This window comes from Saccostrea cucullata, unplaced genomic scaffold (genome assembly GCF_032062105.1).
Source record: "Saccostrea cucullata isolate Sc308-1 unplaced genomic scaffold, CSIRO_AGI_Scuc_v1 ctg96, whole genome shotgun sequence".
In the NCBI taxonomy this organism is placed as follows: domain Eukaryota; kingdom Metazoa; phylum Mollusca; class Bivalvia; order Ostreida; family Ostreidae; genus Saccostrea; species Saccostrea cuccullata.
Genome location: NW_026928943.1, coordinates 124,252 through 185,199, shown reverse-complemented (window position 1 = coordinate 185,199; position 60,948 = coordinate 124,252). Strand labels below are relative to the sequence as shown.

Sequence of the window (60,948 nt, the reverse complement as noted above, 5' to 3'; positions counted from 1 at the left end):
CATTCAGTTACTATAATAAATGTTCAAGTTATCTCCCCCTAACCTTCTACTCAATGATTTTATGCAAATTTTCAGTCATCGTCACTTAGGCACAGCTTTAATACTATTTAAGTCTTCATGCAATCGATTACAAATCAGATAGCCTCGAGAGCTACTCGTCAATAACATTGAGTGATACCGGTATATGCTGAGTTTCCCTCACTACTCAAAGTGATTCACATTCAAACGGTACCTTTTTTTAAGGGCCACTCAAACTTTGAAAGAGAATATATGCGATGGAGCTATTGTACCTAAAATATGTCATTTTTCTATATCAATACCATGCATAAAACATATTTGCAAATCTCAAAATCAGTTGTGTGATAGAATGTTTATGCCTCTGTCAGAAAGTGATGTTTATGCCTCTGTCAGAAAGTGGCCTGTACACAATGTGAACTTTTCCGGACGTCTCTACCATGTTGATAGATAAATGAGATGACTTTGGACTTGTCTGTTTATATTGATAACGGTGAAAAAAAAGTTATGTCCGTATAGATTCATGTTGTAATGATTTGCATTTTTCTCTTTGAAGTACAAATACATTTTCTAAATCTTAAAAAAAATGTTCATAATTAATTTAAAATTGTGTTATTTTGATCTATTTGTTGTGATATTGTGCAAGTTTCATGCATTTCGCTTCTGCAAGGACATCAAAAATTAAGTCATTAAGTGTCTAAATATATCATATTAATAGATTTCAATTGAAGCATTGCTAATGAAATTGAAACGAACAAATAAACAGAAAGGGGGTGGGGGGTTAGATGTTCATTTTTCAATTACAGGTCAACATACATGTCAAAGGGTCACGGTCTTGTTCGAAGGATTTAGAACAAAACTGGTTCGGTCGTTTATCAATTTATTAATGGATATAAAGAAAAACCTAGAAAATAGAAAAACATCACAACACTCATACAAAACAATATACATAGACAAATACGAAACAAAAATATTTCAACATTTACGAAAAGTAATAATTAATAGATATTTAAACGACTGCCAGTAGATAGTTACATAAATTAAACAAGTAAATGAATTACAAGATTAATGAACATCTTATTATCGTTTTACTAACAGCGTGACAGTTTACTTGATAGGGCATGCTAAAATTTTGTATGCTGATTATCATTTTACTCCTCGATTGGATGTTTGATTTCAATGGAATCAATAATACTTTGCATATGAAACACAGAATACAGCAATACCACTGACAACAATAACATGTGAACAAACACAGCAAGTTTTACTTCCTATAATGATGATATTGATAGAGAAACGCACATATATAGTACAACAGAAGCAGAGTAGCCTTACTACTAGTAATTTCATTCTTTAAATTTTCTTATACGTATTAAAAAACCCATCCGGTCAAATCACAATAAATGTAAACAGAAAACGGGCTTTGACTGAACACGTGTTAATGCTGACTACAAATGCTGTACTGGTAAACAATCATTCAATGTGATTGGTCAGTATTATCAGGCTATTGTTGTATTCCGAGTTTCATATGCAAATTAGTATTGATTTCATTGATCCAATCGATGAGTAAAATGATAACCAGTACACAAAATTTTAGCACGCCCCATCAAGCAAACTGTCACGCTGTTTGTAAAATGATAATACCAGGCATCCAGTATTAAATCAGAAATATATTATGCTATACATCGATTGAATCGATCTGTGATGATATACATATAAGCAGTCTGCTACCGTAAAGGCTGAAGAGCTTGGGGTGGGGATTTCGGCGGGTTTCTTATTTATATAGTGCACGGGTTAGTAAAACATGCATATAAATTAGTATAACGAAATCCATTGGTCCATGGTAGGTCACTGGTCAGTCACACGTAAAGGAAATGCTAAAAATAGAAATTCACCTGTACAAAAACAAAACACTCGCACATGGCTCTCACATACCTGCAAAACCGGTTGTATTCGATTGGCTGTGCGCGCCAGTCGGAATATGTACTAAATATTGCGCAAAGCATTAAAGCAAATATTTAATAATAATCATAATTTAATTATAACTGTGACATACATGTACCAATATCTGTGGCATCACAGTTCATAAAATCATGGACTGTAAAGTTTTTTGCTTTTATCAGTGATAGTGCGGACACCAAATATTGAAATCGTCTTCAGTTTCCTTGTGCACATACACTTGTAATATTTACAACCGCAAAATTAGTTCTCTGGTAAGGATTTTTTTTCACAAATGATACTGTGCAACTTAATTAAGGTAAATTTTACAATATTCTCGAGATAATCATTCAATTACTATAATAAATGTTCAAGTTATCTCCCCCTAACCTTCTACTCAATGGTTTTATGCAAATTTTCAGTCATCGTCACTTAGGCACAGCTTTAATACTATTTAAGTCTTCATGCAATCGATTGCAGTTCAGACAGTCTCGAGAGCTACTCGTCAATGATTTTGTGTTTCTGAGTTCCACTCCTTAAAGAGTGATTCACATTCCAACGGTACCCTTTTTGTTAAAGCCACTCAAACCTCGAAAGAGAATACAGTTGATGGAGATATTGTATCTCAAAAATGTCATTTTTTATATCGATATAAAATAGCATCCATAAAACGTACGTAAAGTCAACTTATGTGGAGATTCAGATTTAAGATCATTTGCATTGTCATGTTTGCATTTTGCTCTTTTTGATATTTCTATTTCATTTGTTTTTAATCTTAAAATCATTTATTCATAAATAAATTCAGAGAGTGTTATTTGTACATGTATGTATTTGTTATGGTTTCTGCAGGTTTCAGGCATTTCGATCGGTCCAGTAACACAGTATTAGATCAGTTCGTGTCTAAATACATGTAAATTGCATCAAAGGAATATTTATACATTGCCAATGATATTCAAAAAACAGAAGTACAGAAAAAGTAGAAATTTATTATTTTCAGTGCGTATATTATGTATATGTTTGCAAAAAAGTGGGGGAGGGGGATAAGCCCTAGTTTATACCATATTGATGATAATATATGAATTAAATATGCCTTTAGTATTTGAAAGTATGATAATATAATATGCATTTTGAAAAAAATTAATCCTTCGCACATAATTTTTTTTCAAATGAAATTTCGATATTAATTTTAATATGCTAAATGGTAAACCTAAAGTGGAGATGTTATTGGCAAAGTTCAGAGCAGCACTGTGTGAAGTAACTGAATTTAAAAATAATGTTTCCAATCATGGGTCTAAGAATTTACAAGCAATCTTTTTTAGCATGTTTCATGGTGACGAAATCTTATTGAGGTTAGGATAAACCTAGATATTTTTTCTTCGTGAAATGTAGTTAACTCAACTCTCTTTTCATTTTATTAATAGATGGGATCCTGGGGAGGAATGAATTTTAAAATTCTAATCTGGTTGTTACAGGAGTTTTTTTTTAAATCAACACATACACTAACATCTAAAGCAATCTTTATTCTATAGTATGATAAAATAATAATTTTTTTAAATGGGTAGGGGTGTTTTCAAAGAGTAAAAAATAAATCAAAATAAAATTGAAAAAACTTTTTACTACTAATTTTAAAATTGTCTCAAAATCCCCAACACTATGGGACGCCGTTTTAATATTTTTAAGGTATTTTCTGATATCAAAAAATCATTTTGTGATATCAGAAATTAAATTTTTTTATATCAAAAAAATTATTTTCTGATATCATAAATAAACAAGATTTTTTTATATCAAAAATTCGATTTTCTGATATCAAAAATTCTAATTTCTGATATCGGAAAATCATTTTTTGATATAAAAAAATCTTCGGATTTTATGATATCAAAACATGTAATTTCTGATATCAAAAATTCGAATTCTAATATAAGTCATTTTCTGATATAAAAAAAATCGAATTTCTGATATCAAGAAATTATTTTCTGATATCAAAAAATCGATTTTCTGATATCAGAAAAGGATTTTTTGATATCAGAAATTCAATTTGATTTCTTGATATCACAAAATATATTTTTTGATATCAGAAAATAAAATAAAATTGCAAAGAATCTTTACATAGATAATGAATACCCCCTTTAACTGTAGAAAATCTCAAACTTCAGTGCCAGATTTGCTTTCCACTAAAGTTTGTTGCTTTCAGATTTTAAGAATATTTTTTAAATAAAAGAATTTAATAAGTGTTCTCGATATTTTTTGGTCATATTTATTTGCATGGAATTCAAATACTAGTATATTACTATTGTACTTTTTAATTTTGGATAAATCTGAGTAAATAATGTAGGTGTGCTAAAGGTCGGGCTTAGACTGAGAATTTCTCTGTAACCCCTATCAACAGCAGCCATTAGCTTCCCCAGTTGATTTTGTGCAAAGTGATGTTACATCACAGCTGACCAGCAGGTACTCGTGTGGTCGCAGTAGTTCATTCTTCAAGGTGAAATCTAAGCTATCCATAAAGTTTGTGAATTGATTAAAAATATAGTCAATCCTGAAAAAAACCAAACAAACACCCCCCTCCTCCCCCCCCCCCCCCAAAAAAAACGTACGGCATCCTAACATCCAGACATGTCTTAAACTTATAAGATTTAAACAAAGTTTGCAGCTAATTTGTGTGGCGGGAAGCTAAATGTTCATCACGGGGAGCATTCATTAAGTCGATCTGATTTCACTTTGTTCTTATTTTCTGATATCAAAAAATGATTTTCTGATATCAGAAATTCAATTTTCTGATATCAAAAAATCTATTTTTGATATCAGAAAATGTATTTCTTGATATGAAAAATTCTTCAGTCTTTTTTGATATCAGAAAATGATTTTTTAATATCAAGAATTCGATATCAGAAAATCATTTTCTGACAAAAAATCTATTTTTTGATATCAAGAATTATTTTTTGATATCAAAAAATATTTTTTATATCGAATTATTGATATCAAGAATTCCAATTATTGATATCAATAATTTCTTTTTTGATATCAGACAATTCCTCAAAAATATTAAAACGGCGCCTCATACAACACAGGTAAAGTTTGACATCTGCGGATTTTATTATGTTTGATCGAGAAAGTTCTCTGGACCACGCAATGCGGATTTTATTGTGTTCGATCGAGAAAGTTCTTTCATTTTGTATGCCATTAAAAATATCCGGTTGTTTTCTGCAACGATTACGTGTGTGTCACTGTGTGCGAGGGGGAAACTCAGGAAGATTAGCGGTATATTCTGTCCTCTAATCCTTTGACAGTGTGATTATGTCAAAAATTCGAGGACATTCTTTGTCTATTTTAGTGTCTATTCTGGTGACACTGTTTACCCTAGTACTTTCGGAGTTAAAATTGAACACTATTTCTAAGAGAAGTGCTCCTGAATACAAGTCATGGTGGGCCAAGGAAATAACGCCCGATATATATGTGGCAGGGCGACTCTCAGAAAGGGAAATCAAGTACGCCGCAGAGGCTGGATTTAAAAGTATCCTCTCATTGTTTCCATATGCTGATGACGAGGGGTATAATTTCGGAGGAGAATATTTGCCCACTACCAAAGAAGCTAAACAGATTGCTGAACTCGCTGGTCTTAAGTATACCACTGCATTAGGTCCATATGATGACTGGGCACAGTTTGAATCAGTCCAAAAAGTGGGCAGCATCTTGTCAAATTTACCTCGGCCAGTATTGGCGCATTGTGATCGGGGATACACAATATCTTTTGATGTTATTATGTACCTGGTCAACCGAACAATACAGGATTCCAAATTTACACCAAAAGTTGATGCCAAGAAATTTTTTGACATGACAAAAGTTTTAGGCATGGATTTCAACATGGACTGCGTCAAAGACACTTTGGCAACCATTACAGGAGAAAAAGTTAAAAATGAATACGTCCCGGAGATTGAGAATGAACCAGAGGAGTGGTATGACTATTGGCATGCTGCCCCTGTCTACAAGAACTGGTACACGGCAGGACAGATACTGACCAGTCATCTGAGCATGATCAAACAGACCGGCTTTAAATCTGTCGTCAATCTCCGTACATCCATAGAGACGGTCACCCTTCTCAATGTTAAAGACATTCCATGTAAACCAGTAAAAAACTCTGATCTAGAATTGCGACAGACTATCAATTCACTGAAAGAAAATGTCTTAGACAAGAACAAACCCAACACCTACATCTCCCCTGAATCTCCTTACAACTTTGCCACCAGAAACCCAGCCGAATTCGGAGACGATACAGGATACAATGAGAACCTAGAGAAAGAGGCATTCCAAAAACTGAACTTTCCTTACTATCACATGCCATTAGGTAACCATAACTCAATGTTAATCATTTTTGTGAATGTCATAACAGTATATAGTACAATTCTCTTTCATCCTTGGACTTTCAGTAAGGCGTGTTATTCTTGGAGGTATATAATTTGCGTATGAAATTTACTCAGCTTTCATTCACTGTTGAAATACATGGGATAGAAATTCGGCGAATGTCAACAAGTGTAGTAAATATCCAATATTCGCATCTTGTATGGCAAAGGGGTCATCTCCACATTGTCGAAAACAATTTAAGTTCCTAATGTTGTTAATTTCTTAACCAATGAGAATCTATTCGCCATTTGGGAGACATTAATTATGTAGTGCTGAGAATGCCACACCTTACTTGAAAGTCCAAGGATGACAGAGAATTGTACTATTATCCCAGGGCATGTATTACATAAATACTTTGAAAATGATATCACAAAGACTACAAGTATGTGTTTTGGAATATTAAATCGGCATTTCACTAACAAATCAGGGCATTGCTTGCCTTATTTGTGAAATGCTAGTGATTATATATACATGTATGTTAAAATTGATCTTAGTTTTTAGAAAGTTCTCTTATCTCAATGTGCTAAATATAGCTCTAATAGAAAAATTAACAAGACTGGAAGTGGGGAGAAGGAAAAAGAGAGATAGAAGGACCCTTTTCTACATCAGCAATAGAAAACTTGATAAAACAAATGAAAACAGTTGAACAAAACTAGGTTAAATGTTTTAACTAAATTGATTTTAAAAAAAAATCTTTTTACAGATACTAACATTCCATTTACGGTTGAATGGTTTGAGATGTACAAAGACCAACTGTTAGAGGCAGGGAAGAAAGGACCTGTTCTGGTACACTGCTGTAAGGCCCTTAGAGCAGGTATAACATCTTGAGTTTAATAACCCCCGTTATCCCCCCTTATTTAGTTTCCTGTGATGTATGTATAAATTTTATTTGTCCAAAGACTAGAAGTGAAGAAGATTGTTCAATTAAAATGCTGTGTGATCTGTGCTCACATTCTACCGCTTTACTAGATTCATCCCTTCATTCCATTGAAATCTTGGAGTGGAAAGTAGGATTATGTGTTTTAAAATATACAAGTCATTGAATATATATCTGTAAAATGAAACTTCCCAAAGGCGGATCCAGGGCCGGCACGCCGGGCGTGTGCCCTCCTGTTTGAATTTCTCTTTTGAAATTTTGTTTGTACTATCCTAAAATCGAAGGAAAAAACACCTATTGTTTGTTAGAATTTCCTCATTTTTCCAAGGGCTTTGCCCCTGGACTCACCCCAGCACCTTGCTCTAGGCCCACTAAGGACTTCCATGTAGCCCACAGAGCCCCAACCTTCCTCCCGTTATGAAATTTCTGGATCTGCCGCTGGTTCCTGTATGGCAGATTTATGAGGAAGAGTTTATATGGTCTTGTTGTATTGACAGGTTACGTGGCCGTTTTGGCAGCAGCTTTACAACACAACAAAGATCTGAACTGGGCGCTACAAAGAGTCGCAGAGCTTGGTCTGGAGGTGGGACCTAATAACAGGAAAGATGTCTATTATACCTACAAGGCGGTCTTAGACCCAGAGAATATCAACGTGACAGGCAGAGAGGATCTGTAGACACAAATACGTATGAACCACTGCGTTAGGATAATCTAAAATATCGATTAAACACATAATACATGTGCCATATTTTTTACCATAATGGTAATGATTATCTATTGAAAATATTGTTCATGTTGTACCATGATTGATCATTACCTGGGATCTTTTAAAAAGATTGCTCTTTTTTATTTTTGATATTGATTTTTAAATTATCATGATTGTTGTAGTAAAGGAAAAAGTTTTCAAAAAAATAAAAAAGGGAAAAAAAAGCATGACATTGTATGTGTTAATCTCACCTAAGCCAAAAGCTTCAGAGGGATATTCCAATCACATTTCAATCTGGTGTCTATCTGTACATCTAGGTGTCTGTCTGTCCATCCGTCTGTCTTATCTATTTCAAATTTCATATTCTTCTCATATACCACTGAGCCAATTTCAACCACTTTTGCGTCAGAGTATCCTTCGCATGGGGGGGGGGGGGATTCAAGTTTGTTTAAATGAAGAGCCACACCCTCTTAAAACTGTACATACAGTTATCACCTGTGCATAGAGTTTATGTCTCCCAGTTGATTTGGTATGCAAAAGCACCCTCTTCATATAGATAGCTTCTAAAAGAAACAAGCAATTGACAAATAATTTGATAAACAAAGACAGTCTCAGTTTAAGTCAAAATTTTGCCCGTTTTATGGTCAATACAGTGACCATGCAAATGTTGACTGCCATTTATTGACATAGTTAGGCCATTATTTTCAATCTGAATTGTCCAAAGAACAGTGAGTGTGACTGGTGGAGAGGAAATGCTAACTCCTACATGGCATCTGATCCTATCTCGGATTTTTTTTGGGTCTATATTTTCCCTGCTCTAAAAGTATTGTTTGTATGGACTTATGAAATAGATTACTGTTCAGTACCGTATAGCATCTGTCAAAAATGTCTTGAACAGTGCAACAGAAAAGTTGAAACTTAAAAGAAAGCTTTATTTCACAGTCTAGATTCAAGTTTGTTGAAATCATGATACCCGCCTCCCTTAAGGGAAATGAGGAACTTTGACATAGAAAAACAAGAGGTCTGTGGGCCATAACGTTCATCAGAAAAACCATGGCGGAGCTCTCCATCAGCTACTTTTTTCCTTACCTTTTCTGTAGTCTACACTACCTGAGGATGCTTTTATATCAATATGACTAAAAATGCATCTGCTGTTCAGGAGAAGATTATCTCCTGAGTATTGCCTCTTGTTTTTCTATGTCAGACTTCCTTATTTCGTTCTTTCGAAAGTCTACTAGAACCAATCAATGAAAAAAAAAGCATTATAACGCCTTTTCTCTGAAAAGACGTAATAACACGAAAAACGTAATAACGTGAAAAAATAAACGTTATTACCGAATATTTACATTTGCAAATGTTTTCCTTTATATAACACTACTGAAGGCAAGCGTTTTTATAACTGTGTAAATACAGGTATGGGGTCAAGAGGTCATAGATGTGCGTTTGGATAAACGTTCGACGTAATTTCTCTGTGACGTCATAAAGGGTCGATTACATACATGCCGTTGGGTTTGAAAAATTAACGCATTTCACACGTTAAAAGTAACAATCAGGCAAATATAAAGTATGAATAAGTCACAAATGTAAATATAAGTAATAAGGTATCATTTTTTGAGTTTTATTGAGATGTAAAACGGGTTGCCACGTGATCAAATCTTCCATAAAGCCCTTCGGGCTTTATGGGATTTGATCACGTGACCAACCCGTTTTACATCTCAATAAAACTCAAAAAATGATACCTTATTTCTTAAATACACCTTTCCCTTCCAAAAGGCGTCATTCCGCATTGCCCTTTCCAAAATGCGTTACTCTGACTTAATTTTTAATTTGCCATAATATTGCCTTTGATAGGCCTATGCTTTTGAAAGGGGGTGCCTCCCAATTATTGATAAGAAATCAAAAAAAAAAAAAACAAGAAACAGCCCCTCCCGAAGCAGAATAAACTGCCTAAACTCGAGGGATGTTTTTTTTCCATTAATTTGGTTCTAAGCTTGGTCCTTGAACATTTTGCTGCAGTATGGTCAAACTCTGGTACTTAAAACTGCATTTTTGAAAAATTAGAAAAACTACGAAAGCCAAATGAGCTCATTTTCGTAGGTAAAAAAAATTTATATTTTTCGCGTTATAACGCGAAACTTTCGCGAATAAACGCGTAACTTTGGCGATATAACGGGAAACTTTCGCGAATAAACGCGTAACTTTCGCGTTATAACGCGAAACTTTTGCTGTCTGTTTAACCAGACATTTGCTTTAGTCTCAACTTTCTTTTGATTTTGACATCAAGTTTATTCATTACAATGATAAGCAAAAGGCTATTTTGATCTTGGACTATCACAAGATAAATTTTAAGCTGTCTTGCTATTGAATCCATCTTTACCGTCACAATTCGTCTTTCTCAACGCTGTTCAAACAATTCAAAGTTTTTGCAAGTTTTCCAAAAGTTAAACTTCAAGATTATTTATTTTGGGGAAAATCATCCCTTTCCGGTGTCATTTTTATGCACTCTCTAGAGAATTTGAAATAATTTTATTTCATAGAGATCAAGATCAAGTTCTCAAAATGTGGTACACTGTAGATTTGTCAATTGTGTCCCACCGCATTTGTGAAAATTGGATAGCAGATTTTCATTTGTCTCCGCTGGATTCACTGTGGAAATACGATATCCTATTTTGAGGTTCACCACGTTGTCATTCCATTGCTTACGAAAACATTGACGATTCAAAGTGTACAAACTCTGCTGTATACCTTCATAGTGTTTATTTATGGCTAGTCCACGAACTTCTCTATAACCGAATATATAAATATTGGAGAAAATTTAGAGACCCCTCCTCCTCCTCAATAAATTTGTAATTAACAATATCCAATTATAATTGTTATTTAAACAGCATCATATGACCCGTTAAGCTCATGAAATTATACATTGTTCATTCACTTTTACGTTATGTTTCTACAGTGTATAATTTTTTGTCCAAAATGATTGATTGCTTCATTTACTTGTGGTGTAGTTGTAGTAAATGTTACCGATTAAAAAAGCTTGAAAAAAGTGTCAGGTGGAGATTTTCCTTATAAAATAATCAGTCTAAAGAATTAAATTAAATTTTAACAATTGAAAAACATGTACAAGAAAGTAAAACTCATTTTATTAATTCAATGGTAAGGTTTAAGAAAAAATCTTTTGATGACTAATCTATCCTATTCTCGCATCATTTCTCCAGTACATCTTCTGAGGAAATGATATTTTTATAAATAAGTTCCTGAGAGTTCCCGTCTGTGTTCATGTTCTAATCTGTCAGTCAAGATCAATGTTCCTGAGTAACATTACCATATGCATATTATTTCGCGTTATAACGCGAAAGTTACGCGTTATATCGCGAAAGTTTCACGTTATAACGCGAAAGTTATACGTTAATTCGCGAAAGTTTCGCGTTAAATCGCGAAAGTAACGCGTTAATTCGCGAAAGTTTCGTGCTATAACTCGAAAAATTTATTTTTTTTTACTTACGAAAATGAGTTCATTGGGCTTTCGTAAAAAACAACTATTCTTCGAGTTAGGACAGTTTATTTTTCTTATGTGGGGGTGGGTGGGGATGTGTTTTTATTGTTTGATTGCTTATCATTTTTTGGGACCTCCCTCATTTTCAAAAGCACGGGCCTGTCAAAGGAAATATAATGGTTATTCAAAAGACGTAACGAGAGAGAGAGAGAGAGAGAGTACGTACATATATAGTTTACTTTTGAATCAGATGGGGAAAATATTCTTCAGCTGCTGCCAGGGGTCAAAGTATGTAGGTCCAAATTTCTTTCAGTTAATAGTAATTGTATAGGTCGTTGAAGGTAATTTCAGGGGGGGGCGCAACCAATTTGAAACCCTTTCGAGGGGGGGGGGTTACAAAAAATCCATGACTTGGCACCCCTCCAAAAAAAAAAAAGGTCATTAGACGTAATCAGGGGGTACATAGATCTTAGAAGTATCTTAGATTTCTACAGTAATACTAAAAATGTATATAGGCAAAATTAATGCCCCCGGGGAGGGGGGCATTTTAATATGGTCTCGTGTGAACTTTTAAAATGAACTGAAAATCAAAAAAATAGCATAGCTTATATGAACATTAATTAACTGTCCTTCTTAACAATTAACAATCTCTCTGAATCAGAACATGATTTGAGGTCTAGTAGCATTGAGTTAAACTTAGTGAGAAAAGATAAGATCCGCCTAACGAAAGCTACCTGTGGCTTCCGGCTTGATGAAAATGAAAGTACACGATACCTCAGCAGGTAAACTATGTAGGTATGTCATACTTACTATGCAGGTGAGTTTGTCATTTGTGAAAAGTACGTAATAAGGAACACAGAAATTAAAAACAGAGAAGTACTGGGCAGTTGCAGATATAGTCGAAGCAAACTAATTAATCTACGAAATAGATTATTCTATCGAAAGCATAGTTAGCCTTGATTTCCGGTATTTTTTGAGCTTCATTACTCATACCACCTGTTTTTCCTTTATGTATACATTTCTTCTATTTGTATATATTATTAGCTATTACAAACAAAATTGCTATTTCTAAGATAATAGAGTTTTTATACACATGTAAAGAATGAAAAGCTATAAACATACACCTTGACACACATTTCATGGGCGGGGTCATACATGTAAAGAAAAAAGGAAACATATGCAACTCGAATTTTCTCTATTTGTGTCTAAGTAAAGGTACATTATGCAGAAATTAAGATTAATTTGTATTAAAATATTTTCTCAATAAACTTAAAAGAAGTTATGTACATGATTTTCTCAGACATCTGCTATTAGTGTTTAATTATTATAAGCATGTTTAATTGTAATCTTTAATTGTATCTGTTGATTTATCTGTTAAACATATGATATATGGCATTCTTTCTTGTTGTGATGAGTTATATATCAACTTATATACATGTACATGCATTAATCATGTTAATTTTGGCATATTTATTTTGCCATATTTGGTTTAATACTTTATATTACTACACAGAAAAAATAGCATGCAATAAATCAATATTAATGAAGCAATTTCAGTAAATCAGTGTTTGACATTTTAGAATTGTTGGTACGGAGTGTAATTATCCCTTACCATTTTTTTTATCATGCAGTTACCATCAAATGTTACAATACCAATTTGCAAATCAAATGCTGGCAGCCTGTTATAGTATGTAGAGAGTACATTTCCATCCCGATTTTCCAGTAAGTAATATAGAAGGCTTACATTTTACTGCATGATATTGGGTTTCATATTTGAAATATTTTGAGAATTTAATTTGTTTTGAAAAAAAAATGAATTAAGATCTAGAGATTTAGAACTCTTTTTTTCCATTTAAAATTATGCAGTGAAAAAAAGGAGTGACAATTTACAATATGTACTTAATTACTAATTTTAATTTCAAATTGATGTGTGCATCTTAATTTAATTAAAAGAGAATATAAATAGTTGTATCAAATTGTTCATATAAATTTGCAAGTATATAATTTTGAAATGCTGTGCTGAAAATTGCTAGAGAACAGTCTTGACTGTCAATGAGTTTTTTAATGATTTCATTGTTAAGGAATTTAACAATAGTGCATTATATACATTGAAGTTCTAAAAGTGGAATGTAATTATAGACAACAAATACAGTGACGTTACGCCGTATAAAGTCGCTAAAACTCTTACATTTCGTTAACTTTTGAATGCACTGTTTCCTGGGATGAGTGGCTCATACTTGAAACCAGAAATAAATACTGACTACTGGGTTGTATCTGAAGGATGCAAGTCTATAACCAAATGTAAGGCACAAGCTGAGATACATTTAGTTGAAGAAGTTATCTAAAAAGCGAAACCACTCGGACTTGGTTCTTGTGGCAATATGGATATTGATTAAACATTGCCTTCAGGTTATAGGTGACACAATATGACATAATAATTGTATTTCTTAATAATTTCATTTATATCTGTCAATTTATATATACATTTAAACATGTAGGTATCAATTATATTTTTTATTGCAGTGTGATCAGCTAAAGTTTAACAATGATTAGCAGCAAATGTAATCAGTTGGAAATGGAAGTATATGACAAGTGAATGTTTAATGTTGATGTCAAATGGAAGTTTAAGTTTTGGAAGCCTGGTGATCAAAAGAACAAATGGTTAAAAAAGTAGAAGCATTATAATGGAGAGGAAGATAGCAGTATTGTGTTGTGGGATATTGCTACTTCTGGGGATGATCAGGACACAGCCTGAGGCAGCTATCACCTCACACCACGTGGATCAGGGGGCTATATATGAAATACTGGTCCACCCTGACTCAGGGGACATTTTTCTTGGTGCTAAGAACGTGTTAATTCATATTCGTGATTCTGATTTGCGTGTCCTAAAACAAGAGGTTATGGGCCCTTGGAATGACAACCCCCAGTGTTCTCCGGACCCTACGGGGGCATGTAGTGAGGGAAGAACCCCCACAAATAATCAGGTCAATATCTTGGCCTACGATAAAGGGACGGGGTATATGCTGGTGTGTGGCTCCCTCTGGCAGGGCAGGTGTGAGCTTAGAAACACCAGGAACATTAGTCATGTTCTCAGATTGACAAACAGTGTAACCAACTTTGTAGGCAGCATCAACAAGAGGCATGTGTTTGCTTTTTTTGGCAATAAACCTATGGGAGGTGGTGGTGATCTGTTATATGTTGCCATGGGGAGGGATGGCAGACCCAAACAATTCCAACCAGCAGCCATTTCTACCCGAGATTACCATGCTAAAGACAAGGAATTCAAATATTATATCAACGGGTCTATGTATCACACATATGTTGATGTTCATTCATCTCTTATAAACAAGTTCAGAGCATACTACATTTATGGTTTTGAGTACGAGAACCATACTTATTTTATATCAGTTCAAATGGAGGATGCCCTAGCACGTACACCAAGGTTTCTAACAAAAATCATTCGGATTTGCCAAAAGGACCAAACGTATGCCTCGTACACTGAGCTTCCCCTACAGTGTGTGTCTAAATCTGTCGTTTACGATATCGCCATTGATGCCTATTATAATGGATCCCCTGCCAGGGATTTTTCCATGGGATTAGCGGTGACGCTAGGGAGGACGAGCGGTGATTCTGAGGCTGATCCTTCCCTGGGGTCCGTTCTGTGTTTCTATGATATTCTGGATATTGTTCAGAAATTTGAGGAGTTACAGGATCAGTGCTTTACTGAAGGCATAGGAAGTCAAGTAACCTGGCTAGTGGGAAAAAGCTTATCAGAAGTTAGGAACTGTGAACGAGATGTAAGTAACTTGCACAGCTGCTTGGGGATAGGACAACCCCTCTCCCTTGTGTTCTGTACCCCAAGGGTTCTTTAACTTTTAACCCCCTCTTTATCATAAGAATATCTAGGCCAAGTTTTGTTTTGGTTACAATCAGACCATTTTTGACAGAGTTATGCCCCCCTGGACTTAAAAAAAAATCAAATTATGTGCAGTTTCCGTTCATTTTCTTTGCAGAAATTGTGCATATTGAAATGAAATTTGGTATACAGTGTAATCAGAGTAATATCTAGGCCAAGTTCTGTTTTAAGTAAGATCGGACCATTTTTGACAGAGTTTTGTGGCTTATGCCCCCCCTCCAACTTAGAAAAATTCCAATTAATTGCAGTTTCTTTTCATTTTCTTTGCAGAGATTGAACATATTGAAATGAAATTTGGTATACAGATTTATCATAAAAGTTTCAAGTTTTTATTTAAGACATAGACCAACTGGAGTACATGTATACAAATCATACAAGATATAAAACAAGAATGCATGAAGGAATGAGTGGCACTAATGTTATTTACAATTCACATGTATAGTTCAAACAATGAAGTATGGAAGGCCTCTGCTTATACAAAATAAATTGTTACATGGTAGTTTTCAAAGGCTCAAGTGAGCTTTCCCGATCACCTTTTGTCCGTCGTCCGTCCGTCTAGCTGTCTAGCTGTCTGTCCGTCTGTAAACTTTTCACATTTTTGACTTCTTCTCAAGAACCACTAGGCCAATTTTGACCAAACTTGGTACAAACATCCTTGGGTGAAGGGTGAAGGGGAATTTAAATTGTTAAAATGAAGGGCAAAGTCCCCTCACAGGGGGAGATAATCAAGAAAAGACAAAAATAGGGTGGGGTCATTAAAAAATCTTCTTCTCAAGAACCACTGGGCCAGAAAAGCTGAAACTTATGTGGAAGCATCCTGGGGTAGTGTAAATTCTAAATTGTTCTAATCATGACCCCCGGGGTTAGGGCGGGGCCACAATGGGGAATCAAAGTTTTACATAGAAATATGCAGGAAAAATCTTTGAAAATCTTCTACTCAAGAACTGCTGGGCCATAAAAGCTGAAACTTACGTGGAAACATCCTGGGGTAGTGTTGATTCTATATTGTTCAAATCATGACCCATGGGGGTAGGGTGGAGCCACAATGGGGAATCAAAGTTTTACATAGAAATATATGGGAAATATCTTTGAAAATCTTCTTCTCAAGAACCACTGGGCAAGAAAAAGCTGAAACTTATGTGGAAGCATCCTGGGGTAGCGAGATTCTAAATTGTTCTAATCATGACCCCTGGGGGTAGGGCAGGGCCACAATGGGGAATCAAAGTTTTACAATGGGGAATCGAAGCATCCTAGTGTAGTGTAGATTTCAAATTGTCTAAATTATGATCAGTGGGGCAGGGTGGGGTCACAATATGTATTACATGGGGGAAATCTGGTAAAGAACGGAATGGTGAAAGCTTCTCAGGTGAGCGACGTGGTCCATGGGCCTCTTGTTTTCGTTCACTCTTGAAAAGAGAACATTTTAAAAGATAGTGGAATTCATCTCCTAAATTGTTAGAGGAACAAAGATCACAAATACGATCATCTCTGTCAACTCCCCAAATCGACTTTTTTCAATAGGAATTTATCTGTGATTCATACATCTAAATTTATGTAAAGCTTTTCTCAAATCCTTTGGTAGATATATCAAATAATTTTCAAAATAATGTTCTAATTTAGATATCCTATAATTAAGGGTTTTTGGCATCCCAAAAATACAGGCATACCAATTCTGCTTAAATTGATCAATTAATCTAGTTTTTACCAATTTTGACACCAATACCATAAGAATTTCTATGTCAAACTCTGTTCTGGGTACAATTTTCTAGGACTTAGAAAAACTCCAAGTATTTGGGGGATACAGGCATAATTATTTTACAAACGTTTCTTGTTTAAATAAAATATATTTCTCTGACATATTCACAGAGTTACAAATGAAAAAGTCCAAAATTTTTGCTAAACTAACTATAGCTTCTCTATAAAAATTCATACTCTCTGATACTAAGTATCATTAAAATAAGTCCAAGAAACTTTAAGTCGAGGAGGGAGGGGGCCAAGGTCACATCCCTAACCACCCGTGAGTAATAAGAACAAAAACATAATATAAAAAAACCTTCATTTTTGATATCACAGAAAGTGCCTGTTATATTTGAACAGTTTTCATTTAGTATAGGATTTTTGTTTGTTTGTATATTTGTGTTATATTAAATGTCTCAATCTTCCTAGTTATTCCCCCTGAACTCAGTAGCATCTCTACTTTACTATACAGATGACATATGACCAGAAAAGTTTCTGTGGATTGTTGACTAATATTGGAATCCAGGAGAGTGCTACCAGTCCAAACAGTGACCACTTTAAACTGAGCCATAATTCTCTGTACCATGTGCCTGACAAACTGCTGACATCTGTTGTCACAGTGTTACAAAGCAGAGAAAGAATAGCAGTTCTAGGCACCAACACTGGGCAAGTTACCAAGGTAATTACTGTTTTCTGTCATTATTTCTATAAATTAGGCCAATCCAAATGTTTTCTATGTTTAGGGTCCACAGACAAATTGGCTTTAAGGTTATGAAAATAACTCTTGGTTTGTTCTTCACAGATAGGAAGGCAGTTGTTTGATTTAAGCAGGGACACTATACTTACAATAAACTTTGAATGGCTTTATGAGTAATATTAGTTACTTTTTTCCAAATTATTGAAGTCACCTGTGTGGCACAGTGTCAAAAGCGTCTGCGCTATGATCCTAGAATCAGGAGTTTTTCCTTACGTCGCGGGTTCAAATGCCACTATGGGACATGGAGACTGGTCCTTTTAAATGAGACCATGTAAACCTAGATCCCTTGTCGCAGTAGTTGCTAGCACAAAAAGACCCCTCCTTGCTCAATGGCTCTGAGTGCCAAGTATAAGATGAAATTTGCAGTGGTTTCTCCACCAGCAAGTGGTCAATATCGGATGAAAAATTCTTGATAGGGATGTTAAGCAACAAACAAACAAATTATTAAAAAGGTAACATTAAAACTGTATTGTACATGTTTTATAGGTGTTAATGACTGGCCAGGGTCATTATCTGACAAGTTGGAATATAACAGACACGGCAATAACTGGTCAGTCAGAGGTGGACAGGAGTCAGACACACGTCTTTCTTATTGCCGATCAAATGGTAAGTTTATAATTACCGGCATTTATCTGTGACGAATTTTTGAATTTTGTTATCCCCTGTCTATAAGCATTCTAACAATTTCTTAAATACGTATGTTATTTATTTTCATCAGGTGATATCAATCCAAATCACTTGTAATATGTGCTGATTTTTTAAAGACCATCTGATGGTTTTGTGATTGTTTAATAAGATAATCTAGGAAAATTATTAATGACCCTATATAGCACATTGCATATAACCTTATTGTATGATAATTTCTTCATGTTTTTAAAATTTATATTATCAGCATACAGGATTTCATTTTACTGGAATTTCCTGATGCATTCTTGGCATTTCAACAATGTAAATGATGTTCTTAAAAATTATAACAGTTACTTTATTGTATTCAAAGCAGATTAACTTGGTTATTGCATTGATAACAGACTTAAATGAAAACTTTGCCTCAGATAATCATTTTGATTTTTTGACCAGCATATAACCAGGTAAAATATAATTTTTAAAAATGAACATTAATTTATCATATGATAAAATGACAAAGGACATTTTTTGTTTGATAACAGTTGTACAAGTTTCCTCTCTACACGTGTGATGGATACACAACATGTGAGGCATGTGTAGGGAGTAAGGACCCGACGGGGTGTGGCTGGTGTGTCAATCACTGCTCCACCAGAACCAAGTGTATCAACCCCCCACCGACCAGCTCAGGACAGCCAGGACAGTGGCTGAACAATACGTGTCCCCCAGTAATATCACAGGTATCAATGTCACATGTCCACTACAGGTTTCAATGTCTACCAGTTATATCACAGGTATCAATGTCACATGTCTAATAGTTATATCACAGGTATCAATGTCACATGTCTATCAGTTATATCACAGGTATCAATGTCACATGTCCCGCAGTTATATCACAAGTATCAGTGTCACATGTCTAATAGTTATATTACAGGTATCAATGTCACATGTCTAATAGTTATATCACAGGTATCAATGTCACAAGTCTATCAGTTATATCACAGGTATCAATGTCACATGTCCCCCAGTTATATCACAAGTATCAGTGTCACATGTCTAATAGTTATATTACAGGTATCAATGTCACATGTCTAATAGTTATATCACAGGTATCAATGTCACATGTCTAATAGTTATATCACAGGTATCAAAGTCACATGTCTATCAGTTATATCACAGATATCAATGTCACCTCTCTATCAGTTATATCACATATATCAATGTCACATGTCTATCAGTTATATCACAGGTATCAATGTCACGTGTCCACCATTAATGTCACAGGTATCAATGTCATGTCCCCAAGTTATGTCACAGGTATCAATGTCACATGTCTATCAGTTATATCACAGATATCAATGTCACATGTCCATTAGTTATATCTCCGGTATCAAGGTCACATGTGTATCAATTATCACAGGTATCAATGTCACATGTCTATCAGTTATATCACAGATATCAATGTCACATGTCTAATCAGTTATATCACAGGTATCAATGTCACCTGTCTATCAGTTATATCACAGGTATCAATTTCACATGTCCACCATTAATGTCACAGGTATCAATGTCATGTCCCCAAGTTATGTCACAGGTATCAATGTCAGTTATATATCAATGTCACATGTCTATCAGTTATATATCACAGGTATCAATGTCTATCAGATATATCACAGGTATCAATGTCACCTGTCTATCAGTTATATCTTCGGTATCAATGTCACATGTCTATCAGTTATCTCACAGATATCAATGTCACATGTCTATCAGTTATATCACAGGTATCAATGTCACGTGTCTATCAGTTATTTCACAGGTATCAATTTCACATGTCCACCATTTATGTCACAGGTATCAAAGTCATGTCCCCAAGTTATGTCACAGGTATCAATGTCACATGTCTATCAGTTATATCACAGATATCAATGTCACATGTCTATCAGTTATATCACAGGTATCAATTTCACATGTCCACCATTTATGTCACAGGTATTAAAGTCATGTCCCCAAGTTATGTCACAGGTATCAATGTCACATGTCTATCAGTTATATCACAGATATCAATGTCACATGTCTATCAGTTATATCACAGGTATCAATGTCGCATGTCCACCATTTATGTCACAGGTATCAATGTCATGTCCCCAAGTTATATCACAGGTATCAATGTCGCATGTCTATCAGTTATATCACAGGTATCAATGTCACATGTCCACCAGTTATGTCACAGGTATCATTGTCATCTCCCCAAATTATATCACATGTATCAATGTCACATGTCTATCAGTTATATCACAGGTATCAATGTCACCTGTCTATCAATTATATCACAGGTATCAATGTCACATGTCTATCAGTTATATCACAGGTATCAATGTCACATGTCTATCAGTTATATCACAGGTATCAATGTCACGTGTCTATCAGTTATTTCACAGGTATCAATTTCACATGTCCACCATTTATGTCACAGGTATCAAAGTCATGTCCCCAAGTTATGTCACAGGTATCAATGTCACATGTCTATCAGTTATATCACAGATATCAATGTCACATGTCTATCAGTTATATCACAGGTATCAATTTCACATGTCCACCATTTATGTCACAGGTATTAAAGTCATGTCCCCAAGTTATGTCACAGGTATCAATGTCACATGTCTATCAGTTATATCACAGATATCAATGTCACATGTCTATCAGTTATATCACAGGTATCAATGTCGCATGTCCACCATTTATGTCACAGGTATCAATGTCATGTCCCCAAGTTATATCACAGGTATCAATGTCGCATGTCTATCAGTTATATCACAGGTATCAATGTCACATGTCCACCAGTTATGTCACAGGTATCATTGTCATCTCCCCAAATTATATCACATGTATCAATGTCACATGTCTATCAGTTATATCACAGGTATCAATGTCACCTGTCTATCAATTATATCACAGGTATCAATGTCACATGTCTATCAGTTATATCACAGGTATCAATGTCACATGTCTATCAGTTATATCACAGGTATCAATGTCACGTGTCTATCAGTTATTTCACAGGTATCAATTTCACATGTCCACCATTTATGTCACAGGTATCAAAGTCATGTCCCCAAGTTATGTCACAGGTATCAATGTCACATGTCTATCAGTTATATCACAGATATCAATGTCACATGTCTATCAGTTATATCACAGGTATCAATTTCACATGTCCACCATTTATGTCACAGGTATTAAAGTCATGTCCCCAAGTTATGTCACAGGTATCAATGTCACATGTCTATCAGTTATATCACAGATATCAATGTCACATGTCTATCAGTTATATCACAGGTATCAATGTCGCATGTCCACCATTTATGTCACAGGTATCAATGTCATGTCCCCAAGTTATATCACAGGTATCAATGTCGCATGTCTATCAGTTATATCACAGGTATCAATGTCACATGTCCACCAGTTATGTCACAGGTATCATTGTCATCTCCCCAAATTATATCACATGTATCAATGTCACATGTCTATCAGTTATATCACAGGTATCAATGTCACCTGTCTATCAATTATATCACAGGTATCAATGTCACATGTCTATCAGTTATATCACAGGTATCAAGGTCACATGTCTCCCAGTTATATCACAAGTATAATTGTCACATGTCTATCAGTTATATCACATATGTATAATATCATAGGTATCATTGTCACATGTCTAATAGTCCTGTAGTTTATCACAGGTATCAAAGATACATTCTCACAAGTTATATCTGACAATTTTTTTTGAAATACTTTAAAAAACTAACACTTTATTGTTCATCAGCCAGGTCTATTTTGTAATACATGTACTTTATTTACCTTTATAGGTTACCCCCTCAGCTGGCCCCACCCAGGGACAAACCCTGTTAACTCTGCAAGGGAGAAATTTTGGAACAGCCAGGGCCACAGAGGTGAAGGTCTCCCTTAATGGAAGTGATTGTTCTATACAAAGCCAGAGGAAGAATGAGACTATGTAAGTTAAGATTTCCATTTATATACTGTATAAGTGGAAATTTAGCTAGACTCAAATATAGCGATTTGTCCTAAAATATGGTGTTTTATTTTTAGCGAGAAGTAATTTTAGCGATTTTAAAATCCTTTCTAAAGAAGCTATTACAATTTAGATAAAGGTTATTTTTTGCGATATTTAATTATAGCGATCTCAGAACCCTCGCTAATAATGCCAATATTAAATCCTCGCTAAAAATTCTACTTGTACGGTATACAGTCTAGCCTTGTTCATTTGCATGCCAATAATTGGGATGTCACCTTCCAGACAATATTTAAGGGGGAAAGAATGATTTTTTTAAGAACTTTTTTGCCCTCAGTAAAGTATAAGGTACATGTATACTAGAGAGGCCATCCCATGCCTTTAGTGAAGTTGGGATATAATGATTACCGAAGATTACGCGTAGGCATTCATAAAAATTAGGATTTTGCTAGAGTGGACCTCTAGGCTTTTAGCAAAGAATTTCTATTAAAGAAAATTACCATTCTGTTTATCCTTTGGTATGTTGAATCCAGATTTTGTTCATATGAACTCAATTTAAGTCTTTTTCAGTAAATTCAGTTTTTAAAAATTGTCTGATATAGTTAAATTCTGTGTATCCAGTAGTGGCCAGATTAGACTAGTTTTACAATACTTTGTGTGTTACACCAGGCTTGGTTTGACTTTATATGTATGACCTTCGGATTTACCCAGGTTACAGTGTAGGACCCCTCCATCACCGAGTCATGGAGCAGCAGAAATCTTACTGACAGTAAAAGACACCACACACCTAGGATATAAAATAAGTGGCACCTCAGCCCCTGTAGACTTCCATTATCAGGTGAGAATTAGTTCCTCAGTTATATTGTGTTATTTTTATTATACATATAATTTAATGTCCATTTTAAAAATAGTAAGCATTGACCAGCCATATCTTGATCAATAGGTACCAGTTATTACGGGGATTTCCCCGACTCTGGGTCCAGTCTCAGGTGGTACGTCACTGACAATAAGTGGAGATAACCTGGACATTGGTTCAGACCTCCGTGTATCTATAGGAGAGGCAGAGTGCAGGGTTCAGAGGTACATATACAGATTAGTTTAAAATGAAAAACTTGTCTGATATTTTTAAGATACACTACATGCTTTATAAAAAATCTTGAAGCTTCCTATGAATTATTGTTACAGCAAAACTCAGTTATAACCAAGTTGCTGGGACCTATGAAATTACTTCGCTATATCCCTAATTTGATATATCCGTGTAAGAAATTCATGAAATTTACAAAGCTGGGGATCCAAGATGACTTCATTATACATGTAGCCGTGAATTCGCAATATCCATATTCATACTAAATGAGTTTTACTGTAGTAGTAGTACATATTTATGTACATTTATTTAATTACATTTTATCTGGCATAACCTTGCTAGCTGTTTATATAGCAGACCTGTTGTTTTTACAGTAAACACCGTTCCTCTATTGTCTGTCTGACTGGGCGTGGAGTGGTGTCCTCGACAGTGACCTACAAAACCTCAGCCCTGGAGTCCCTGTATCCCTCCCTGATTACCGCCGCTCACGTCTCAGTCCAAATAGATGGCAGCCATACTAACAGTTCACAGATGTTTGCCTATGTCAATGATTCCACAATATCCAGCATACAACCTAAAACCTCCATTGTGGAGTAAGTAGCTTGTTACCTTGTAAGGAAAATATTGGTTCTGTGGCTCAGTGCTTGTTTAATTTTACACTGCTTGTAGTGGTGGACTGAAAATTGTTGTGACAGGGATATTTTAATTTTGATTCTGATTTGTAGTGGTGGACTGGAAATTGTTGTGACAGGGATGAACCTGAATGTGGTACGGCAGCCTCAGATTGGTGCCACTGTAGATGGGAAAGATACAGATCTCAGGGTAAGCCAGATTTGAGGCGTTTTTTAACAAAACAAAGAAAAACTAGAGACTAATACCCTAAGGTTGAAAATTAGGAAGATTCCCATTTTCTCATTATATTTCAGAACTGTAAAGCAACAGCAAATGGAACCAGAATGATTTGTCCTTCACCGAGCATCCAGGAGCTTCTGTCAGAGCCAGTGGACCCCGAAATTCCTAAAATAGTATCCATCTGGTTCAAGATGGATGGAATAAAGGAGCTGAGAGAGTTAGATAAACATTCCCTGGCCCTGAGTCGCTTTACTTACTACCCCAGTCCTATGTTTGATCGCTTCAAGTCTGTGAGGCTGTTTGATCTATCAGAGGATTTACTGACTATAAAAGTGAGTTCATTTCATCATTATGAACCATTCTATGCTCTAAATCAAAATTATTTTGAACATTGAGGAAATTATATAATGTAAAGCCATATCTATTTCAAAGACATTGAAGAACTGATAAAAAGAAGTCACTTTGTAAACTTCATAAGTGGGTTAAACACACACACAAATTGTTTATTTTATTAATCTTGGACTACTTGATTACTACAAATTGAGTAAAAACATCTCACATTTATGGCATGTTCACTGGAGCTATTGTGTAGAGTAAGAGGCAGGGAATAAAGAAAGCTATGTAGCCCTTGAACCTATTGCTTTGTCTGTTTACAGGGTGAGCACATTGATAAAGGGATAACACCACGAGATGTGACTGTAACCATTGGCAACAGCATGTGCGTGGTTAAATTGCTTCAGAGCAACTTACTGTACTGTAAACCACAAAACAAACCTTCAAAGACAGAAGACAGTGGGCCATATCATCGTGTAAAGGTATGTTTGAGGAAGAGTGGAAATTAGTAGATACCTGAAAAAACAGAATTATGTTGAAGATGTAAAGATGTTTTTAATAATGAGCTTGATCCTTGACCTTGACAAAAGTTCATGAAAAAGAAATCTGAAAATTACAGAACAATAATTATCTAACAATACAATAAAAAATATATGTAAGATAATATTATAAGGCATTTTGACCTTTTGTTCTTTTTACAGGTGAAGGTTGGAGTTAATTTGACCTTTGACATCGGAAATCTAAAATATGTTGGGGGTCCCTCCTCTGAGTCACCAACTCTGATCATCGTCATCGCCATTGTGCTTGCTATTATCATCATCGCTATCATTGTACTCATCATCGTTTACAAGAAACGATGTGGTCCATTCACAAAGAAAGGCTACACTGCAGGATATGCCAATGGTCAGGGGCAGGTCCAGTTCACTGGCCTGAGTAACCCTGATGGGACAACATTTGACTTTGAAAGAGACAACAGGGCTAACGGTGAGTGGAGTCACTATTTACAAACTTCTGTGTATTAAGGCAGGGGAGCTAAGGCCAGGTATGCCTACTCCAGGGAAATTGATTAAAAAAAAATAAATCAGCATATTCCAGGCAACTTATGTAAAATCCTGTGATGATTTAGCAATACATCTTTAACACAGTCTAAAATAGATTTATATGCAGTGTTTGGAAATCATTGGCACATTACATCTGTGCCATTTTATGGAACAGAGAATGCTTTCCAAGAAATTATGACCCCATCCAAAAAGTATCTAGTACCTAGAAATGCCCTGTAAATATGTTGGTTATGTCTCCATCACTGACTGAGATAGAATTGCACATTTCAGATTATCAGGAGCGCCACCTATCAGAGAGTCGGGATGATGCCGCTGACTTGTCGAGAGGAGATTCGGCGGCCGTGGTATTGGACGAGTCAACAGTCCTTGTGTTACGAGACAAAAATCTTCTGATAGAACATGATTGGCTGTCAATGGGGGAAATACTGGGCAGAGGTCAGATCATAAGGCTTAATCAGCCTCTTCTTCTCCCCCCCCCCCTTTTTTTTTTAGTGAAGATTTATTCAGTCTTTAATCAATTTAATTTTTTGGGAAGCCTGAATTGAACCTTATTATAAGTGTTTCTGATGTCATAATTTACAAACCTTTTATTGCAGGTCATTTTGGATGTGTATACAAAGGATATATTACCTATCCAGGATCTAAAACTGAAACAATGGTAGCTGTGAAAACCCTACACCGTAAGTTGTAATACACTCAACATAGATTGTGACAGATTTGATGATACAAGTCAGTCGGTGTGCGTCATTTAATTCTGCTTTACAGTAAAACTTGTTTAGTACGAACATGGATATTGCAAATTTACAGATATAGGGAAGTTAACTTGGACCCGTAGCTATGTAAATTTAATGAATTCCTTATACTGATATAATGAATTACGGATATAGTGAAGTAATTTCGTAGGTCCCAGTGACTTTGTTATAACTGAGTTTTACTGTATTTTCATACAGAAAACAGTCCTAGAGAAATTGACATCAGCCAGTTCATTGATGAGGCGCTTCGTATGAAGGATTTCCACCACCCTAATGTGTTGACCCTGATTGGGATCTGCTTTAACTATGACGCCATGCCCCTTGTCATACTGCCTTATATGGAGCATGGAGATTTACTGACTTATATTAGGAATGAACACAATGTGAGTATATCTGTCTTGTTCAATATTTAGAAACTTTTACTCAGTAAATTATATAAAACTGTACTTGAATTGGTCTTGTATAAATCAAATCATAGTTTAACCTTGCAAAGTGTCATGGGTTACATGGTGACTTAAGTCAAACATTGCTGTTTATGATTACAGAACCCCACTATAAAGGATCTCATTCTGTTTGCTGTTGATATTGCCAAAGGAATGGAGTACTTATCTCTTCTTAAAGTTGTACATAGAGACTTGGCATGTCGGAATTGCATGTAAGCTTTCCTCAACTGGTCAGAATCATGAGATATCAATAACATTGTATATTCGCTGTGTATATAAATCTATGAAGTAAACTGTACTGATTTGATAACTGTTGGCTGACTTTTCTATCATTCCAGGCTTAATGAGGAGTACAGAGCCATTGTTGCAGACTTTGGTTTGTCACGAGATATATACGAGAGAGACTATTACAGTAGTGACAACAAAAAGAGTAAACTTCCAGTCAAATGGATGGCACCCGAAAGCTTAGAGAAGGGCACCTACAGCTCTAAGTCTGATGTGGTAAGTCAGCAAATAATAGAGAGAAGGGCACCTACAGCTCCAAATCTGATGTTATAAGTTAGTTATATAACTTAGAGAGAAGGGCACCTACAACTGCAAGTCTGAAGTGGTAAGTCAGTTATAAATATAAATTAGAGAGAAGGGCACCAAAAGCTCCAAGTCTGAAGTGGTAAGTCAGTTATATAACTTAGAGAGAAGGGCACCTACAGCTCCAAGTCTGATGTGGTAAGTGAGCTAACAACAGAGAGAAGGGTACCTACAGTTCGAAGTCTGATGTGTTAAGTCAGTTATGAATATAACTTAGAGAGACAGGCACCTAAAGCTCCAAGTCTGATGTGGTAAGTCAGCAAATAATAGAGAGGGGCACCTACAGCTCCAAGTCTGATGTGATAAGTCAGTGATAAAACTTAGAGAGAAGGGCACCTACAGCTCCAAGTCTGATGTGGTAAGTCAGTTATATAACTTAGAAAGAAGGGTAACTACAGCTCCAAATCTGATGGATAAGTCAGTTATAAATATAACTTAGAGAGAAGGACACCTACAGCTTAAAATCTGATGTGGTAAGTCAATTATATAACTTAGAGAGAAGGGCACCTTCAGCTCTAAATCTGACATGGTAAGTCAGTCATAAAACTTAGAGAGAAGGGCACCTAAAGCTCTAAATCTGAAGTGGTAAGTCAGTTATATAACTTATAGAGAAGGGCACCTACAGCTCCAAGTCTGATGTGGTAAGTCAGTTATATAACTTAGAAAGAAGGGCACCTAGTCTGATGTGATAAGTCAGTTATAAATATAACTCAGAGAAAAGGGCACCTACAGCTCTACATCTGATGTGGAAAGTCAGTTATATAACTTAGAGAGAAGGGCACCTACAGCTCTAAATCTGAGGTGGTAAGTCAGTTATATAACTTAGAGAGAAGGGCACCTACAGCTCCAAGTCTGACGTGCAAGTCAGTTATATAACTTAGAGAGAAGGGCACCTACAGCTCCAAGTCTGATGTGGTAAGTCAGTTATATAACTTAGAGAGACAGGCACCTACAGCTCCAAGTCTGATGTATTAAGTCAGTTATAAATATAACTTAGAGAGAAGGGCACCTAGAGCTCTAAATCTGACGTGGTAAGTCAGTTATATAACTTAGAGAGAAGGGCACCTACAGCTCCAAGTCTGATGTGGTAAGTTAGTTATATAACTTAGAGAGAGGGGCACCTACAGCTCCAAGTCTGATGTGGCAAGTCAGTTATATAACTTAGAGAGAAGGGCACCTAAAACTGCAAGTCTGATGTGGTAAGTCAGCTGCTTAACGATAGAGAATAGGGCAGCTATAGCTTCAAGTCTGATGTGGTAATTAAGTTTTATAACAGGTAAATGGATAGCTGGCCATTCAGACATTGCATGTTATTGGTAGACTTTTTTCAGATTTATTTGGTTGACCATGTCATGGTCATTTACCAAAGTAAAATAGCATTGCCAGTGTGGTACGAGTCTCTCGGTTCTCCCATAGGGAATTCGTTAGGTATTTTTTGTAAGTTGGACTTTTCTTCATTTAAAATTTAATTCAAGCAGTGAAATTGAAAATGAATATATTTAAATCCTCATATCACTTTTATATATGCTCTTCAACACAGAATACTGTGTGATTTCAGTACTAATATGAATGTATCATTTTCACAAGGTTTCATTCCATTGAATTTTAAATATTTCCATTTCTAATTTTTTTCTCCATAATAACCCTTTGAAAGTAAGCGGAGTTGATTTCCTGATAATTCTGCCAGAATGTAAATTAGGCAGGTCGATAGGTCAGCAGCTAAGGAGGCCTAATACGCATGCAAATCTCATGCGGATCTGTCTGTGTCTGACGCTAAGGAGGCCAAATATGCATGTAAATCTCGTGCGGCTGCCTTTGTGTTTGACGTCAGTGTGCGAGGACTATTGAAACTGGCATGGAAGTCCTCGTGTAATTTAAATCGATTAGTCTACATTCTTAATGTCTAAGTCTGCAATTTTATTTCACAATGAAATGGAAATATAAGGAATCACTGTCTAGTTTTGAGAGTATGCCAGGGACATCAACAATAGTGGGAAACATGGGATAATTTTAGCATAACGGGCTTCGCCCGTTATGCAAATTATCCCATGTTTCCCACTATTGTTGATGCCCTGGCATACTCTCAAAACTAGACAGTGATTCCTTAAATATTCTTAATTATTTTTTTTTTCATTAAATTCTACCATATTCTCTTTGTGATTTAAATGAAAATAAATTTGTTAATAGAAATAAAGTTATGTAAATGAAAAAATGCCTAACCTGATCCATCAAAGTCATTTTTTTGTTGTAGGGCAGAAAAAAGCAAACATTTTGTGAAATTTTCTCATCAAAGATAATTAATGGACAGTACAATTCAATTTTTATGGTAATATTCAAAGACCCCCCCCCCTCTTAAAATTAATTGTTGTTTATGGAGTATTGCTGTTGACAAAAGTAGAACAAAAATCAACAAACCTTTATCATCTGTTGTATCTGTTGTCTTTCAGTGGTCCTTTGGTGTGGTGCTGTGGGAGCTGATGACCAGGGGAGTTAATCCATACCCAGAGGTGGATAACTGGGACGTACTGAGGTATATCAAGAAGAACAGAAGGATGCCACAGCCTCCATTTTGTCCAGACCCCCTGTAAGTCTGGTTTTATCTACATTTCATATTTACTGACTGATGCTGTTATCCTATGTTGTATAACTGATTCACTCAGTGTAGGACCCCAGGGCCAATAACGATGCATACCTGTGAACACAGAGAGCTGTATGACGACATCATTACTAGACATGATGTAATGAGTCGTGATATTTATTTATAGGTATACAGTGATGAGGAATTGCTGGGAGTTTGACCCTAACAACAGACCTCAGTTTAGTGAGTTAGTGACCTCTATTAAGGAGATGTTAGCGGTGTTGGAGCACAAGATGAAACAAGGGCAGCATAGATCAAATATACAAAGTACCTACGTCAATACCGAAAACTGTACGGACTATCACTACGGAAACCAAGAGGAGGAGGAGAAATCTCCACTAGCCAGTCCCATAGAGACGGATCTCTGAGTCCTCAGCAGTAATCGGGTCACATCATGCACTGGGGATGGGGTGGGGGGATACAGAGACCGGCCCCTCTCATCACATGGTGGGGGAGCCTGGCTTGAACTCCAAGACCACTCCCACTTATCACTGGGGACATCGGATTTAGACATTCAGTATAAACCAAATGGCAGGAAGGATTTTCTTCTAGCAGTTTTACATATGCTATTAATTTTATTTATTTTAGCAAAGCTTTAAAATACATGCATGTACATGGTTGTTGAAAAAATATAACAGTATGTAGCCGTCCAGATTTGTTGTGAATTCAGAATCTACATTGATCAATGTATACATGTAATAGGGGTAGCTTGTGTATTTGCCTTTAAACATTTTAATGGTATTTAAAAACATGTATATATGGCACATTTATATATTTATATATTGAATGAACATAAATGCATCACTGATGACTGTACATTAACTGATAGACTCGTCAATGTTATCAGTTTTGATTTTACCATGACATATTTTGATTATTGCCATTGATGATAGGTAAATAGTGTTCTTTTTTTTTCTTTAGATTCGAGGCTTTATGTTATTTTTGCACGTATACATGCATGTATTCCTAACTGTTTATCAGAAAGAAATTTTTATATTCATCACAATTTTTTTTTTCAAAGAAACAAGAATTTTTATACTGTATACAGAAAAAAAGATATTTCTGTACTTACATGTTGCTATAGTTTAGAGAGCAAATTCAGACTTTTTATATGACAGACGCTGTTTATAAAATGGAACTGTGAACCATTGTATACTACAAACTAAGAATGTATCTTAGATCTGCCCTTACTGACCATAGTATGTTATAAACATATCAAAGTATACCTTAAAAGCTCATTCTTCAGTAATACAGGGTTTGCGGAACTTTTTCTTCATCTCTTGAATATTTATTAGAATCATTTTATCAATTTACAACACACATGGACTGGCATGAGCTCACTGGGACACCAAAGATAATACATTGTTCCTCTCATAGTGAACATGGGAATTTTCTCATTTTAAAGATGTTATTTCTTTGTGTTATTTTTTATTTGTTTGTTTTGGAGAAAGTATCCATTTGTTACGCATTCCAAAGATAGACAATGAAACATTTTGTCTACAGATTTTTATTGAGTAAACAGAAAGAAAAGAGAGAAACATTCCATTTTAATTAGATATAATACTATTCTTATGGAAATAAAAACAGATTTTTATTACCAATGATTTTTTGTCATTGTTATTTCTTCATAGGGAAAAAGACAGTAAATTTTATTTCTCTATAGAGAAGACAAGTTGAAAGTTGAAGCAGCCATGATAAAAAAGTAACTTTAAAAGTAAGAATTTTTACCTTTACTTTTAGAATTACCCTCGTTAGAGCATTAATGTTAGAAAAGCCAAGAGAAAAGTTTAATAAGCCAAAAAATCTTAGCTAAAATAATGATATGAAAATAAGTTTCTAATTATACATGATATTAAAATTAAAATGGGCACAGATTTTGAACTAAAATATGTAACTTCAAGTCTCCTTAAACTTTGTCAATAACTCGATTATTGTTTTTAACTTTTTAATATCTTTGAAACGCTATTGGTTTAAATTGTTTAATTTACAGGAAAGTCCTATCTTTATATAAAGAATAAAACAAATAGAAAGATCTTTTTTACTTTAGTTATCTGAACTTATCATAAAAGTCAAAATATGCACTGGAAAAGACAATTTTTAAAAAACCGCTTAGAATGACAAACAAAGTTGGAAGTTATAGTTACAATCTCTAGAAAAAGTAAGAAGTAAAAATCCATTAATCCATTACTAATACTACCATTACTAACAGGTTTCACGACAACAAGGACTTTGACTGTGTCGTATAATTATGTATACTACAATCGCTAAATTACGGATAATCGTTATATAGAGAAACGAATTAGGTCACCATGTCTGGATTACGCTGTTTCATTTAACACCAGAGGTAAAATTTGTTTGCTTACCTGTGTATAGAATGCAGAGGATTTATGCTTTCGTTACATTAAAAATAGCCTTTTTAAATTACAAATTTGTTCGTAATATGTATTGATCAGTTAAAATGAATATACAATAGCAAAATCATGTTCCTCTTTTACACATGTATATATCCATTGTTTAATGTGTAGGGGTTTGTTTCTAGCTTTAGCTATAAAAACCTACATTCATCAGCAACTTGAAAATACAGTGTTTATACTGTAAAAGATTACACATATGCGGTCTAAACAAGTATTTCATTCTACAGCCAAACATGCATTTAAATTGTTCAAATTTGATACGTGTTCACTATTATTTTTTGTGGTTTAATTTATTTACTAGTCCGGGTTTGATTTGATCTTTACAATAATCGTGGTAGAATGACAAACAAAGTTGGAAGTTATAGTTACAATCTCTAGAAGAAGTAAGAGTTTTAATAAGAAAAAAAAATTCATTACTAATACTACCATTACTAACAGGTTTACTAAGGTTTAACTATACCAAGAGTATAGTTTAATGATGTATAGTATTTCCTACGATCAGGACCATCATTATAAGTGTATCCTTCTTCATGTGCTTACAATTTATATGATACTTTTTTGCATATCCCTTTCCTACTTCGATATTAACATCATCACATGGTCAAATAAATAAAACTCAGCTGATTATCGCGTGTGAAATTTTAAACAAGGAAAAGAAGGTCTAGAGATAATTATGAGGCGGCGGGAAATCTTCCCCAAAATCAAAGCATGATATATTATGTGACATTGCGATACAACGATATGTTGGAAGAACTTTGATATGGATGCATGAAAAGAATGAAACAATTCAGTATACTATTAATGTAAAGCGAACTTCAATCCCACACTTATTGTATCTCATCAAGGATTCGATTCCTGAAAATGTAGAACACAAGCTCTGAAGAACCCCAAAAGCATATATATCCCTACACCTCTATTCATTGCTATTCATTTTGCCTTTATCAAGACTCTGACAACAAAGTTTTATTCTAGCGTTTGTTCTTATACTCTTACCCCGAAATCTCATTTTTCTCTTCAGCTGCATGTTTATGTTCTCTGTTGCCATTACAATTATATCCATATCCTCTTTTCAATTTTCTTTGAATTCGATCTTGTTATGAAATTCCCTATAATCAGCTGTATTTATTGACACAAATCTCTATTGTCAGTTTTCCACTGTAATATAATTTCCTACGGTTGTACTCCTTGACGAAAATTCACAACAGCCAGCTCATCTTTGGGAATGAATTCGTTACAATCATCTGTGTTTTACAAACAGCTCACCACTGTGAAATGAATTCTCTGCTGTATTCTTTAATTGTCGTCTTTACTCTCTGACATAAATTCTCTTCAGTAATTTGTGCTCCGTTACACGGTTTCTCTGTGATCTACTCGGTGTGATGGTCATCTTTCCTCTGTGATATAAATTCTCTACAGTGCACTGTGGTCTGTGATAGGAATTCTCTGCAGTCAAGAGCATTCCGCGACATTATTGTATATAGTCAGTTTATCCTGGCATGAAATCTCCAAGTCCAGTTGTTCTATAAGCCGAAGTTTGATATTATTATGCTTCCTGTCAGTTTGTCTCTATATAACATACATCTCTACTTAAATGTGCAATGTAATATAAGATATTTTATTGCCTTATCGATTACGCCATAGAGACAATCACTCACTGGATTAGTTTTATTAAATATATAAACTTAATTTATACAATTGACACAAGAAGGAGAAAATAGACAAATATTATTTGAAAACAGTTATATTATTCTAAGGAACTTTAGATTAATGTGTACAACAAACTTTCAAACTAATTACATACAGATCGTTAGATGAACTGATTTTATAGGGTCATTAAAACGCTTTTTTATATGACGCTTGATTGAAGGATGTAAAAGAAAATTATCAATATTCCAAACAAATAAGGCTTACGAACAAAACAGAAAATAAAGATGTGTTGCTTTGGGACTCCCAACTTATTTAGAGAAAATACTAGTAACCAAAATAACTAAGATTTTTAGACTTGCAGGTGTCTATTTTCAGTTTCTAAATAATTACAACAGTCAGCATTGTTTGCAGGAAGGCTACACACAATTATTTCACGTTTCTCAGAGAAACATTATATAATTAGATTCATGCTTCATCTGTTATTCCTATTCGAACTAAATGTAGATTACATACTTGTCTGAAAGAAATTTTATTCCTTGGCCTTTCCTCTGATCGTTGATGTGTCTGTTTCTTCGCCTTGTTTGCAGGAAGGCTAAACAATTATTTCACGTTTCTCAGAGAAACATTGTTCGATTCTATTCATTTAGTGCTATCATCCGAGTAAACCATCATTGTCTGTAGATATACCAGAAATAAAAAAAGGTTTTAAAACATTTCATGTTTTATTCTATTGATATAAAAGATAAAATATATATAATATCAAAATGATAAATGCGGGTATTTCTTGACCCTTGTTAGAAAAATAAAATCCTTAAGATTTACAAGAAAGTCAGTTATCAACAGCATTGTTGTGGACGGCATCAGTTAAACGTATCAACTAGAAATTATACTTGACATAAGGGTCAAGTTTACAATTACAAAGGTTCATACATTCAATTTAGATATATAGGTATAAAATAAATCGGAGCAGATAATCGACAGCTCAATTGTAATGATGACGGGCAATCTCGGATAATAGTGATGTCAATCCTAAATAACATTCAATCAATGTTAAATCATATTTATTCATTTATTTCTTCACAACAGAGGAGATCAGTTTACGTTGATTTTGTTATCACTGATTAAAATAACAGAATTTTTGAAAACTATATCATATAAAAAAGGCAAATACGACAGCATATTTAAAATAAACAATTACAACGTGACAAATACATTTAACAAATATCAGTTAAATTATGGTTTAAAGAGTATCATAATTCTCTAATCATTAACAGCACATGTCCCATTCTACAACTTTACTCCACACACCAGCAGAATTCTTCCACATCCCCTCAAAGGTCACTGAAAGAGAGAACACAGTCAGTAACTTGAAAATAATGTTTCTGATTGTTTACAGTAAATTGACAAAAAGTGATGTCATATTTCATACAGACCTCCCCAGATTCCGAATTGATAACTCATGTGGGGTTCGGCTACTGCAAGGTTAGTCACCTGCATCGGGACATTTTTGGACGGAATAAACGTAACTTTTGATCTCGTGTCTATGTAGTAGTCACGTGGTACATTATCCCACGTGATCCCACCATCTTTACTCATTAGAGTGGACCTCTGATCGTTACCATAAGCAAAGAAGAGATTTCCCGAGGACTCGTGTCCTAGAAGACTGGCCACACGTCTATCCATTGCTAAGAATAACATGGTTCAAATGTTGAAGAAGTATCATTACTGGAACATTGAATACTACGACAGAGATATAAAGTAACGGTAAGTAAACTGGAGTTAAGTAAACATATATACCCGCCCATGTATTTCCATCCATGGAGTAATGACAATGTTGTCTCAGGTCCCTTAAAGAATAGAAAATAATAAATATGTATATGTATATTAGTCATCTTACTTCTTGATTCATGACCAACATGTGACTCCACTACTAGTATTTCCAAAAAAAGTGACTTTTGATTGGATATGAATATCTTCATGCAATTCATATCCATCCATAAATTATTCTTCAAAAATGAAATATAGTTCAATATTTGCTTGATATTCACCTGTCGTTTGGATTTATATCGCACATTAAAACTTTGTCACTTAGAGCATGGAAGCTCCGAAAGTAGAAATCTGGGAATGCAAAAAAGAATTAACAAATACACAAATTATAAACACTATCAAAATCAACAGTGGAGAGAACAATCATAGGCATTAATGCCTGCTGTTCAATCCAATTCAATGAATAAAATATATTTTAAACTAAAATCAACACTGTATGCATTCAAAGGTTAGAACTGTAGATTTCTAAATTATTTTCAAATAATGAAATGGACATTTGAAGTATTCTGAAAATAAAAATGTTGATACAGACCATTTGGAGATATATTGTTGGGTGCCTGACTGCAAATGTCTGAAAAAGTTTTAGACATTGAAAGATAACTCTTTATAGATTTTTAAAAAAGAATGATACTAGTAAATAAAATTGTCGCGAACTTATAACTGTATATAAATCGTCTACAGATATTCTGCGATTCCTTACTAGTGGTGGTAAATTCGCCACTGAGATAGCAGCCATAGAACTCGAATTTGAGTCCAATATCTGGGGGAAATCCATTGACAGTGTCATCTTTATCAATATAGACCCGCATATAGCGGGCCTGGGTCTGTCTCTGTGGGAAGACAGTAGTCTCTGTAAATGGCGCTGCAACCGTCACCTTTATGATAAAGTTAAAGAAGATTAGTAGGTTATTGTTAACAGTGTGCACAACACTGGAAATCATCAAGTTTATTCACCTGAAGATTTCTTTTTAATCTATGGACTTTTATTTACTTAGTTAATTATAAATTAAACATTGCCATATTTTTGGTTATTGGATCTGTGCGTTTAACAGTAAAAAAAAATGCAGAAATTAAAAAAATCCTTCTATTGAACATTCCTTCTTTTTCTTCTCACAAGTGGGCCACAATTGTTCCATTTTCTCTTTGTTTCAGATACAGTTCCCTAGAGCTAGATCCCCCTGAATATCCTACCTTTTCTGCCGTTTGCCAGGAGTATCCGTCATTGCTGTATTTGAGTGACAGCTGGGTGGGATGATGGGTGTATCCTGTACCTTTCTGAATTGTTATCTTGTTCACCAAAGTCTTGTTTCCAAAGAAAACTTGGAAGTACCGATATTTGGAAAATGTGGGACCTCTTGAGAAGGGTCTCCATGCTATAAAAATAGTTTAAAACACAGATTTGTGTTTATATCCTTTAAATGATGACATTTTAAGAAGAATTGAATGTGTGGGTAGTAAAAAAAAAATTAACAACACATTTTCAATAGATCCATCCAACTGACAGTCATCTATGTGTCCGCTAGCCATACCCAATGGTTCATCACAAACTGCAAGTGGATAACATTAGCTTTAGAACGTATTTCTCAATGCTTTGGATATAATTATCACTGCATTTTACTTTGGAGTATATATGTAAGTCAAACTGAAGTTACCTCCAGCCTTGGTGACCGTTACACTGAAGTTCAAGTATTGAAGCGGTGTGTCAAAATATTTATCGCTGGGGTATATGCTTGCTGGGTTATAAATCATGTAAGCGTTTGCTTCATATGCAATCAACGTGTTCTCCGTCAATATATCAAGAGGGACGGTGATCGTTTGATTGGGTTCCAACGTCAACTGTATGTTGACAACCTCACACATTGTCAAATCATTGAACTGTGAAAAAGAACGAATTGACATAACAGGACTAAGGAGCTATTTTGTACAATATTACTTAAAAATAATGTAATCAGTAGATTCTCCTTATTACCTGTACTTCTACCGTTCCTTCAGATGCCAGTGGACTGTTATGAGTAGCATTACTTTGAATCTGCTTGTATTCCAGATACGGGGGCAAATAAAAGAACACTGTGGCATTGATAGCTGTCGCAGACGTATAATTAGTGTGTTTTAAAATAGCATCAATGACCATCGAGGAGCTACAAAATATATATCGTGATTCAATCAAAATCAAAATGCGATATGTTACGCGTTATTTGAGACGATGAGATATGGCACGCCGATTGGTTCAAAAATATTTTCTGCACAACGATCAAGATTTTATACACGAGCTGCATGAAAATATACACGAGTAAAATAAAAATGCACGTATAGGTAAAAATTGCACATAGTTTGAGAGATTTTAACACAAACATACCGAAAAATACACGAATCCGAAATTTTTTGCACGATTTAGGGGTATAATATGCACAAACAAAAAATCAAAAATTGCACGAGCAGAGGAAACGAAAAATATACACAAACAATTTTACTGCGCATACAGCTGCGCATATCATTATTATGCACATAGAATATTCATTGTGTTCTTGGTTTTCTGTACTCTTTATCTCTTCATGTATAATCGAGAATGGAAATGTGCTTTACTTTGCTTCTTTATGTCTTTGCTAAAACTCGATCTGATTCCTAGCTAATGCCAGTCAAACAAATGAAGTGTTTCCATGTGATCTATATGTGAGAATACTTCACAGTTTGTCGAAAATATTATGTTTTTCCTATATTGACCGAGATCCTAACCAATATATGGAAGTATTATTTGATGCCGGACAAAAATTGTGACAAAAAGGAATCGTATATGTATATTGCGGGGTAAAAAAAAACATTGCATGTGATGCACTCGACTCCGAACTAAAACCTAACGATAAACAGTACGACTGACTAGGATCTTGCTTTTCTTAAAAAAAATGTTAGAATTATTTTGTTTTGTTTCCTATATAAATAAACTCTATATAGCTTTTGAAAATTTCTAATTTATAGATACATCTTTAACGGAAATTACTGGTATAAATGTAAAATTAACACTTGCATAATCAAACGATTAATAAAGTTGATTCTTCATGAAATTGGCAGAATTATTACTGATTATAATCATTAAGCTTTAGAATTAATTTTGGTATTTTTTATTTGTACCTATTTTATCTTCTTTACCACTCGGAATAGGAAATTTTATATATCTATATTCATTTGGCTGGATATTTTTTTAAACTAAAAAAAGTTGGAATTACCTTAGATGTTCGTACACAGCATGTATTTAGATCTAACGTCAAACATAAAAATTATATTATCATAAAACACATGTATTTATACTTATAAAAGATCAGTTTTGGTTGGAGATCTTGAGCCTACTTTGTTATGACTTCCTTCTATGATATCTCATATTTTCAGTTATAAACAACTCAATAAAAAAAAATCATTTCTTGTAAGCATTACCCTCATTCGTAATGGCGATTGCATGATAAATGTTTTCATTTTAATAAAACAGACCAGATAAAAGGAGAATATACATACTCTATGTGCTTTTGTGTTTTGTTACTTTTAAACATTGTGATTTACTAACTTGTACATCTATACATACAATGTTACAAATAGGATGTAATAAAAAAATATAGAATGGATACAGCAGTGTCACAGAAAGCGTTTTATCACTCTTGAAAAATGCAAATAATTCATGTTCTTTATGGAGCTCGATGTTTGGCAAATATTTTCCAAGACAACATATGCTCAACGAAATAGGATTTTCGAGATTGGACGCTTTACCTTTTTTGCTTGCTAATTATATTTTTTTATTAGGTAATTTGCCCCTTCCCCCGCCCTCTCACCTTAAAAAGCGATGCTATACAGTATATGTATCTGCATATTATAATTTTAAATTGTTTAACTCCTTTATACCTATTCAAAATAATCTACACTAGAAAAACAGAAATTAAACTTAAATTCACATAAGTAAAACGACTGTATAATTTTACTACATTTTCATTGATACCTGTATTTATGTAATCACCACACGTTGTTCAAAATTTAAGACTACATGTACTACTTTTTCACATTCATACTTAAAATGATATATTCGTTTCAATATTAAAATTAAAGTTGCGCAATTATTTGCTCGTTTTTTTTTAACTGTATACTTCTAAAAATGTATCGCATTCCACTTTTGAAAATCTCTGCTTAGTATTATTATTGATGTGTCAAATAACTATAAATCGATTAGCGTACAGGTGTCTTTCATTCCAGCACCAGCAGGGAGGTATTTCTCGATGTGAATAGGTCACTCATCCAGTACAACAGTGGGGGTGGAGGAGCTGGCTCTCCTGTATTGATAATATCAATGTTTTGAACTTTCAAATGATATTGCTAAATAGAGGAATGACTTAAAAAAATCTAACAATTAAACACGCAACTGATAATATATGTGTGTTTTAAATGTGTAGAATGTTTTTATTCGGGGGGGGGGGTGATTTACTAAGTACATTGTATATGCATATTGTGTGCCTGTCAATTTTTACATGCATAAAACATGTTGTGCATATTTTTGAGAGTCTAGCGTAATTCTGAAAGACTGAGATTAATATTGTTAACACATTACTCATCCTTTTGTTTAATAACGTTTCATCAAAATATTAATGAAATGTGCGCAATGAGGATGCGTCGTACATTATGTCGATGTTGTATTCTCACTCGTGCAGTTTTCGTTTTTACGTTTGTGTAATGTTTTTATTATATCGTGTAAATATTTTGTTGATTGTGTAGTTTTTGTATAGTTTGAGTAAATTCCAATAACTTTGTGTGTATTTTCCGCACTTTGTGTAAGTTTTGACTTACTCGTGTAATTTTTGTTTAAGGTCGTGCAGAAAATACTTTTGAACCAATCGGCGTGCCATAATGAGGTTTCGCCTTAAAGACAAGCTTTACTTACGATGTGGATAAGGCAGTGTTAAAGGAGGCAGTTATTTCCAGGTTAGGACTCTCATTTCCTGTTCTCGTTATGGTTACATTTTTCTCATATATAACGATATAATCTGCTACTTTTGCACCTAGACTTATCGGAAATTCAGGACCTGCTGTGCCAGGGACGTTATCATTTATACGGATATCTACTTCAATCTGTATGACGTCATCTGTGTCTATATACTTGCCTACTTTTTGGGATATTCCTGAAAGTAAATATGTATGCATAACAAACCTCGATTTACAAGATAAACTGTTTTTTATAAAACATATTACCTTAATTTTGGTTTGTGGAATAAGTAACAAGTAATTATACCTGAATTAGTAACGGTGCCCATATCCAATTCTCCGTGATTTTGCTGACAATTATTTGTTGTACTATTGTATCTACGCTCGTATTTCAGGGATAAGGCCTCATCCTCATAGACACACTGGATGTTGCTCCCACTAGAAGAAACCCTGATATCCTCTATAGATCCCAGAGACACAGCAGAGTAGACTGGGAGCTCTATATCAAAGAGAACCTTGGACATTGTGTCTGGTGGCACATACAAAACGACAGGCAGGGTGGTGACAATGCCTATATTGAGTGGCAAGGGGTCGCTGCTAGAGTTGAGGTACAATAGTGACGTATTAACAATATTCGTCGCCTACAAAATTGAAAAAACAATATTGAAAAACAAGTTGATATAAAATAAAAAAACAAACTGCAAACGTTTCCATACAGTGTTTGTGACGGTGGGCGTGTCTGATACAGTTAATTCTATCTGTCCCACGTAAATTTCAACATCATTGGTGTTAACCGCCACATGGAATGGAATAGTACTCCCAGCAGACAACGTAGATGAGGGCAGTAACCTTGCCACGGCCTCCAAACGAAGCTAGAAGAAAAAAATAGTGAAAATTGTTTGACAAAACAACCGTCATGATGAAAGGGAAAACTACCCTATTAAGCCAGTTTTTTTGTCAATAAACTGTATAAACCTTCTATCATACACAGCTCAAGGTAAAAAAAATATATTGAAGTGAAAGTTCTACAAAAAGGCAACCAATTCATGAATCCTAATTTGTCATCGAGAAATATAATATATGCATATATTCTAACCTTGTTTGCTTCGTTATCCCCACTGTTAACCCCGGAGGAACATATGAATCCGAGCTGTAAAGTCGCCGTGTCTTTAACTAAAGATCCAACTCTAAATAAAAAGCAATACAATGTCGAAATTTATCAATTATCAAAGCAAATTTTCATTTTGTAAGAATTTTACAAGCATCTTACAGGTAATATTAATTACCTTTTAGTATAGACAGGATTCACAGTTGTCTTATCGAGACAAGGGAAGTTATCACCGACAAAGGTTAGTCCGGAACCGCACAACTCCATCATATTCTGATTTGCACCAGCGACGGAAGTCATAAACTTGACGGTCACGTCTTGAATTTCTCCTTCTGGGAATACCATGTCCAGGATGAATCGCTTAGATTCCCCTTTCACAATGTTCAAGTCTGTGTTATTACTTCCAATATTCTCAGTGTAGAATGTGTTAGTCGTTCTGTTGTGAACCGAAGTCTGGAAAAAAGAAATAAAAAATAGCCATTTCTTTCATAGCAAGTGAACTAAATGATGCCACTCTTTGTCACTTTGTCAAAAATCTGTGACTTACAAAGTTGACCAGAGTCTTGTCGTGGGAGGCTATGATGGTCTGGGAAGGGAAGCTTTGCTTACGCCCATCACTCCCATACTCCACCTCAACATCAAACGTATAGCTTCCGCCATTTGTTACCGTGGTCGTATCGTCTGCCAGCTGAATTAATAACTCAACCAATATGGTGTTACTGTCATAGAAATCATTCATCACCATGGCATCGGACCCTATTAGGTGAAACCCGTTTTAAAAAAATATAACAGCGGAGAGATAAGATACCTTATTTGCTTGGCGAAATTTAAATTGTTTCTACCCTGCAGCATTGTTTTTCTTTCTTAAAACCGCCGAAATATGGCTGAATATTGCCGACTCGGCATTAAACAATATAAACTCAATCAATCAATCTTTCTTAAAATACTGTTTAATCCAAAACATACATCCATGATTACCTGTGTTTGTGATAATGCCAATGTCGATGAAGCCAGAAGCTCCACTAAAGGAGGTGGTGACATTTTTATCCATACATGGATAGTTATCGCCAATGTCTTTTATCCGCATGCCACATATACTTAAGACAGTGCTCCCCAATGTAACCGAGACTTTGACTTTGGCGCTCTCTTCTGGTGCTATTTTAATCAAAGCTGTATAGACAGATGGGTAGCCAATAGGAACACTGGATAACGTTGTATTTCTGATTAAGTTAATGTACGGGTTTGTGGCCTGGGAAATAGAGAAATAAATGTTGGTTTGAAATTTGCAGACTATCTCTCAAAGACACAGTGAACATTTACAATAAAACGTTTGCTTTTTAATTAAATACCGGAATAATTGTTCCACTCCTTTGAGGATAAAGAGCCAACTGTCCGACCCATATTTTGGTGTCCGAGTACTGATTCCCTGCACTTATCCATTCTTTGACTCCTGTTATCAACTCCGGATTGTCTTCAACTTTGACGTCCAAAATGATGGTGATGACATCATCAGTGACGTTATCTACCCGCTCATAGTTACAGACCGTACTCAAATACATTAGAGCTTGGTCGTTGACTGTCTCGTTATATCTAAATATGTATACAATGATTAATTGTTAAATATGTGCAAAGTAGAAACGTGGATGAAGAGGAAATCGGTTAGTAATAGTACTTGCCTGAGATAGTTTAATAAGTACTAGGTAAAGGACACATATATGCATTAAAAATCAATAATGAAACAGCCATGTCAAGGAACTAGAAAGATTTTAAAATTCAGTTCCAAAAGCAATCATCACATCATTAGAACACTATGCTGAAGTAAGAATAAACAAGGTAACGCCAAGGATGAGGTTTGATACCATAAGACTAAATGAAGAATGAACTCCATTGCTTCTAAATATTCATACCCGTAATGATTCCTTAAACTTCTGGTTTTATTTTGATAAAACAAGTACCAATGCGAGTTGGAAATACTAACTGTGATTGGTATGTAACTTGTGTGTTAATCCATTCTGGTGACACACAGGGAAGGTTCCTACCAGCAGACAACATCCGGGCTCTGCAGATTGAGAGTTTGGTGGACGTGTTTCCCAAAGGCATGATAAATTCCATGTTCATCATAGGGTACGATACGCTCCTGTTCGTGGTGATCTCTAGCTGAGCGCGGGTTGCTGTTCCAACCTCCACGTACTCTGTGCCGAACAGGTATTTCATGTCAAACGAAGGGGATGTCGTATTCTGTGAAATTTACCCACAACTGGTATTTATGCATAGGTTTGCTATTTAAGCTAACAGTTTATTATTAAAATTTCATTATTTTACAAAGTGTGAGAATATTTATGCAAGCTACAAGACCAAGTTTTAACATGGAGTGGGGGCAAAGACTTACAGATACACTGGTAACCAAAACTGATGTGCCCGATATAAGAATGGATGTTGACTGAACAACGGTTGACGACCCTGCGTAAGTTAAAGTAGCTTCCACGGTGTGTGATGACATGTCAGTGGCAGCTGAATGATTTAAAGGTGCAACAACGATCTCGAAAGTGATGGTACTAGCATCTGCTGTAGAGTTTATATTAAGGTTCGTTATTCCTCCCAAATTCATGGTACCCGTGTCTGGTTCTAAGGCACCACTGTCCCGTGAAGAGTACACAGTTTTCTTATCCTCTTTGTGGACACAGGGCATGTTTTCTCCGATAGTTTTAATTTCTACTGTGCACACCTTAAATATGGCAGTTGTAGAAAAAGGTGCTTTAATTTCTAAATTGTAGGATGTTGTGGTAGCCTGTGGGATTTGCACCTCCAGAAGCAGAGTGATTGCGTCACCCATCGCAACGTTTTGTCCGCTAGGTGGATTGAACTCTAATATTGGACTTGCCTATTTCGAAAAAAGTGCACGTATTAATAAAATACAAACATTATTTAACAATATTTTTAATGCAGTGTTACAAAACATAAGGGCTAACCATGGTTGACGCGTCCACCTCTGTACTTGCTGTAACCTGCATCTGACCGGCCCAAATCTGGGCAGTCCCAATCTCAAAAGCTGCTCCAACCATGTAATTTGTGCCAACAAAGCTAGGGTCGTTGTACATGTGGGCTACAAATTCTACCGATATAAGATTATTTTCCATTCTGTTTGCTGCATCTCTTGACCCTACAAGTAAACAAAATGTGATAAGGTGCATGGGAATGATATAAAAGCCAAATACTCTGGTGAGACTATGAGTTCATTTATAAAATCTTGCCTTTGTTTATCACAGTTCCTAGAGACAAATGTCCCATGGAATTTCCAATGCCTGTCTGGTCTGGATAGTACTGCGCTGAAATAGCCTTTTCATCAAAGCCACATTTGAAGTTGTCTGATAGGTATTTTAATTTGGCGCTGCATATTGACATAACTGAAGAGGTGTTGATAGGAGCGAAGGCATCGAAGCTAAGTGTAGTGGAGGGATTGGGAAGAAGTAGGTCTACTTGAAACACGCCGGCAGATCCTACTGATAAGGAACTAGGACCGGTAAAATTGACGGTTGGATTTTCAGTGACCACCTAGAAAGATGTAGGATGTTAATTTTTGAATGACTTTCGAGGGGAAATGGCATATGCTAAATTTAACGAAAAAAGGCTTACTGTGTCGTTTGGGAAAGCCACAAAGGAGGCTTGTCCAACCCAAACCTCATTTTCATTATTGTACTCAGCGCCTGCGCTAACCCAATAAACTTCCCCCGCATTGGTGGAAGGATTTTCTAAGAGGATAGCTTCGTATTCAATATAAATGCTGCATTCGTCAGCGGTAGCACATCCTGAGTTTTGGACCACTCCAAAATTTATAATGGCTCTGTCGTACTAGACAAGAGAAGAAACAATTCATTATTTCGAATGATCTAGGCTACCTCTGAAACAGAGCAAACATTTATACTTAAAGGATAATATACCATCACAGATCCCGTTTCTCTGGCGTCCATTGTTGGAATCTTGCTTCCATTGTAAGTAAGACTGCTTCCAACGTTTGTGACGTTAACGTCACACAGAATCATGACGGTGGTCTCATTGTCCGGAGTGAAGAGTTCCACTAACATGTCGGTGTCCTCGATTGGGAAGGTAATGATCAACTGAAACCTCACACGGCTTCCGACCTTCATCTCGGTGGTCTCATTGTAAGGGTATTTCTTAGTTAAATCAAATGTTACATTTCCTACGACGCTTGTGGTGGCCTGAAAAAAGTAGAGATAATTTGAAGTACTGAATGACTGGTTACTTTAGGCCTCAGCTATCCTTAATCGTCACGACTATTGCTAAAGGCAGTTGTATCTAGATCTCTACTGCCCCCACGGTACTAATAGTTTTAACTTCAATGGAACATTAATGAATTTTTGGTGATAAAATCCATTATTGTATTATTATACCTTATTATATGTATAACGCTGAACTTAAACAGTTAGGCTATATTAGTTAAAATGTCAAAGGGGAGAATTCCCTACATAATTATACCTTCTTCTTCTTCTAAGATCCTTTAATAGTTAAATGAATGCTAAATACTTGATAATTCAGATAAATGTTTGGTGTTATGACAGTAGGTACTGTTTTTGTTAAGATATTTTAATATAAAAAGACATTTAATATAAGCATTGATCAAAAGAAGTTGAGATTTTTACCCTTTTTTCAATGTGATGATGGTTTTCTATCCCACTTTGAAATCCAGGAAAAACTATAATAACTGAAGCTATGGATTCTGGCTGTTTGATATTGTTGCTGATTAATTGATTTGTGACTTTGACAGTGATTACATATCGATTTTTCTTTGGGACAGCTCCTTGACTGATCGATAGGGCACCAGTTAGGGGATCAATAGTAAACAAACCATCTTCATTTCCAGTCAAAACCGAAAACGAGACCTCGGCACAAGCACATTTGTCTGCGTGTTGGCATACAACCATTTCCTGATCAGGTTCAAAGAATACACTACTCAGGTCTGACACTGAAGCGTAATACTCATCTTTGCTGAATTTAGGTGTGTATTGATTTCCTAAAATAAAAGTATTACATCAGGCCTGCGTTTTTCTCAATTTTGTCAACTACAACATAAACACTTTAATAGAGTCTGACATTAATTTGTTATTTGAATACGAAGAACCATAATTGTTGTGAAAGTGAACTGATACATGTATTTTATTTAAACCTGTATAAGATAAGATAAGATAAGATAATTTTATTTTCCAATTTTGGGCCCATAAGGCATAAAAGTTCTTTTTACAATGACAAGATAGAAAGTTCTGAAAGAAAGGTTAGTAAACATACACAAACATAAACACACATGTGTATATCTGATATAATATATACAAGTAACTGTACATGTAGATGCAGCAGTTGGGGTTATCAAATCGCTAATTAACATGCAATCAAAATCAATATTATCATATACATATATACAAGTAGATATGTGTCAATAACATCATTTATGAGGACTCATGGTATTATGCCTTATTTTGAAGGCTTTGATAAGATATTGACTTAGTTTTGTAATAATTAGATTGTCTTCATTAGACATTAACCAGAGAAATTTGTCTGCTTTTGATAATAACCTGTATATTTAAGGGAAGTGAATTTGATTTACTAAGGTCTCCGTGAACTACTTACGTGGAACATCGCATGAATCGCCTGTCCAGCACGGTTTACATACACACTTGTCATTGTCTGTCCTATCTCCATGTACACAGGCTCTGCAACAGATTGCCATGGTTGATTATAGATAATGGGAACAAAAGGGATTCTTTAATCGTAAAGGACCTAAATTCTTAAAGAAGCCTCTAAATACTTTTGAAAAGTATTTTTGGACTGAATATCACACATATATAAAAATTTCTTCATTTTCAACATATGGTGTCTGTACCATATTTTCCAAAGATAAGTACCCGATATTCAAAAACAATGAAATAGTTGTGAACAGAAATAACTATTGTTTCCTGATATTGAGATTTTTTTTTCATTTTTCCCAGGCTAATACAGTCATATACAATTTTATAAAAACCAAAATTCGTTGAAGATACTGTTTACTTGTTGAGGTATATGTAGTTATAAATGATATTATTAATAGACAGTCCATTAGTGTTTTATTTCTACCGATAAGTAAAGGATAGGCGTCAAGAAAAAACACCCGAAGGACCGGGTACTCGATTGGGAAAGTAAGCGAGTAATGGCTACTATAAATCGTCCGATTTGAAAACACTAATTTCTTTTTTACTTCATGTGACAAGGGAAATTGCAAAAGTATTCATTCATTTCAGCACGCTACTGACCCTTCAAAACAAAATGTGTTTGTGAAACACTGATGCTCCATACTGCAGCTTATAGCGAGGGTTGAAGTTTCTCAAATCAAGTCAAACTCCAAAATCAAGATCAAGTGGTAAAAATTATTTGCATCCAAAGTAAGGTCTTGTCAAGATGAATATACAAGTGAAATATGAAAGCCCTGGTACTAACTGTTCAAAAGTAATGACAAAGGTTAAAGTTATTTCAAAGTGGGCCAAACTCTAAGGTCAAGGTCAAAAATATTTATACTTTTCAAAAAGTCTTGTCACAATGAATACAAATACCCTAGCACCAACTGTTAAAAAATTATGGCCAAGGTTAATGGTAATTTTTGGTAAAAATGGATCAAACCCAAGGTCAGGATGCCGAATTTGGTTGTATCCTAAGGAAGATCTTGAAACAAGGAAGACACCTATGACAATATGAAAGCCATAGCCTCATCCACTCAAAAATTAAGAGCAAGGTTAATTTTTTTTTGCGGACAAACAAACATAGAGACAGACTGGCGGACAGGGCATATACCATATACCCCCGAATCTTCGATTATGGGGGCATAAAAACTATGGACTTCAATTGTCTTCCTATCATGTAAAAGGTGAAAATACTTTTTCGCTTTGATTTCTCCTGAAGCAAAAGACAACTCTTACACAGAAGGGTTGTGCTTTAAGATTTGGATTTACACTTATTGTGTTGTGATTTTGTTAGGATAATTTTCATTACGAAAAAAAGTGTCTTAACACGTTAATAGACTTATACGATTCGTAGTTATGTCATAGTTGGTTTTCCTCATGCTCGATAAATGCAAACATGCTTTTCATCATGTTTATATGTCTTATTCAATAATGGGGTTAGCTTCACTTTTCATACTGGTGTAGATTATCAATAAAATGAAAGACTTGTACATTATTGTAAATAATGAAATATTGATTTTCCCTTCTAAGAATTTAGTGTTTTGTTGTTAAAATTTTCTTTGAATTACGTTACTCGTATCATCCGTAACAATGCGGATTGTTGACAATGAGAGAATTGCGGTCTAAATTTTAAACTCAATTTGTGTTTTAATTTTTTTAGGTAAATATATCCATATGCTTATTTTTATCTATATTAACCAATTTCTCAACTCCTATTGTGAATACTAGTTAGTAAACATTGGATCTTAGAGACTTAGTGATAGAGCTACTTTAATATTTTCACGTTAAATTATGATAAGGTTTAAGATGTGAATTATTAAAAATAATGACTATATTGTCTTATTAACAATTCATTTTTATAATTGAAGTTCTCTTCATCCAGTGAAAAAACATGATCTTTCCATTCTTCTATACATTTATTTTAGTTTATGAATGCTTAATTAAGTTAATCTGGCCGTGAATAAGCGTTACTTTATTTATTTATTTTGATAAATATAAGATCTTATTTGTATACCATACTATAAATAATTAACATTCTGTAAAATTCAAATTCTGGAGTGAAATTGTGATTCACAAATAAAACTATAACAATAATTGTAATATACTGAGTATATTTAGTGCCTTATATTATATTTAAACTAAAGTTTTTAGTCGTAAAGCTCATATTTGATATTACAGTAAACTAAAAGTGAAACAATATACAGTTGTATTTATCAAAAACATTATTCACATTTAAAATTTATTGTTTTTTGTTGTTTGGAACATATTTAATTGACACCTTTAAATTACACTACTAAAATATATTGAACAGGCATATCAGGTAATTTATAATTTTTAACTATAATATGATTTTTAGAGATCGACTATAATTAACAGTTGTGTGAACTTTATTCCCACCAGTAAAGTATAGCTTTGTTAAACATGGTTTATGAATCTGAAATTATATCATCAATCAATGATTTTCATATTTACCTTTCAAGAAAACCTGCTGTTTTTAGAGTGTGTCATATCATTTGATATGCAAATGAAACGTTTTAAAGATATAGTTTACTGTGAGTAGTATAGCTTTGATACAAATTTTAACTTGTGTTTCACAAAAGTAAATAAATAAAACATTTATTCCGATATCGTATCTTATATTGTAATTAAACTTAACATTCTTAAGTTGTAAAGCTCATAATTTGCTTCTATCTCATTGTGTGTGTTTTTTAAACAGAGTGAAGGTGATAAAAGGCACTTATATATTTATATAGTTTTAGTTATATTCTTTTAAATGAAAAAAATGAATTGTCTAGACTAGACTGACACACATTTTTAGGCCCCCTTTATCGAAGATTCGGAGGTATATTGTTTTTGCCACGTCCGTCCGTCTGTCTGTCCGCAAACGCTTTAACCTTGCTCTTAACTTTTGAGTGGATTGGGCTACGGCTTTCGTATTTCACAGATGTATTATTCCTTGTGACAAGACCTTTCAGAAAGTATATAAATATTTTTGACCTTTTCAACTTGACCTTAGAGTATGACCCACTTTTTAAAAAAACTTCATTCTTAGCCATAACTTTTGAACATTAGAACTAGGGCTTTCACAGGTGTATTCCTTGTGACAAGACCTTCCTTTGGGTAACATCAACGTTGATCTTTTGACCTTTGGAGTTTGACTTGCATTTGAGAAACTTCAACCCTCGCCATTAGCTACCATACGGGGCGCGTTTCACAAACACATCTTGTTTGTAAATGTGCTTGTCTGTCTGTTAAGTTATTCTATAATATTGAGTATAATAGCAAATAATCCCCCAAACTTAAAATTAGTGAGAATGAACATTTTACGTTTTCTATGAGTATACTCTTACCTTTGATTATAAGACGTCAGTGTGTATTCATTGGCTCCTATAAAAGATTTAAAAACATGAAATGTGTTCTCTTTACATTAAACACGTACTCTTAGCACGAAACATGTCATACGACTATCATTTGAATAACAATATTATTTTGACGCTCTATTTAATACAAGTATATTTCAACATTAAATGCTAATATGTTACAACTTTGAAAACTAAATTTAAATATGCTATTATTTTTTATTGAATACAACTTTTTTTTTTCAAACGCAGTATATTTTTCGACTATATACAGTTGTTTGTCTCACATTGAAAACCACTATATTTCCCATTTTCAAATCTGCATATTTTAACATTAAATGCTGGTAAATTTCAACACTGAAAACTAGTTTACTTACAAGTACTAGCATTCCTTCATTACCATTTTATTTCAACACTGTGTATTTTTTCAACTGCAATCTGTTTCTGCCACGATAGTGATTCAAACTCAATTGAGCAAGCATTGGGAGAGTATTCCTATACAGTTTTCATTACACACATTTGCTTCCATTAGATGCCGTTTTTGGCTATCATTTTATCTTAGGGGAACATACCAGATATTGATCTTTAATGTCCTTGAACTGTCCATGATTTTAAAATTATTGAGTAATTGTATCATTTAGATTGTATCTCTATTGCTAACCATATTTTTGTATTATCAATATATCATTTTAATACCAGTAATAATCTTTATGTTCAATATGTCAATACAATTCTAATATACGTTTCTATTTTTTTTCTTTTTTTTCCCCTTTCTTAGAAGTATATTCTTAAATTGAAAATCAGTTTAATGTTCAATTTTAAACTAGTATACTTAAAATAAACATCAGCAGTGCATGTATCAGAATAATTTTAAATTTTAAAATTGAATACGAGTATATTTCTCCGTTGTAACTTGAATACTTCAACATTACTTGCTTATTTGTTTGAAACTCTATAACACGAGTTTTAGAGTGTTATATAAGCATTTAATAAAATATTTTTTGTCTGTCAATGTAGGTAAAAAACTTTTCTTTGTTCATGCAGGAGTTACTATTTTTCCCTACAAGGGCTGCATTTAAAGTTTTGAATACCGGGTACATTAAACATTGTATTGTTTTGTACGTGATTATCTGTTTCATTGCAGATGGAAGAATTCCTGCTTAAGAAATATTTCGTACTGTTAGTTTTAAAATTTTACAGTGGATTGATTATGAGAAATGAATTTCAAAAGAAATAAAGAAAAAAATACTCTTTGGATGTAAATATGAATAATTATATGTATTTTTAGAAAAATTATGCGTTACATTAAAATAAATAGTTCTCTTTTTATTTCTTTTATTTCCATGAAATGTTGGCTTATCATTGATACTAAAATTGCTCTAATTTCTGACTGAAAGCATAACTTATTCTTAATAAGATTAAAAATGCCGAAAGTATTATTGTACAAGATACATGGATCAAAACAAGCATGTATATTGATTGATAAAACATTACTGCTATTTGGAATGCAACATGAACTTGACAATAATTTGATTACTTCTTTAATGGCTCGAATTGACAACTATGATAAAAAAATATATAAACTCATAGATTGTAAAAGAAAAGCAATAATGGCTGGAATTGGCAATTTATAATAAAAATTAAAAAAATATTTCATAGATTATTGTTGAAGCTATTAAGATTAGTTGGTTACGTCATATGAATTGATTGAAGATCCAATACAAAATATATAGGCTTTATTGATTGAGATGCCCTGTATATAAATGTAAAGCTGCAAGAACATCCAAGAATATTGTCATGTGTATTTTTGCTAATGAAAAAAATTGATTTGCAAAAATTGAATTAAAACAAAGTGAAACGTACATTTATGTCACTCGGGTGTGCTGTGTCTAGTGCATTTATTACGGTAGAATAGTAGTTGTCAATGTATACATCAATCATATTACCCTAATTGTTTACCGAAACAAAGCTTGTTAGATATCACACCTTTAAAATGCAACAAAAATATACATATGTACAATTTGGCCTTTTATTGTTTGACAAGTTGGGGTATGGGATATTTGGAAATTTCTAAACTGTCAATTTTGTCGTCACAAAAACAAAACAGGTGTGACTGATTGACAGGAGAAGCTTTCTTCTTCAATCATGGCGCCTGATCCCGCCTCTGCTCAAAATTTGTTTTGTTTCAATTGACCTTTTTATTTGATTATTGTTCGTTTCATCTTAGATATTAAAGGCGAAGATAAAAAACGAATCGAGAACAGGGGGAAACACGGACTTCTAGGAACACGTACCAGAGGTGGGATCAGGTGCCTAAGACGAGCTGGCATCCCTTGTCGACCACACTCACCGTGTGTCCTAGGTATTGACATAATCCAAAGTCAAATTTGTGTTAAAATCTCATTACCCAGCAATAGGTTGTTTTACATACAAAACCATTATAAAGACTAGAATTTGCAAATAGCTGTAACTTAAGATGGGAATGTTGAAGTTCTTGTAACATCAGCTTATTTGAGAGTAGTTATAAGTTGGCCATCAGTAAAACATTCATATATTAAATATGCGTCGTAGACTCTATAGTTTCTTTCTGTGTGTTACTGAGATCGATCGTTTCGGCTTATGAAAAAAATAACATTTGTTTATTGATACATGTAATAAGACATGGATATATACAAGTATCAAAACGTATGGTTGAAAACTGCTTGAGTTTCTTTATCTCGTGTAGAATAAATTCTGCTTCAAAGGAATTTAAAAACAGGCCGGGTAATAAGAACACGGCTAGTTCCCAACAGATAGAGAAAAAAATCTGGTCGCCAGACTCCCTAGATATTTTCAATGAGGACCCCTAACGCCTTTTCAGAGTTAAATTAGTTGCATTTAGAATCAAAATAATTTTAATAAAGTACATGTAATTTTTAGATGACAAATCAAATACTCAGGTGTCAAAAAGCTAAACTTCTGGTTTGTTTGAAAAATCATATTTATTTGATATATTTTGAAAGTTTAGTCTCTTTTAAGTGAAAACTGGAGAAGAAAAATGGGGTGAGCAAGAGAAACCATTAATAACACTTGTATTAAACTACAAGTATTTAAAGACTATTTTGATACAAGCTTTGTCAGCTGAAGCCCAAACATATTTTTGTAGTCTTTCTTATTGTTTTAACACCCTTGGTCTGCTAGATAGTTGCATATTGCTCTTCATTTTCCAATGGATTCTTTTACATGGTATCTATAACGCTTCACCCTTGATGCCCTCCCCTAACATATATAGCCAAGCATCTAGTATATTCCTCGACAGAATTTATGAATTAATGAAATTACATGTATTTAACATTTGAAAGACTTGGGTTCCAACACTTTAGGTCTTTTTACAATTAAATAATAGCTTTAGGTCTCATTTTGAACTGAACCTACATCACGGCACCGATGCGTTCGACTGGACGATAGCTGGAGGAAGAACTAAAACACTATGGAGGATTTAGTTTTAGAGGTCAATATCTACGCACTGTATGATACTGTATGATTTGCTTATGATTAAAAATTTTGCAAAGACGATTGACATTTTAAAAGAAAACTGCTGACCTAGATGTTCTATCATTATGATATTAATTCCTTGAAAAACAGCACTTTTCATAAATCCTGTTATAGCGTTATTGCAAATCAATGTATGATTTGCTTATGATTTTTGCAAAGACGATTGACATTTTAAAAGAAAACTGCTGACCTAGATGTTCTATCATTATGATATTAATTCCTTGAAAAACAGCACTTTTCATAAATCCTGTTATAGCGTTATTTTTTGCAAAGACGATTGACATTTTAAAAGAAAACTGCTGACCTAGATGTTCTATCATTATGATATTAATTCCTTGAAAAACAGCACTTTTCATAAATCCTGTATGATTTGCAAATCTTATGATTTGCTTAAAAAAATTTTGCAAAGACGATTGACATTTTAAAAGAAAACTGCTGACCTAGATGTTCTATCATTGATATTAATTCCTTGAAAAACAGCACTTTTCATAAATCCTGTTATAGCGTTATTGCAAATCAAAAATGATTTTTGCAAAGACATTGACATTTTAAAAGAAAACTGCTGACAATGGACATAAAACATACTATCAAATCAATGTATGATTTGCTTATGGACATACATTTTAAAAGAACATAGTACCCTGGAAATTGCAGAGGCAAGAATAAGTGCTTGGGAAGAGTAAATTTAAAATGATAATGGAGAAGGAATGGAATCTAAAAACATGCTGTATAGTATAACTTTTAAAAGGTTATTTATTTATTTGCAAAAGCCTGGATAGTAATGGTATGAATCATATGTTTTCTATCCATTGGAAGAATGGGCATAGTAATATCGACAATAAAAAAGAAAGGTGAATTATATCTGTTCTTATTACGCATTCTTTTCATCTCTACGATATATCTCAATAAAAACTACAAGTTATTTATTTATTTGCAAAAGAAAAGGGTGTTAGGGATTAGTAATATCAGAAAGGTGATATATCTGTTCTTATTTCGCAGATATATCTTTTTTTGTTAGTATATCTAGACTTTGTTTACTATATATAGATCTATATGTCTCAATCAGTTTGTTTGCTTTTTTAGATGAAGGCTACCTACATAACATCGGTCGAGCTTTGAGTGCAAGATACTATGCTTTCCAGAGGACAATTCTCTATTGTTTTTATTCAAATATTAAAGTTCGATATTAGTATCACATCCAATTAAAAAGCAGGTTTTGGTACACTGAATAGCGTATATGCTAAGTTAAAATTCTTTTTCATTACTAACTCAAAGACATCGTGTATTTTTTTATTTATTTATCAAAATACAAACAACGTGTTTTTACCTAATTATAAATTTGGTACAAGAAAATGACGTTTGTAATTACTGATTGCTAGCTTTTTCATTCCTGATTTACAATGAAATCTTGAAGATTCCATAACTATTTTTAGTCTCGATAGACTGATAAAATTTAAAATGAATAACAGAAATGTTATATTAAATATTAACTACAACGCGTACATAAGTACTTTTAACACCATTTATATTGTATATAATTATACCAGATGTTTGATATCAAATTATGTTTTATTTACTTCACATCTTGTCGATAATTTTATACATACTACTATTCTATGTCAAAAACCAGATTTCGTAATTTAATGAATGATCGAGGATTAAGAAATGCCAGTCTGAAATATTAACAAAATATGCAAACTTGGTGAATGAAGGGAGAGAGGAACAAAATTCTAAAGACAGGAGAAAAACTACCCCTAAAGACTGGTCAAGTATCTTCAAAACTTCTTCAAGTAGCAAAACACTTCATTAAAACAATATATTAAAAGAGTTCATAGATCTTCCTTTTTGTGATTTGTCATTTCGTAAATAATTTATTTACAAGTCATTCTTTTTTTTTGTAATTGAGATATAAAAAGGCTTAGGTACTTTATAAAATGTTATTAGATGTCTTCAATTTGGTCAATCTTATAACGTATGATAGAGTTTCTTCGTGGATATTTAAATTGGATAATGCATAAAAAAAGACTGAATCTAATAATGGATCCATGCTTTAATGGGCTTCTTCTAATTGAGATCACACAAAATCAGCACTTTTCAAATATTACGAAGTGCATGTATCTGCCTTTTGTTCAATGGTTTAATTTTTTTCGGTTGCATTCGACTCTTTCTAAGTCAAAAACTCAAAGAAATATAGAAATAATAAACAAATTTCCATTTAAGTAAACTAAATTAGTTAATTTCATGTTTTCAAAATTAAAGAAAAAGCAGAAAAAAATAACAATAGTAAACGCCTTAAAAACAAATGTTTGCAAAAAAGAATCATTCGTTTTCCAAAACTTCAATTTCAATATGAAAGTTTATTATTTTCGATATTATAAGTTACCTCTGCTAATACGTGTATACACATTATATGAAAGTACGAAAAATCAATTTCATTCAATCTACATAATTGTTTTTCAGCATTCGGGTTTAAGTAAATTTGAAACACTAATTACTTGGAGAAATTTTGCTACACCATTAAAATCTTGGACCACAACTGTAGGACATACCAATATTAGATAGTAAGAAAATGACTGTAAATCTGACTTACCTTTGGACAATAAAATAAAGAACGATACGATACAGAAGCACAAAGAAATCGGAGGTAAACTTCTCGCCATAACTGTTGCTGACAATTCTGTTAGATCTAGAGGGCGACCAGCTATCGATTGTCCCGTTCTGGGAATCGATTGGAGAATTTATACGTCAGGAAAACATAAATCTGTCGATATCTGGATACCTAATGGGGAATTGATTGACTGAACTGAACAATACCTGTGGAATTACAAGTGTTGGGAAATTAAAAAAAGAAATCTGAAATTCGATAAACCTAATAAATGCTGAACTCGTGCATCCTCCCATCGATCTGACAATGTTGTGTAAATTTTCCAAAGAATTTCAGCATTAATAATGCTACAGAACAGAAGATGCGTTTTATGGAATTTGAATGCATGTTATTTTAAATTTGATTTTTGTCTATCCCCGGCTTTCAAACCTGGTCAGAAATAAATTGACCGATAAAAAAAAATATATCATATAATATCTTACGAGGTTGTATTCACGAATACAATGAAACCAAAAGACACACTGAACTGCTCTATAAATAATCAAAGAAATAAAAGTATTTCACAATGAACGTCTTTTTATTTCTACAAAATTTTTGATATTAAATAAATTATGGGGAGCATCATTCTACTAACTACTACTAATATATTTGTTAGCGAACTGTATTTTCAGTACATGAACTTCTTTATCGTGAACGTCCTTTTATGCAGCAATATACCATAATCACATGTATATAGAGTTTATGTCTCCCAATTCCATTTCTGAAACGTATCAAGTTTAGAAAATAAGTTGACGAATCAAGGATACCAACACTGTAATTGAAGGTCGACATTTCCCAAATTCTATGGTCAATATTATGAGCTTGTCAGCAAAAAGTCTATCATTAAGTTGAATGTTGACTGATGATTTTTATACAAATTGTTAGGCCATTATCTTCAGACTGAATTGTCTGCTGATTTTTTCCGTTACTCAATCATGACAAAGGAGCCTACATCGTGACCGGTCGACAGGGGATGCTTACTCCTTAATGACGCCTTATCCTACCTCTGATAATGTTAGAGGATCGTGTTTGGTCTGATCAAGATTTGTTTTTATAGATTTGAGTACTGTTCGTTATCTTCATTGATGATTGCAAACACCGTTATTATTTGTGTTCAAACATTTCTATTAGTATGTATTATAACCATCTTTATTTGCCTTATATATTTTTTTCCCCATTTCCATTTTATGATTGTCCATTTGTACGAGAATGTATTATTTTTTATTTGTATTGTATAGTTTTTCATTTTCAATTATTTTTTTTCACACATAAAAATTTTTTGCCATAAATGCTTTATGGAAATTATTCAGAAGATTTAAGTTAATGTACATTATAAATGAATTTTACTCTGATAAGAGAAATAAAAATGTTAATGACACAAAAATAATCTATTATTCCTTTATAAATTTGTCAAGCTATAAGTGCCATTTTTGTCAATGATTTTGTGGAAAGACCCCTCAAAGCAAATCATAGTTTTATAATTGTTTGTATAAATTTATGTCTCAAAAATATTTTTAAACCTGTGGAAAATCACACAAGTTAAAGAAAAATTTCATATTGAGTGAATTAGTTAGAGGTGTTTATGAACCTATCATTTTAAGCAAAATTTCCTTGACAGGCATTAAGAAAAGGTCATCTTGCACACAAATATACATGTAGCTATTATGTTTTCTATAGTATACTACATATTGTAGATTTTAGATTTTATTATAACCAAGAGACATACATCTCATAGGTGCATAATAATACATATATTACACAGTAGGACAATTCATATGAACAACATAATAATACATATATTACACAGTTGGACAATTTATATGAACAACATAATAATACATATATTACACAGTTGGACAATTTATATGAACAACATAATAATACATATATTACACAGTTGGACAATTTATATGAACAACATAATAATACATATATTACACAGTTGGACAATTTATATGAACAACATAATAATACATATATTACACAGTTGGACAATTTATATGAACAACATCAGTAATGTATACTTTTAAGTATGTATGTATAAAGCATTTATAATTCTAACAATTCATTTCTTGCTTTGTAATCCTAGTATCCTCCCAGAGTTCTTTTGTCGTATATTTTCAGAAATATCTAAAATGTACATTGAAATCATATATTGCCTCAACGAAAAAGGGAAGGACCATTGAATCATGAAAATGTACAGTCTTCGTAATGTGTATAAACAGATTACCTGACAGGCCAGCAGAATGCTAAGCTTGGTTAAATTTAAATGAATTTTTACATCTCTCGTAATTGCATTTGAGGGCATATATTTTTGACTATTTCTATCAGTGCGTTTGCTAGTATCTACATCTTGACCTTGGAGTTTGACCACATTCTGCAAACAAATTATCTGTCTTCGTTATAAATTTTGAACGGTTGGCACTGAGGATTTTGTACAAATGTGAATTTATTCAATGTCAAAATCAGATAACTTTAAACTTGGTCTTGACGTTTAACGCGTTTAAAAAAAACTTGAACCTTGACCATACGTTTTGAATAATTGGAACTATGACTAGATGTGTATTCTTTGTAATGTTAATCTTAACCTTGCATTGCATCGAAAAAAGTTTTACCTTCCCCACGAGCTTTCATACGGGAACATCAGTGTTTCCCAAACACAATTTTCTATGTTTGCGTATAATTTCTGGTTTTGAAGAAATTTAATTTCAAAACAAATAGGAAATGTCATCAAAATTACAAAAGTGTACACTTCCCTCTCGCTGATGAGGTGAGGTGGAAACAACCCCTCCTGTCATAAGCTACCGATAGTTCTGTAGCAGACTCTAGGGATTGTTACCGTCTTTATTCTTTATGCTGAGTACAGATTGTCATACAATACAGTTTATTTTTTTTTTTTATAAAATAAGCCAGTCTGAGATTTACAGGCCTAATTGTTGGTCTCGTCTTGTATTATGACACAAAAGACCATGTTGCAGTGAGAGTCATGTAAGTCTCATTAGGTTAAACATTTAGTGTACGCAAAAAAAATCAATAGTTTCTATTGTCTGTGGAATATGTCTAAGAAGTATAGAATTAAACAGACAAACCTGGTTAGGATCCAAAATACAGTTCAACTGTTTAAACAATCCATTATGTAACATTTTCTCTTGACATTCAAATGTATTTTGGAGGGAGCCCCTTTTTCATGCCATACTATTAATTTTGCAGATCATGACAACTGTCAGACTTCACTAATGAATTGTATGAGATATGTTAAAATCATCTGGATACCTTGCCCTAGGTTTTTTGTTTTTGTTTGTTTGTTTATTGTTTAACGTCCCTCTCGAGAATTTTTCCCTCATATGGAGACGCCACTACTCGCCAGTGGAGAGCTGCAAATTTTGACCTATACTCGGCGCTCAGGGTCATTGAGCAATGGGGGATCTCTTTCATGTCAGTATCTACACGGCACAGGCGCTTTCGAACCCGCTACTTCAGAGCAGACACTCTACCACTGC

The 60,948-nt window shown here is 34.0% G+C and overlaps 3 protein-coding genes across 3 annotated transcripts; 2 read left to right on the top strand and 1 right to left on the bottom strand.

Annotated features, from left to right (window-relative positions):
- Positions 1-5,158: 5,158 nt before the first annotated feature.
- On the top strand, positions 5,159-8,065 carry LOC134279340 (uncharacterized). Its single transcript, XM_062761714.1, has 3 exons — positions 5,159-6,295; positions 7,055-7,165; positions 7,726-8,065. Exons 1-3 carry the CDS (start codon positions 5,248-5,250, stop codon positions 7,902-7,904), a joined length of 1,338 nt encoding a protein of 445 aa, XP_062617698.1. The 5' UTR covers positions 5,159-5,247; the 3' UTR covers positions 7,905-8,065.
- Positions 8,066-13,950: 5,885 nt separating this feature from the next.
- Positions 13,951-31,844, top strand: LOC134279338 (hepatocyte growth factor receptor-like). The gene is made up of 19 exons (XM_062761712.1): positions 13,951-15,224; positions 17,553-17,759; positions 18,324-18,443; positions 19,004-19,198; positions 22,325-22,470; positions 23,200-23,326; positions 23,432-23,568; positions 23,947-24,165; positions 24,298-24,394; positions 24,499-24,756; positions 25,081-25,239; positions 25,459-25,741; positions 26,089-26,253; positions 26,415-26,498; positions 26,769-26,953; positions 27,116-27,225; positions 27,352-27,514; positions 30,049-30,185; positions 30,367-31,844. The coding sequence occupies exons 1-19, from the start codon at positions 14,112-14,114 to the stop codon at positions 30,605-30,607; spliced, it is 4,146 nt and encodes a 1,381-aa protein (XP_062617696.1). The 5' UTR covers positions 13,951-14,111; the 3' UTR covers positions 30,608-31,844.
- Positions 31,845-35,025: 3,181 nt separating this feature from the next.
- On the bottom strand, positions 35,026-57,553 carry LOC134279337 (uncharacterized). The gene is given in 27 exon segments (XM_062761711.1): positions 35,026-35,641; positions 35,734-35,985; positions 36,098-36,147; positions 36,349-36,418; positions 36,660-36,698; positions 36,828-37,002; positions 37,319-37,674; positions 37,780-38,002; positions 38,097-38,265; positions 41,040-41,277; positions 41,388-41,721; positions 41,797-41,952; positions 42,177-42,267; positions 42,367-42,641; positions 42,736-42,944; positions 43,167-43,437; positions 43,538-43,778; positions 44,167-44,426; positions 44,578-45,069; positions 45,158-45,348; positions 45,440-45,740; positions 45,822-46,037; positions 46,127-46,405; positions 46,847-47,217; positions 47,829-47,911; positions 51,262-51,298; positions 57,395-57,553. Coding segments are annotated over 27 exon segments (5,523 nt in total). The 5' UTR covers positions 57,465-57,553; the 3' UTR covers positions 35,026-35,567.
- Between the last annotated feature and the right edge of the window lie 3,395 nt (positions 57,554-60,948).

Excerpts from the sequence above, each read along its gene's own strand:
- LOC134279338 (XM_062761712.1), top strand. The coding sequence starts at position 14,112 with ATGGAGAGGAAGATAGCAGTATTGTGTTGTGGGATATTGCTACTTCTG. Across the intron at positions 19,199-22,324 it reads GTCCCCCAGTAATATCACAG|GTTACCCCCTCAGCTGGCCC; the intron begins GTATCAATGTCA and ends TTACCTTTATAG. Across the intron at positions 24,166-24,297 it reads CCTAAAACCTCCATTGTGGA|TGGTGGACTGGAAATTGTTG; the intron begins GTAAGTAGCTTG and ends TCTGATTTGTAG.
- LOC134279340 (XM_062761714.1), top strand. The coding sequence starts at position 5,248 with ATGTCAAAAATTCGAGGACATTCTTTGTCTATTTTAGTGTCTATTCTG. Across the intron at positions 6,296-7,054 it reads TTACTATCACATGCCATTAG|ATACTAACATTCCATTTACG; the intron begins GTAACCATAACT and ends ATCTTTTTACAG. Across the intron at positions 7,166-7,725 it reads CTGTAAGGCCCTTAGAGCAG|GTTACGTGGCCGTTTTGGCA; the intron begins GTATAACATCTT and ends TTGTATTGACAG.